Source organism: Cetorhinus maximus, chromosome 28 (assembly GCF_964194155.1).
Source record: "Cetorhinus maximus chromosome 28, sCetMax3.hap1.1, whole genome shotgun sequence".
Taxonomy (NCBI): domain Eukaryota; kingdom Metazoa; phylum Chordata; class Chondrichthyes; order Lamniformes; family Cetorhinidae; genus Cetorhinus; species Cetorhinus maximus.
In genome coordinates this window covers 3,330,446-3,402,056 of record NC_135906.1, presented here as the reverse complement: position 1 = coordinate 3,402,056, position 71,611 = coordinate 3,330,446, and the positions used below count along the sequence as shown (strand labels likewise).

Below are 71,611 nucleotides of genomic sequence, written 5' to 3'. Positions count from 1 at the left end.
AAGGACTGGGACTCCGTACTGTCTGTGGGCTTCACGTCATACAATCCGACATAAAAGGATTTGCTGATCCTCAAAATGTCGGACTGCGATGACTTTACTGAGCCGTCTTCTTCCTTCAGGCTGCTGATCACAGAGCTCTCTCTGTGTACCTTTTGGAAGAAGAAACGTGAGCACGTCTCATCCTGCTCCACGGAGCGGACTCTGGAACGGAAGATGATCTTGGAGGCCTCCGAGGCAAAGAGCGAGGCTTGCTGGCTCTTCACCTATTGGAGTTCCTCCTTGACATCCACCCCCATCGACTGCAGCTGGAGCAGGTTTTTCTGGAGACAGGAAACGTTCCCCCAGCCTCTCCCTCTCTCTCTTGCCTTCTGAATACCTTTGAGGGTGAAAACCTCTTCATGTTACTAACAAAAACACATGAACATATGAATTAGCAACAGGAGTCGGCCTCTCAGCCCTTCAAGCCCACTTTGCCACTCAATAAGCTCCCGGCTGATCTGATCGTAACCTCATTTCCACATTACCCCCTACCCTCGATAACCTTTCACCCACTTACTTCCCAATAATTAAAAATATTCAACGATTCTGCTTCCATCGCCTGTTGAGGAAGATAATTCCAAAGTCTCACGACCCTCTGAGAGAAAAGAATTTCCCCTCACCTCTGTCTTAAACAGTGGCCCCAAATACAAGATTCTCCCACAAGAGGAAACATCCTCTCCACATCCACCCTCTCAAGGCCCCTCAGCTTCTTGTATGTTTTAATCAGGTCGCCTCTTACTCTTCTGAACTACAGCAGATACAGGCCTAGCCTGTCCAATCCTTCCTCATAAGGCAATCCGCCCAATCCAGGTACTAGTTGGGTAAACCGTATCTGAATGGCTTCCAACGCATTGACATTCTTCCTCAAATAAGGAGACCAATAGTGTACACAGTGCTCCAGATGGGGTCACACCAATGCCCTGAATAACTGAAGCATCAGCTCTCTACTTTTCTATTCAACAGTGAGGCCCGAGTGCGCAGGCGCAACTGTTGCTGACGCCTTTCCAGTCAGCGGAAGGAGTTACAGTATTTTCAGTGGTAGCAATAGAATCAACATCAGTGCTGCCTCTATTAAATAGCTCAAGGAACGCTGCTTATGGAAAACAAAGAAAAGATTGCTTTCTATTATTCTGCCTGATTGCGTTGGTTGATCTTAGATTTTTCCTTTCTGATTGTGCAATTTAATTAACGGTAACTCGAAGCATAACCATACCAGTGCACTTTCAAACGCTATTTGGGCCCAATTTCCAGATGACAGTCGAACCGGAATTGTCCCGGCCTGTTTCTGTGCTGTAAACTTGTGTGCAGACGACTGAGATGATATTTACACCAGGGAATGGAAAGAAACATTAAAGAATTTCAAGACATCAGCAAAAAAAATGTCAATGTGAAAAGCTAAGACACTGATGTGAGGGGGGCAGTGAGACAACTGAAAACAAAGAGGACATGTCGCTAAAGTCTGAATTTAAAATAGAAAATTCTGGTCAAACAGGTTAGGGACAGTTGTAAAAAACAACACAGCTTCCCCCCCTCCCCCACCCACCCAGCCAAAAGCTGTTTACAGAATGTCTGTGAAAAGAGCTACGCAGAGATTTAAAGAGACACTCCATTCAGCTGACTAAAAGTATCTTCACTTACATCAGTATAGCTCGAAACTCACGATCCAACTCCATTTACTCCTGTGCTTCACTTGCTGACTCTGTCGCCTCTCAAGCAGAAGGTTGTGGGTTCAAATCTCACTCCAGAGATTTGTGCACTTAATCCAAGCTGACAGTCCTGTTGGAGGAGATCGGAAATCAAGGCTTTAACAAGTAGCTGAAAAAGATCCCAGGTACGATTCAAGCTGGGGAATTCTCCCTGGTTTCCTGCTGAACATTTATTCTTCAACCAACATCAGTTAAAAGAGGTTATTTGTCATTATCCCGTTGTTGTATATGGGTCCTTGCTGGGTACAAAATAACTGCCACACTTACAACAGCAAAACACATTTCAACACTTCAAAAGTGCTTCATGGAGTAAAGTGTTTGGAATATTCAGTAATGAGCAGAAACAGAATATCTCTGTGATAATACACACAGAAAATGATGGAAATACACAGCAGGTTTTCAGCCTCTGTGTGGAGTAACAGAGTTAACGTTTCAGGTTGTGATGAAAGGTCATTCACCTGAAAAGTTCACTCAGTTTCTCTCTCCAAAGTGATCAAGGTAAGCATCAAGAGGTTTTTCATCCTCAAAGGCACCCAGAAAGCTAGAAAGGAACAGAGGGAAATGTCCCGACTCCAGAAAAACATGCAGAATCTGCTCTGGCTGCAGTCGATGGGGGTCGATGTCAAGGAGGAACTCCAAGAGGTGAAGAGCCAGCAAGCCTCGCTCTTTGCCTCGGAGGCCTCCAAGATCATCTTCTGTTCCAGGGACTAAGGCCCTTGAGTCCTTCGAGAAGAGTAAAACTCCTGGAAGCGACGGCTTGCTGGCGGAGTTGTATTCGGCTCTGTGGGACTGGATCGGCCCATACCTGCTAGAAGTGTACGAGAGTATGCTCCTGGCCGGCAGTATGTTAGAATCCATGAGGAAAGGCATCATCACCCTCATCTACAAGCACAAGGGGGGAAGGGAGGAAATTAGAAATTGGTGACCCATTTCACTGTTGAATGTGGACTATAAGCTTCTGTCCAAGGTCATCGTCAATCGGGTCAAATCCGCTCTGGAATTGGTGATCCACCCTGACCAGACCTGCACTGTGCCAGGCAGGAAGATCTCTGACAGCCTGGCGCTGCTCAGGGATACGATTGCCTATGTACAGGACAGGGGTGTGGATACCTGCCTCATCAGCTTGGATCAGGAGAAGGCCTTTGACAGAATATCGCACACCTACATGGTGGATGTGCTCTCCAAAATGGGGTTTGGGGACGAAATTCGCAACTGGATCCAACTGCTCTACACTAACATCAGTAGCGCAGTCTCAATCAATGGGTGGGAAACAGATAGCTTTCCCATTAAATCTGGAGTCAGGCAGGGCTGTCCTCTCTCGCCTGTCCTGTTTGTGTGTTGCATAGAACCCTTTGCTGAGTCCATCAGGAAGGATCCGGGCATAAGAGGAGTGACGATCCCAGGCAGTGGAGGCACTCAGGTCAAAGCCTCCCTGTACATGGACGATGTCGCCGTCTTCTGCTCGGATCCACTGTCGGTGCGCAGACTGATCCACATCTGCGACCAGTTTGAACTAGCCTCGGCAGCCAAGGTAAATCGTGGGAAGAGCAAGGCCATGTTCTTTGGGAACTGGGCTGACCGATCCTTTGTCCCCTTCACCGTCAGGGCTGACGGCCTGAAGGTGCTGGGGATATGGTTCGGAGGGTCCGGGGCATGTGTTAGAAACTGGAAGGAATGAGTGGCAATGGTAATAAGAGCACTGGGCATGCACCCAAACCCATTCTTAGGAAGGATGAGTGCCCATGAGTAGCATGTTGGCATGGGTCAGTGTGGAGAACAGTTAGGGGCTGGCCATCCCCCATGGACCTCAGGGGTGTTACAGTCAGTGGCAGCTGCCAATGATGCCGAAGTTCGCCAAGGTGGTGAGCCCTGGCTGCATGGACTGAGTGCCTTGCGGGTCGAGTGCCACGAATCGGATGTGCCCTGCGAGATGGTCCTCAGCTGGGGTTGGACTGGCTGCAATGGCGCTGCAGGTAGAGAGTGGACTCACTGCTCCTCTATACTTTCAGGAGAAGACATCCCATAACAATATTGAGAGGTCACAGACTGGCGGGGAACCCCACACCTCCTCATCCTCACTCACTATAAGCAGAAGGCCTTGGAACTCGAGGGGCAGCAAGTACCTCGGTCAACCAGCCATGGTGAGGTTGGGGTATCAGACGAAGGTCAGAGTGCAGCGCACTGAGGTGAGAACTTCAGCTTGTGCAACCATTCTAGTGTAGCCTCTTCATTGATGTGCGCCTCGAACCTGGAGTCCCCATTGACAATCAAAAGACGAGGGCACCATGAAGCAGATCTCCGTTGTCTCACCAGGGTGCCTGGCATGTACAGTGAGAGTCTGATGACTTTCACTAACGACATGTTCATCTTCTCCCTTTTGGGTTCAGCAGCAGGCGCTCGCACTCAGGACCCTGAAGGGCCACCCCTGACCCCGGAAGATCACCATGTTCCCCACGCACCTGCCTCACACCCGCTCTGTCAAGCAGGCACCAGCGCAGATACCAGCATTAGATGGCCGTCCAGTATCTCAGTGCACATTGGTGAGGGAACTTCACACTCGTTTGAGGTGCAGGCGGAGGCAGAGAGTGCCCAGGGTGCTGGCAGTCGGAGGACTGCTGGAGACCAGGACGATGCTCAGTCGAAGGCTGATGATGAGCCTCTGGAGTCGTCCATTAGGAAGCAGATGCTGGACGTCCAGCGGGGTGTGCGGGAGGATCTAGCGGAGATCTATGAGGGTATGTGCGCCATGGTCTCCGTTATGGAGGAGTCCATGCGGAGCATGACCACTGAGCGCACTGCCTCAGCCAAGGAGAGAGTGGTGACTGTCAGGGAGAGGCTGCCCCAGGGACAGGATCAGGGGTCCCTGGGGATACACTCGGACCTGCAAGCGCTCACACCGGCAATGACCTCAGGTGGTCAGTGTCCGTGTGTGAGATGGATGGGGTACCCAGTATACCAGCTAGGTGCCCGTCCATCAATGGTGAGCAGGGAGGTCCTGAGTGAACTCACGTTGGCGCACGAGCTGCCTGTTGTCTCTGCGGGCTCCTCTCAGGGCTCTACGGATGATGGCAGCAGCCCCTCTGCCCCTCTGCCAGTGACCGTGGCATCTGATGAGGCTGCGGCGACTGGGGAGATGGCAGCCATGGCACTGGCCGCTCCCTCCCAGGTGGGGACAGCACAGGCTCCACTGGCCAGAGGACGACCGCCAAGGTCACCCAGGCCAACAAGGCAGCAGAGTCAGCAGGCTGCCTCCAATGCCAGTGCCAGCGAGGGGGCAGCACCTAGACATAGCACCCACAAATGTAAATTTAAAGCACCTTAAGCACAAGATGGTCTTGTCACGGGTGATGTTTTGTTCCCCCATTTTGCTTTGAGTTTTTTAATGGTGTGACAAACAACACCGGTTAATGTTCAGTTCAGGAATCTGTCACCTGCAACATTAAATGACATTTGATTTTGTGTTATTGGCCTGAGTTTGCTTCATTTGTTCTGCAGGTGCAGCGTAGGCCAATATTTAATGATGCACCGAAATATCGCGAGAGTGCGCGTTGACGTTGGGACGCTCGGCTGATGTCAACATGTTTCATTTCAGGCTCGAGCGAATCGGACACGCGCCCGCCCACCAAGCCAAAAATTCTGCCCATTGAGTTCAGTCTTTAGCCTATTTTGGGCAGTGAAAGAAGTTGTTTTGGACAATGGAGCCCCAAATCCTGGAAAACCGTTCATACAAAAGCACCATTCACTTGCAAATACACCTCTCCACCACTCTCTCTCTCTCTCTCTCACTCCACTGCAGCTTTTACCTCACAACATTTTAAACCAGTTCTCTGCTGCCACTGCTGATACCGCTCTTAAAAGTACAGCAAGCTCCCAGCTCAAAGCTCATAGACTTTACACAGCTGCTGACAAGCGTCTAAATTCACGATCACACAATGGTTACGGTGCATAAGCAGGCCAATCGGCCCATCGTGTCTGTACTGGCTCTCTGAATGAGCATCTTAATACCCAGTGCCATTCTCCTGCCCTCACCCAATAACCCTACAGATTGTTTCTTTTCAACTAATTATCTAATTCCCTCTTGAATGCTTTGATTGAACCACACTCTCAGTCAGTGCATTCCGGACCCTAGCCACTCACGGTGTGAAATCGGTTTCTCTTATGTCACTTCTGCTTCTTTTACCCGTTGCTTTAAATCTGTATCCCCTCATTTTCGATCATTTCACAAGTGGGGACAATTTCTCCCTATCTACTCTCTCCAGACCTCTCATGACTTTCAATACCTCTATCAACTCTCTTCTCAGCCTTCTTTTCTCTCAGGAAAACAGTCTCAACGTCTCCAATCTTACTCCGTAACTGATCTTCCACATCCCTCTTCGGCACTCTCTCCAATGCCTTCACATCCTCCCTAAAATGTGGTGCCCAGAACTGTACGCAGTACTCCAGCTGTGGTCTAACTCGTGTCTTATACAAGCCCCTATTAATAAAGCCTAGGATACTGAATGCTGTGTTAACTGCTCTCTCAACTTGTCCTGCCACCTTTAATGACTTATGCAAATACACACCCAGGTCCATCTGTGTCGACGCCCCCTTTATTTTGTGCTGTCTCTCTATGTTCTTCCTACCAAAATGCATCAGCTCATATTTCTCCACACTGAACTTCATCTGCCACATATCCGCCCATTCGACCAACTAGTCTGTGTCCTTTTCAAGTTCTCCACTGCCCTCTTCACGGTTCACAGTTGCTTCCAAGTTTTGTATCGTCTGCAAATTTTGAAAAATTTTCCTCTACTCTAAGGTCTAAACCATTCATATATATCAGGAAAAGCAAGGGTGCAATACTGACCCCTGGGGAACTCCACTACAAACCCGCCTCCAGCCCTAAAATCATCCATTAACTATTACTCTCTGTTTCTTGTCACTCAGTCAATTTTCTATCCACATTGCTACTGTCTGTTTTATTCCATGAGATATAACTTTTCTCACAAGTCTGTGTGGCACTGTATCAAATGCCTTTTGGAAGTCCATGTACACCACATCAACAGCATCACCTTCACCAACCCTCTCTGTTACCTCTTCAGAAAATTTCAGCAAGTTAGGGAAACGCCATTTTCCCTTAAGAAATCCATGCTGGCTCTTCTTAATTAACCCGCATTTGTCCCTGAATTTTCCGTGCCCGCTGGTGGTGGGCATGATAGGTGGCGCGATCGGTTTCACGATGGTGGGAAGGCAGGTTGTGATTGTCCGCTCAGCCCGCCAACGACAGGCCGCGTTTCCCACCATCGGTCATCGGGAACCTCATTGTAATACACCAGCATATCATTATCAGGCCATCCCGCCAGGCTCTTGCACCCCCGCTGGATCATCCGTCCACGTCAGCGGGAAAGCACGCTGACGTGTTTCACAACAGCACAGAGGTGACGTGCACTTGGCGGCTGCACTTTGGGTAAACTGGAGGTGAGTGAACAGCTCACTGGGGTTGCCTGTTGCTTTCCAGGCTTCAGGGGCACAGGGGGGGTCGGGGGTATGTGCTGCCCTGCCTCGGAGGCGACTTTTGTGGGTGAGGGGGAGTGGGGGGCAAGTGCAGCCTTGCCGTTGAGGTGACTGGTGGCTGAGGGTCATCGTTTGCTGTGCCCTTTACAACCTGGCGCTCCAACAGGGAGACGAGCTGGCTGAGGAGGAGCTGGAGGAGCTGCAGACCTCCTCCGATGAGGAGGACGCCGAAGGGGATGAGGCTGAGGAGGTCCTCGGAGGCGGCGATGACGGGGATGAGGACCTCGCACAGGCTAGACGAGGCAGGCACGCTCGGGAGGCCCTCATAGTTGCTAGATTTGTGGAGGATGATGATGACATGCAGTGAGGAGACACCATAGTCCCTCACATCACATTTGTGAACGTTTGGCTCCCGTCTGGCTTATGGCAGAATGTGAGAATGCTTCTGTCATGGAGACGCAGGGGAGGCCCTAATAGTCACTCAATTGCAGGAAGATGATGATGACCATGCACTGCGCACGCTCCATAAATCTTCACACAGCTTCTGAGAATGTTGCTCCAGCAACTGTGACATGAACGAGTCCTTTGCAGCCCCTGCCCTGAGCTTTAGTGCGTCCCTCAGCACATATTCCTAGACCTTGGAATGTGCCAGTCTGCAACAATCCGTCGGGGACAACTCTTTGCACTGGAAGACCAATAGGTTTCAGGCCAAAGAGCATCCTTCACCGAGTTGATGATCCCCCAGCTGCAGTTGATGTTTGTCTCAGTGTGTGTCCCTGGGAACAGCCCGTAGAGCACAGAGTCCTGTGTCACAGAACTGCTCGGCATGAACCTCGACAGAAACCACTGCATCTCTCTCCAGACCTTCTTTGCAAAGGCACAATCCACAAGGAGGTGAACAACGGTCTCTTCCCCACCACAGCCACCTCGAGGGCAACGTGCAGAGGGGGTGAGAATGCAGGCGTTTGGGAAGGATGTGACTTGGGGGAGGTTGTGACAAAGCGGTATTGTCACTGGACTAGTTATCCAGCGACTCAGCATAGTGCTCTGGGGAGCCGGGATCAAATCCCATCACGGTAAATGGTGGAATTTGAATTCAATAAAAATCTGGAATTATAATTCTAATGATGACCATGAAACCATTGTTGATTGTTGTAAAAACCCACCTGGTTCACTAATGTCCTTCAGGGAATGAAACCCGCTCTCCTTAGTGCTCTGGCCTACATGTCACGCCAGATCCACAGCAATGTGACTCTTAAATACCCTCTGAAATGGCCCAGCAAGACACTCATTGTATCAAACCGCTAAAATGTCAAAACAGAATGAAGCGGGACTGACCACCCGGCATGGACCTAGACACCGGAAATGACAATGGCAATCTCAGCGCTGTCGACCTGGCAAAGTTCCCCTTAGTAACCTGCGGGGGCTGGTGCCAAGATTGGGATAGCTGCCTCACAGACGAGTCAAGCAACAATCTGACATGGTCATACTCTGAATCATAGCTTACAGGTAATGTCCCAGACACCAGCATCACCATCCCTGGTTATGTCCTGTCCCACTGGCAGGATTATACCCAGTAGAGGCAGTAGCACAGTGGTATACAGTCAGGATGGAGTTGGTCTGGGAGTTCTCAACATTGACTCTGGACTCTGAAGTCTTATGGCATCAGGTCAAACATGGACAAGGAAACCTCCTGCTGATTAGCACCTACCACCCCTCTCAGCTGAAGAATCAGTGTTCACCAATGTTCAGCACCACTTGGAAGAAGCACTGAGGGTGGCAAGGGTGCAGAATGTACTCTGGGTAGGAGACGGCAATGTCCATTTCGCCAAGAGTGGCTCGGTAGCACCACTACTGACCGAGCTGGCCGAGTCCTAAAGGACATAGCTGCTAGACTGGGTCTGTGGCAGGTGGTGAGGGAACCAACAAGAGGGGAAAGCATACTTGACCTCATCCTCACCAACCTACCTGCTGCAGAAGCATCTGTCCATGACAGTATCAGTAGGAGTGAGCACCACACGGTCCTTGTTGAGACAAAGTCCCATCTTCACATTGAGGATACCCTCTATTGTGTTGTGTAGCACTACCACTGTGCTAAATGGGATGGATTTCAAACAGACCTAGCAACTCAAGACTGCATCCATGAGGCTCTGTGGGCCATCAGCAGCAGTAGAATTGTACCCGAAACAATCTCTAACCTCATAAACCGGCAAGTTCCCTGCTCTGCCATTACCATCAAGCCAGGGGTTCAACCCAGGTTCATTGAAGAGTGCAGGGGGGCATGTCAGGAGCAGCTCCAGGCATACCTAAAAATGAGGTATCAACCTGGTGAAGCTACATCACAGGACGACTTGCGAGCCAAACAGCATAAGCAGCAAATGACAGACAGAGTCAAGTGACTGACCTTGATATCAAGACAGCATTTGACCAAGTGTGGAGCGGAGCACATCAGTGTAAAAGATAAGGCTGAAGCACTTGCAATAATCTTCAGCCAGAAATGCCGAGTGGATGATCCATCTCGACCTCCTTCTGAGGTCCTCAGCATCACAGATGCCAGTTTTCAGCCAAAGCGATTCACTCCACTTGATATCAAGAAATGGCTGAAGACACTGGATACTGCAAAGGCTATGGGCCCTGACAATATTGCGGTAATGGTACTGAAACTTGTGCTCCGGAACATGCCGTGCCCCTAGCCAAGCTGTTCTAGTACAGCTACCACACTGGCATCTACCCGTCAATGTGGAAAATTGCCCAGGTATGTCTTGTACAGACAAATCAGGGCAAACGCAACCCAGCCAGTTACCGCCCCATCACTCTACTCTCGTTCATCAGTAAAGTCATGGAAGGGGGTCATCAACTGCGCAATCAAGCGGCCATTGCTTAGCAATAACCTGCTCACTGACAGGTTTGGGTTTGGCCAGGGTCACTCAGCTCCTGGCCTCATTACAGCCTTGGTTCGAGCATGGACAAAAAAGCTGAACTCCTGAGGTGACGTGAGAGTGACTGACCTTGATATCAAGACAGCATTTGACCGAGTGTGGAATCAAGGAGCCCGATCAAATCTGGAGACGATGGGAAATGGGGGGAAGCTCTCCGCTGGTTGGAGTCATACCCAGCACTAGGGAAGATGGTTGTGGTTGTTGAAGGTCAATCATCTCAGTTCCAGGACAACAGTGCAGGAGTTCCTCAGGGTAGTATCCTCAGCTCAACCATCTTCAGCTGCTTCATCAATGACCTTCCGTCCATCAAAAGGTCAGAAGCGGGGACGTTCGCTGATGATTTCACAATGTTCAGGACCGTTCGTGTCTCCTCAGTTACTGAAGCAGCCCATGTCCAAATGCAGCAAGACCTGGACAATATCCAGGCTTGGGCTGACAAGTGGCTAGTAACATTTACGCCACATAAGTGCCAAGAAATTACCACCTCCAACAAGAGAGAATCTAACCATCACCCCTTGACATTCAATGGCATTGCCATCGCTGAATCACCCACTATCAATGTGCTGGGGGTTACCATTGACCAGAAAATGAACTGGACTACCATCTCAATACTGTGGCTGCAAGAGCAGGTCAGAGGCCAGAAATCCTGCGCCGAGTAACTCACCTTCTGACTCCCCAAAGTCTGTCCACTACCTACAAGGCATAAGTCAGGAGTGTGATGGAATACTCTCCAATTGCCTGGGTGAGTGCCGCTCCAACAACACTCCAGAAGTTTGACACCATCCAGGACAAAGCAGCCCGCTTAATTGGCACCCCATCCACAAACATTCACTCCCAACACCACCAACGCACAGCGGCACCAGTGTGTACCTTCTGCTAGATGCACAGCAGGAACTCCCCAAAGTTTCTTAGGCAGCACCTTGCAAACCCACGACCACTACCATCTGAAGGACAAGGACAACGGACACATGGGAACACCCCCACCTACAGATTCCCCTCCAATCCACTCACCATCCTGGCTTGGAAATATGTCACCGTTCCTTCACTGTCGCTGGATCCAAATCCTGGAAGCGCTCCCTAACACAATGTGGGTGTATCCACAGCACATGGACTGCAGCGGTTCAAGAAGGCAGCTCAGCACCACCTTCTCAAGGGCAATTAGGGATGGGCAATAAATGCTGGTCTAGCCAGTGATACCCACGTCCTGTGTAAATGAATGAAAAAAGACTGGAAGAGCCTTTCTCACCACCGGCCAAGCCAAGTCTTGCTGGAAGCTGTGTAAAACCCCTCGGGCTGTATGTTTAACATGAAATGAATGCTGTAATGTAACCTGTAACTCTAAGTGTAGTGAGGCACCCTGTATGGAATGAAACTGATGTGTTAAATTTGAACTGTTCTGGAATGTAGCTTTACACATTTTATGAAACAAAATGTACTTTTTCACAAGCTTAGAGATCAACAGCAAATCAAGTACAGTGACTGTTGTTTACTGGGCTGAGGGGAGGAGTCAAGGTGTTGGGCTTCTCTCTGTCCCTGATATCTGATCGATTCAGCAGCCTGGAATGTTTATTCAAATTCAGTGTGAGGAAAAGACCAGACTAGGAGCAGTGAGCGAAGAGTGTAGCGGCATTTTAATTTCCGCATGGATGTTACTGATACAAGCCTTGATTGAAACAATCAAAGGTTAGCAGCCACTGCTGAGGACAGAAATACCGAGTGTTGATCTATCACGGAGCACTCACAAGAATTGACCAGCCCAGTGCATTGCCAGGAGGAACCTGAAAACTGTGCTAAGCACAAGAGACCAAGACAAATTCAATTGAAAAGAGGAAAGCTGAGATCTGGGAGAATTGAGCAGCAAAGACACTCAGGTAAGCATGCTAGTTTGAAGATCAAGTTCAAAATGTTGTGCAAGATGTATTTACAGCGCAGATAATTTTCACTTTCCTAGAACAAGCCTTTTCCTTTCTGCAAGTTGCTCAATCTGCACGGTTGTTCTTTTCTGCTGCCCCTTCCCACTCACCTTGCCTGTCGCACAGGGGCTTCATGAAATGATGGGGAGATGATTAAAAGTAAAGTGAGAGGAAATTGGTGCAACCTGGCAGATATTGTTCTGTGCTCACAAGTGATTTTGTTCCCAAGTTTGCCTTGCATTCAAATGCAGGTTGAGGTTGAAAAATTCCTAAAATGTTGTAGAAAATAACCTTGGAGAAGGACGGATAAACATTGTAAAAATGGAATCTCAAGTGATTGTGAAGGAAATAATGGTGTGACGGCAAAAGTTGATAATTTGTCTCATTGTATTGCACGGCCTCAATTGGGCTGAGCTGTGTCATGTTGCAGCTTCTGTAATTTTGAGATTGTTTTCCGAATGTCCGGCAGTAAAGCTTTTTTTAATAGTTTACTGTCGGCCCCACATGAAGCGTCTGGGTCCTGATTTGCACATGTAAGGGAGCCATCCACTCCAACAGGTCTTGTCTCGCTTTAGCTGTTGCCCCCATCCCCCACCAGGTTCCACCTCATGGCTAGGGGAGGGGTGCTGCTGAGGTGGGATTCTTTTGAAGAACCGAAACGTTTTTTGTGAAAAATATACTTTATTCATAAAATATCTGGAAGAACATTCCAAAATATTTCAAATTCACCATCACAAAAAGTACAGTCAGATTCAACTTTTACACATGGATCACCAGGTGCATCAATACGATCAATGAATATTACAATCATTTCAATCTGGTCATTACAGACAATCAGACAATGGGGTTGGAGTTATCAACATCCATCAAGTTGCTCTCTGAGGTGCTTCAATACAATTATAATACAATTAGCATTCAATGCATTCAATGCATTGTGAGCTGGACAGCCCGAGGGGCTCTGATTTAAAGCAACTGGCAGAAGAAGCAAAAACGATTTGAGAGAAAGCTTTTTCACACAGAGTGGCTAGGGTCCAGAACGCACTGACTGAGAGTGTGGTTCAATCAAAGCATTCAAGAGGGAATTAGATAATTAGTTGAAAAGAAACAATCTGTAGGGTTACTGGGAGAAGGTAGGAGAATGACACTCGGTATTGAGATGCTCATTCAGAGAGCCAGTACAGACACGATGGGCCGATTGGCCTGCTTATGCACCGTAACAATTGTGTGATCGTGAATTTAGACGCTTGTCAGCAGCTGTGTAAAGTCTATGAGCTTTGAGCTGGGAGCTTGCTGTACTTTTAAGAGCGGTATCAGCAGCGGCAGCAGAGAACTGGTTTAAAATGTTGTGAGGTAAAAGCTGCAGTGGAGTGAGGGAGAGAGAGAGAGAGAGAGAGAGAGTGTGGTGGAGAGGTGTATTTGCAAGTGAATGGTGCTTTTGTTTGAACGGTTTTCCAGTATTTGGGGCTCCATTGTCCAAAACAACTTCTTTCACTGCCCAAATCAGGCTAAAGACTGAACTCAATGGGCAGAATTTTTCGCTTGGCGGGCGGACGCGTGTCCCATTCACTCGAGCCTGAAATGACACATGTTGACATCAGCCGAGCGTCCCAACGTCAACGCGCACTCTCGCGATATTTCGGTGCATCATTAAACATTGGCCTACGCTGCACCTGCAGAACAAATGAAGCAAACTCAGGCCAATAACACAAAATCAAATGTCATTTAATGTTGCAGGTGACAGATCCCTGAACTGAACATTAATTACCGTGAATTAAATTGCACAATCAGAAAAGTAAAATCTAAAATAAACCAACGCAATCAGGCAGAATAATAGAAAGCAATCTTTTCTTTGTTTTCCATAAGCAGCGTTCCTTGAGCTATTTAATAGAGGCAGCACTGATGTTGATTCTATTGCTACCACTGAAAATACTGTAACTCCTTCCGCTGACTGGAAAGGCGTCAGCAACAGTTGCGCCTGCGCACTCGGGCCTCACTGTTGAATAGAAAAGTAGAGAGCTGATGCTTCAGTTATTCAGGGCATTGGTGTGACCCCATCTGGAGCACTGTGTACACTATTGGTCTCCTTATTTGAGGAAGAATGTCAATGCGTTGGAAGCCATTCAGATACGGTTTACCCAGCTAGTACCTGGATTGGGCGGATTGCCTTATGAGGAAGGATTGGACAGGCTAGGCCTGTATCTGCTGTAGTTCAGAAGAGTAAGGGGCGACCTGATTAAAACATACAAGAAGCTGAGGGGCCTTGAGAGGGTGGATGTGGAGAGGATGTTTCCTCTTGTGGGAGAATCTTGTATTTGGGGCCACTGTTTAAGACAGAGGTGAGGGGAAATTCTTTTCTCTCAGAGAGTCGTGAAACTTTGGAATTCTCTTCCTCAACAGGCGATGGAAGCAGAATCGTTGCATATTTTTAATTATTGAGAAGTAAGTGGATGAAAGGTTATCGAGGGTAGGGGGTAATGTGGAAATGAGGTTACGATCAGATCAGCCGGGAGCTTATTGAGTGGCGAAGTGGGCTTGAAAGGCTGAGAGGCCGACTCCTGTTGCTAATTCATATGTTCATGTGTTTTTGTTAGTAACATGAAGAGGTTTTCACCCTCAAAGGTATTCAGAAGGCAAGAGAGAGAGGGAGAGGCTGGGGGAACGTTTCCCGTCTCCAGAAAAACCTGAACAAAAACAAAAATACCTGGAAAAACACAGCAGGTCTGACAGCATCTGCGGAGAGGGACACAGTTAATGTTTCGAGTCCGAATGACCCGTCAACAGAACTTCTCTGTTGAAGGGTCATTCGGACTTGAAACGTTAACTGTGTCCCTCTCCGCAGATGCTGCCAGAACTGCTGAGTTTTTCCGGTCTTTTTGTTTTAGTTTTGGATATCCAGCGTCCGCAGTTTTTTGCTTTTATCCAGAAAAACCTGCTCCGGCTGCAGTCGATGGGGGTCGATATCAAGGAGGAACTCCAAGAGGTGAAGAGCCAGCAAGCCTCGCTCTTTGCCTCGGAGGCCTCTCTAGATGATCTTCCGGTCCAGAGTCCGCTCCGTGGAGCAGGATGAGACGTGCTCACGTTTCTTCTTCCAAAAGGTACACAGAGAGAGCTCTGTGATCAGCAGCCTGAAGGGAGAAGACAGCTCAGTAAAGTCATCGCAGTCCGACATTTTGAGGATCAGCAAATCCTTTTATGTCGGATTGTATGATGTGATGCCCACAGACAGTACGGAGTCCCAGTCCTTCCTGTCCACCATTACAAAGGGCTTTGATAACAGTACATGGGAGAGTCTGGACAAACATGGTGGATGTGCTCTCCAAAATGGGATTTGGGGAGGGAATCCGCAACACGCCTGGAGTCTCACCCCCTCTGCATGTTGCCCTCGAGGTGGCTGTGGTGGGGACAAGATCGTTGTTCACATCCTTGTGGATTGTGCCTTTGCAAAGAAGGTCTGGAGAGAGATTTTTTTTGCAAAAATATACTTTATTCATAAAATATCTTCAATCACATTCCAAACCATTTCAAAAACACCATTACAAGGGTACAATCCAGGTTAAACTTTTACAAAATGTATCACCAGGTGCATCAGTACAAACAATATTACAATCATTTACAGCCTTTCATTTTGAGCTGTACAGCCCGAGGGGCTCTAAACAGTTCCCAGTCTCTCGGTGCGCTGTAGCACAAAAGGTCTTAGACAGCGACCCTTCCCCATTGTGCCTTTGCGGCGGCTGCCCCAAGCTTTAGTGCGTCCCTCAGCACATAGTCCTGGACTTTGGAATGTGCCAGTCTGCAACACTCAGTCGGGGACAACTCTTTGCGCTGGAAGACCAACAAGTTTCGGGCAGACCAAAGCGCCTCTTTCACCGAGTTGATGATCCTCCAGCTGCAGTTGATGTTCCTCTCGGTGTGTGTCCCTGGGAACAGCCAGCAGAGCACAGAGTCCTGTGTCACAGAACTGATCGGGATGAACCTCGACAGAAACCACTGCATCTCTCTCCAGACCTTCTTTGCAAAGGCACAATCCATAAGGAGGTGAACAACGGTCTCGTGCCCAACACAGCCACCTCGAGGGCAACATGCAGAGGGGGTGAGACTCCTGGCGTGTAGGAAGGATCTGACCGGGAGGGCGTTTCTCACCACCAGCCAAGCTACGTCTTGGTGCTTGTTGGAAAGTTCTGGCGATGAGGCATTTTGCCAAATGACTTTCACAGTCTGCTGGGGAACCATCCGACAGGATTCTCCCTTTCTTTTTCCCGCAGGGCCTCTAAGACGATATGTGCTGACCACTGCCTGATGGACTTGTGGTCAAAGGTGTTTCTCTGCATACATTTTTCCACCAGGGACGGGTGGTACGGCACGGTCCAACTACTTGGAGCGTTCCGCGGCAGCGTGGCCAGACCCATCCTTCGCAACACTGAGGACAAGTAGAACCTCAACACATAGTTACACTTGGTGTTTGCGTACCAAGGGTCTACGCACAGCGTGATGCAGCCGCACACAGTTTGAGGGCATGTTGGGAACGTATTCTCCCCCTTTATCCAGAGGCTTGTACATCACGTTCCTGCGGACACGATCCATTTTCGACCTCCAGATAAAGCTAAAGATGGCTCGGGTGATCGCCATCGCGCAAGAGTCTGGAATGGGCCAGACGTGCGCCACGTACAGGAACAGCGAGAGTGCCTCACACCTGATGACCAGGTTCTTACCCGCAAATGAGAGGGAGCGTCGCTCCCACATGCCCACTTTTCTTTCCACTATTGATACTCGCTCTTTCAAGTTTCTAACACATGCCTCGGTCCCTCTGAACCATATCCCCAGCACCTTCAGGCCGACAGCCCTGACGGTGAAGGGGACAAAGGATCGGTCAGCCCAGTTCCCAAAGAACATGGCCTCGCTCTTCCCACGATTTACTTTGGCTCCCGAGGCCAGATCGAACTGGTCGCAGACCTGGATCAGTCTGCGCACCGACAGCGGATCCGAGCAGAAGACAGCGACATCGTCCATGTACAGGGAGGCGTTGACCTGAGTGCCTCCACTGCCTGGGATTGGCACTCCTCATATGCCCGGATCCTTCCTGATGGACACAGCAAAGGGTTCTATGCAACTCACAAACAGGACAGGGGAGAGAGGGAAGCCCTGCCTGACTCCAGATTTAATCGGAAAGCTATCTGATTCCCAGCCATTGATTGAGACTGCGCTGTTAGTGTACAGCAGTTGGATCCTATTGGGTTTTGAAACATGTACATGTTGGAAAGTAAAGAAAGCTTCGCTGTCCTTCACCGTCACCCGAACGGTGTTACGTACCCCATGATATGGGGCTCGACTGGTTATAGCCATTGCTTCACGACTACACTTGATCTTTGCCAAAAGGCCGAGAAGCGATTCCATTTGCCTTCCTTGTTACCTGCTGTACCTGCATACTAGCTTACAGCGATTCATGCGCGAGGACACCCAGATCCCTCTGTGCTGAAGCATTTCTGAAGTTTCTCTCCATTTAAATAATAAGTCACCTTTTTATTCTTCTGACCAAAATGGATAACCTCACACTTATCCACGTTAAACTCCATCTGCCAAATTTTGCCCCATTCACCTAACCTGTCCAAATCCATTTGTAAATTTCTTATTTCTTCATTGCAACTTACTTTCCCACCTATTTTGGTGTCATCTGCAAAGTTAGCTATAGTACCTTCTACCCCTGAATCCAAGTAAATAGTTGGGGCCAAAGGACCGAACCCTGTGGCACCCCACTAGTTACAGCTTGCCATCCACAAAAGACCCATTAATCCTGACTCTCTGCTTTCTGTTGGTTAGCCAATCCTCTAGCCAAGCTAATATATTACCCTTAGCTGCGTGTGATCTTATCTTGTGTATTAATCTTTTGTGCGGCACCTTATCAAATGCCTTCTGGAAGTCCAGACATGCTACATCTACAGGATCCCCATTATCCACTTTGATTGTCACATCTTCAAAGAACTCCAGCAAATTAGTCAAACACGATTCACTCTTCGTAAAGCCATGCCGACTCTGACGGATTGCAATTTGACTTGCATTTTAGGAAGGTAGTGAAGGCATTGGAGAGAGTGCAGAAGAGGTTTACGAGTTTGGTTCCAGGGGCGAGGAAGTTGAGTTATGAAGTAAGATTGGGGAAGCTGGGAATGTATTCCTTGGGGAAAAGAAGTCCGAGAGGAGACTTGATAGAGGTATTGAAAATCATGAGGGGTCGGGAGAGAGTAGATAGGGAGAAACTGTTTGCACCGGGGAAAGGATCGAGAAGGAGAGGGCACAGGTTTAAAGTAACTGGCAAAAGAAGCAAAAGTGACAGGAGCAGCGAGTGGCCAGGGTCTGGAATGCACCGCCTGATAGCGCGGCGGAGGCAGGTTCAATTGAAGAGGGAATGAGATGATTATTTGAAAAGAAAGCATGTGCCGGGTTACGTGGAGAAGGCAGGAGAAAGGCACGAGGTGGAATGTTCATTGGGAGAACTGGTGCAGGCACGACGGGGGGAATGGGCTCCTTGTGCAATGTAAGGATTGTGTGAATGTGGATGTAGAGGTTTCGGAGTAGCTGTGTAAAGTGTGTGAGGTTTGAGGTGTGAGTTTTGATTGTTGCTGTATCAGCAGCAGCGGCAGCGGCAGCAGAGAGCTGGTTTAAAATGTTGTGAGGCGAAAGGTGCAGCTGAGAGAGTGTTTGAGAGGTGTATTTGCAAGTGAAAGATGTTTTTATATGAGTGAGGTAGAGTGTTTGTGAGATGAGAGTGCTGTCTGTGAGTGTTGGGTGAGCGTGCATGTTTTTTGTGTGTAGCTGCTGCGGGTGAGTGAGTGAGTGAGAGAGAGAGAGAGAGAAAGAAAGAAAGTTGGGTTTTGGAACATGTACATGTTGAAAAGTAAAGAAAGCAGATGTTTGTAAGAAAGCTATTTTTAGCATTGAAAATCCCCTGGAAAGGGGAGGGTGCACCGTTCCCAGAGATACTGCAATACCGGGTCGATGCGTGGAGTGGACGGAGCAAGCCCCTATTCCATCTCTCTGCTCCAAAAATCAATTTAATATATGGTCCCCAGATAAAGGACGTATCAGATATTAAACTGATAAGAACAGATTATTTTTTTTTTGTAAAAATATACTTTATTCATAAAATATCTTCAATCACATTCCAAACCATTTCAAAAACAACATTACAAGGGTACAATCCAGGTTAAACTTTTACAAAATGTATCACCAGGTGCATCAGTACAAACAATATTACAGTCATTTACAGCCTTTCATTTTGATCTGTACAGCCCGAGGGGCTCTAAACAGTTCCCAGTCTCTCGGTGCGCTGTGGTAGAAAGGTCTTAGACAGCGACCCTTCCCCATTGCGCCTTTGCGGCAGCTGCCCCAAGCTTTAGTGCGTCCCTCAGCACGTAGTCCTGGACTTTGGATTGTGCCAGTCCGCAACAATCGGTCGGGGACAACTCTTTGTGCTGGAAGACCAACAAGTTTCGGGCAGACCAAAGCGCCTCTTTCACCGAGTTGATGATCCTCCAGCTGCAGTCGATGTTTGTCTCGGTGTGTGTCCCTGGGAACAGCCCGTAGAGCACAGAGTCCTGTGTCACAGAACTGCTCGGGATGAACCTCGACAGCAACCACTGCATCTCTCTCCAGACTTTCTTTGCAAAGGCACAATCCACAAGGAGGTGGACAACGGTCTCTTCCCCACCACAGCCACCTCGAGGGCAACGTGCAGAGGGGGTGAGCTTCCTGGCGTGTAGGAAGGATCTGACGGGGAGGGCCTTTCTCACCACCAGCCAAGCTACGTCTTGGTGCTTGTTGGAAAGTTCTGGCGATGAGGCATTCTGCCAAATGACTTTGACAGTCTGCTCGGGGAACCATCCCACAGGGTCCACCCTCTCCTTATCCCTCAGGGCCTCTAGGACGTTACGTGCTGACCACTGCCTGATGGACTTGTGGTCAAAGGTGTTTTTCTGCATCAATTTTTCCACCAGGGACAGGTGGTACGGCACGGTCCAACTACTTGGAGCGTTCCGTGGCAGCGTGGCCAGACCCATCCTTCGCAACACCGGGGACAGGTAGAACCTCAGCACGTAGTGACACTTGGTGTTTGCGTAGTGAGGGTCTACGCACCGCTTGATGCAGCCGCACACAGAGGTGGCCATCAGTATGAGGGCGATGTTGGGCACGTTTTTTCCCCCTTTATCTAGAGGCTTGTACATCGCGTCCCTGCGGACACGATCCATTTTCGACCTCCAGATAAAGCGGAAGACGGCTCGAGTGATCGCCGTCGCGCAGGAGTCTGGAATGGGCCAGACCTGCGCCACATACAGCAACAGCGAGAGTACCTCGCACCTGATGACCAGGTTCTTACCCGCAATGGAGAGGGAGCGTCGCTCCCACATGCCCAGTTTCCTCTTCACCATAGCCACTCGCTCCTTCCAGTTTCTAACGCATGCCCCGGTCCCTCCGAACCATATCCCCAGCACCTTCAGGCCGTCAGCCCTGACAGTGAAGGGGACAAAGGATCGGTCAGCCCAGTTCCCAAAGAACATGGCCACGCTCTTCCCACGATTTACCTTGGCTCCCGAGGCCAGTTCGAACTGGTCGCAGATGTGCATCAGTCTGCGCACCGACAGCGGATCCGAGCAGAAGACGGCGACGTCGTCCATGTACAGGGAGGCTTTTACCTGAGTGCCTCCACTGCCTGGGATCGTCACTCCTCTTATGCCCGGATCCTTCCTGATGGACTCGGCAAAGGGTTCTATGCAGCACACGAAAAGGACAGGCGAGAGAGGACAGCCCTGCCTGACTCCAGATTTAATCGGAAAGCTATCTGTTTCCCACCCGTTGATTGAGACTGCGCTACTGATGTTAGTGTAGAGCAGTTGGATCCAATTTCGAATTCCCTCCCCAAAGCCCATTTTGGAGAGCACATCCCCCATGTAGGTGTGCGATATTCTGTCAAAGGCCTTCTCCTGATCCAAGCTGATGAGGCAGGTTTCCACCCCCCTGTCCTGTACATAGGCAATCGTATCCCTGAGCAGCGCCAGGCTGTCAGAGATCTTCCTGCCTGGCACAGAGCAGGTCTGGTCAGGGTGAATCACCAATTCCAGAGCGGATTTGACCCGATTGGCGATGACCTTGGACAGAATCTTATAGTCCATATTCAACAGTGAAATGGGTCGCCAATTTCTAATTTCCTCCCTTTCCCCCTTGTGCTTGTCGATGAGGGTGATGATGCCTATCCTCATGGATTCTGACATACTACCGGCCAGGAGCATACTCTCGTACACTCCTAGCAGGTCTGGGCCGATCAAGTCCCACAGAGCCGAATACAACTCCGCCGGCAAGCCGTCGCTTCCGGGAGTTTTACTCTTCTCGAAGGACTCGAGGGCCTTAGTCAGTTCATCAGGAGTTAGCGATTTGTCTAGGCTCTCCCGCGTACTGTGGTCTAAGACCTCCGTGATAGAGGACAGGAAGGACTGGGAGGCCGTGCTGTCCGTGGGCTTCACGTCATACAATCCGGCATAAAAGGATTTGCTGATCCTCAGAATGTCGGACCGTGATGAATTTACTGAGCCGTCTTCTTCCTTCAGGCTGCTGATCACAGAGCGCTCTCTGTGTACCTTTTGGAAGAAGAAACGTGAGCACGTCTCATCCTGCTCCACGGAGCGGACTCTGGAACGGAAGATGATCTTGGAGGCCTCCGAGGCAAAGTGCGAGGCTTGCTGGCCCTTCACCTCTTGGAGCTCCTCCTTGACATCGACCCCCATCGACTGCAGCCGGAGCAGATTCTGCATCTTTTTCTGGAGTCGGGACATTTCCCTCTGTTCCTTTCTAGCTTTCTGGGTGCCTTTGAGGATGAAAAACCTCTTGATGCTTCCCTTGATCGCTTCCCACCAGTGTGTCAGGGACTCAAAGAGGGGTTTCACGGTTCTCCAACCTTTGTAATCCCTCTTGAGCTCCTCAATGTTCTCTGGGGTCAGCAGTTGCACATTTAGCTTCCATGCCCCCCTGCCCACCCTCAGGTCCTTCTCCAAGTGGCAGTCCGCCAGTAGGAGGCAGTGGTCAGAGAAGAACACCGGCTTGACCTCGGTGGATCTGACTGTGAATGCACGGGACACAAAGAGGAAGTCTATCCTGGAACGAATGGACCCGTCTGGCCGCGACCAGGTGTATCTACGCTGCGCTCGGTCTGCAGGGTTGCTGAAGACGTCGTGCAGCTTGGCATCCTTAACTGTTTCCATCAGGGATCTGGACGTAGCGTCCAATCTGCTGCCGGCCCTGCCGGCGAGTGTTGGGTGAGCGTGCGTGTTTTTTGTGTGTAGCTGCTGCGGGTGAGTGAGTGAGAGAGAGAGAGAGAGAGAGAGAGAGAAAGAAAGAAAGTTGGATTTTGGAACATGTACATGTTGAGAAGTAAAGAAAGCAGATGTTTGTAAGAAAACTATTTTTAGCATTGAAAATCCCCTGGAAAGGGGAGGGTGCACCGTTCCCAGAGATACTGCAATACCGGGTCGATGCGTGGAATGGACGGAGCAAGCCCCTATTCCATCTCCCTGCTCCAAAAATCAATTTAATATATGGTCCCCAGATAAGGGACGTATCAGATATTAAACTGATAAGAACAGATTTTTTTTTTTTTTTTGTAAAAATATACTTTATTCATAAAATATCTTCAATCACATTCCAAACCATTTCAATAACAACATTACAAGGGTACAATCCAGGTTAAACTTTTACAAAATGTATCACCAGGTGCATCAGTACAAACAATATTACAATCATTTACAGCCTTTCATTTTGATCTGTACAGCCCGAGGGGCTCTAAACAGTTCCCAGTCTCTCGGTGCGCTGTGGTAGAAAGGTCTTAAACTGATAAGAACAGATTTTTTTTTTTTGTAAAAATATACTTTATTCATAAAATATCTTCAATCACATTCCAAACCATTTCAATAACAACATTACAAGGGTACAATCCAGGTTAAACTTTTACAAAATGTATCACCAGGTGCATCAGTACAAACAATATTACAATCATTTACAGCCTTTCATTTTGATCTGTACAGCCCGAGGGGCTCTAAACAGTTCCCAGTCTCTCGGTGCGCTGTGGTAGAAAGGTCTTAGACAGCGACCCTTCCCCATTGCGCCTTTGCGGCAGCTGCCCCAAGCTTTAGTGCGTCCCTCAGCACGTAGTCCTGGACTTTGGATTGTGCCAGTCCGCAACAATCGGTCGGGGACAACTCTTTGTGCTGGAAGACCAACAAGTTTCGGGCAGACCAAAGCGCCTCTTTCACCGAGTTGATGATCCTCCAGCTGCAGTCGATGTTTGTCTCGGTGTGTATCCCTGGGAACAGCCCGTAGAGCACAGAGTCCTGTGTCACAGAACTGCTCGGGATGAACCTCGACAGCAACCACTGCATCTCTCTCCAGACTTTCTTTGCAAAGGCACAATCCACAAGGAGGTGGACAACGGTCTCTTCCCCACCACAGCCACCTCGAGGGCAACGTGCAGAGGGGGTGAGCTTCCTGGCGTGTAGGAAGGATCTGACGGGGAGGTCCTTTCTCACCACCAGCCAAGCTACGTCTTGGTGCTTGTTGGAAAGTTCTGGCGATGAGGCATTCTGCCAAATGACTTTGACAGTCTGCTCGGGGAACCATCCCACAGGGTCCACCCTCTCCTTATCCCTCAGGGCCTCTAGGACGTTACGTGCTGACCACTGCCTGATGGACTTGTGGTCAAAGGTGTTTTTCTGCATCAATTTTTCCACCAGGGACAGGTGGTACGGCACGGTCCAACTACTTGGAGCGTTCCGCGGCAGCGTGGCCAGACCCATCCTTCGCAACACCGGGGACAGGTAGAACCTCAGCACGTAGTGACACTTGGTGTTTGCGTAGTGAGGGTCTACGCACCGCTTGATGCAGCCGCACACAAAGGTGGCCATCAGTATGAGGGCGATGTTGGGCACGTTTTTTCCCCCTTTATCTAGAGGCTTGTAGATCGCGTCCCTGCGGACACGATCCATTTTCGACCTCCAGATAAAGCGGAAGATGGCTCGAGTGATCGCCGTCGCGCAGGAGTCTGGAATGGGCCAGACCTGCGCCACGTACAGCAACAGCGAGAGTACCTCCCACCTGATGACCAGGTTCTTACCCGCAATGGAGAGGGAGCGTCGCTCCCACATGCCCAGTTTCCTCTTCACCATAGCCACTCGCTCCTTCCAGTTTCTAACGCATGCCCCGGTCCCTCCGAACCATATCCCCAGCACCTTCAGGCCGTCAGCCCTGACAGTGAAGGGGACAAAGGATCGGTCAGCCCAGTTCCCAAAGAACATGGCCTCGCTCTTCCCACGATTTACCTTGGCTCCCGAGGCCAGTTCGAACTGGTCGCAGATGTGCATCAGTCTGCGCACCGACAGCGGATCCGAGCAGAAGACGGCGACGTCGTCCATGTACAGGGAGGCTTTTACCTGAGTGCCTCCACTGCCTGGGATCGTCACTCCTCTTATGCCCGGATCCTTCCTGATGGACTCGGCAAAGGGTTCTATGCAACACACGAAAAGGACAGGCGAGAGAGGACAGCCCTGCCTGACTCCAGATTTAATCGGAAAGCTATCTGTTTCCCACCCGTTGATTGAGACTGCGCTACTGATGTTAGTGTAGAGCAGTTGGATCCAATTTCGAATTCCCTCCCCAAAGCCCATTTTGGAGAGCACATCCCCCATGTAGGTGTGCGATATTCTGTCAAAGGCCTTCTCATGATCCAAGCTGATGAGGCAGGTATCCACACCCCTGTCCTGTACGTAGGCAATCGTATCCCTGAGCAGCGCCAGGCTGTCAGAGATCTTCCTGCCTGGCACAGAGCAGGTCTGGTCAGGGTGAATCACCAATTCCAGAGCGGATTTGACCCGGTTGGCGATGACCTTGGACAGAATCTTATAGTCCACATTCAACAGTGAAATGGGTCGCCAATTTCTAATTTCCTCCCTTTCCCCCTTGTGCTTGTAGATGAGGGTGATGATGCCTTTCCTCATGGATTCTGACATACTACCGGCCAGGAGCATACTCTCGTACACCCCTAGCAGGGCTGGGCCGATCAAGTCCCACAGAGCCGAATACAACTCCGCCGGCAAGCCGTCGCTTCCGGGGGTTTTACTCTTCTCGAAGGACTCGAGGGCCTTAGTCAGTTCCTCAGGAGTTAGCGGTTTGTCCAGGCTCTCCCGCGTACTGTGGTCTAAGACCTCCGTGATAGAGGACAGGAAGGACTGGGAGGCCGTGCTGTCCGTGGGCTTCACGTCATACAATCCGGCATAAAAGGATTTGCTGATCCTCAGAATGTCGGACCGTGATGACTTTACTGAGCCGTCTTCTTCCTTCAGGCTGCTGATCACAGAGCGCTCTCTGTGTACCTTTTGGAAGAAGAAACGTGAGCACGTCTCATCCTGCTCCACGGAGCGGACTCTGGAACGGAAGATGATCTTGGAGGCCTCCGAGGCAAAGTGCGAGGCTTGCTGGCCCTTCACCTCTTGGAGCTCCTCCTTGACATCGACCCCCATCGACCGCAGCCGGAGCAGATTCTGCATCTTTTCCTGGAGTCGGGACATTTCCCTCTGTTCCTTTCTAGCTTTCTGGGTGCCTTTGCGGATGAAAAACCTCTTGATGCTTCCCTTGATCACTTCCCACCAGTGTGTCAGGGACTCAAAGAGGGGTTTCACGGTTCTCCAACCTTTGTAATCCCTCTTGAGCTCCTCAATGTTCTCTGGGGTCAGCAGTTGCACATTTAGCTTCCATGCCCCCCTGCCCACCCTCAGGTCTTCCTCCAAGTGGCAGTCCGCCAGTAGGAGGCAGTGGTCAGAGAAGAACACCGGCTTGACATCGGTGGATCTGACTGTGAATGCACGGGACACAAACAGGAAGTCTATCCTGGAACGAATGGACCCGTCTGGCCGCGACCAGGTGTATCTACGCTGCGCTCCGTCTGCAGGGTTGCTGAAGACGTCGTGCAGCTTGGCATCCTTAACTGTATCCATCAGGGATCTGGACGTAGCGTCCAATCTGCTTCCGGCCCTGCCGGATCGTCCAGCCGCATCGATGATGCAGTTGAAGTCCCCGCCCAGAATGACCGGCCTGGAGGTCGCCAGCAGCAGTGGGAGCTGCTGAAAAACCTCCAGCCGCTCAGCCCCTTGTGCCGGGCCGTACACGTTAATTAAACTGATAAGAACAGATTTTTTCTTTTTTTTGTAAAAATATACTTTATTCATAAAAAATCTTCAATCACATTCAAAACCATTTCAAAAACAACATTACAAGGGTACAATCCAGGTTAAACTTTTACAAAATGTATCACCAGGTGCATCTGTACAAACAATATTACAATCATTTACAGCCTTTCATTTTGATCTGTACAGCCCGAGGGGCTCTAAACAGTTCCCAGTCTCTCGGTGCGCTGTGGTAGAAAGGTCTTAGACAGCGACCCTTCCCCATTGCGCCTTTGCGGCAGCTGCCCCAAGCTTTAGTGCGTCCCTCAGCACCTAGTCCTGGACTTTGGATTGTGCCAGTCCGCAACAATCGGTCGGGGACAACTCTTTGTGCTGGAAGACCAACAAGTTTCGGGCAGACCAAAGCGCGTCTTTCACCGAGTTGATGATCCTCCAGCTGCAGTCGATGTTTGTCTCGGTGTGTGTCCCTGGGAACAGCCCGTAGAGCACAGAGTCCTGTGTCACAGAACTGCTCGGGATGAACCTCGACAGCAACCACTGCATCTCTCTCCAGACTTTCTTTGCAAAGGCACAATCCACAAGGAGGTGAACAACGGTCTCTTCCCCACCACAGCCACCTCGAGGGCAACGTGCAGAGGGGGTGAGACTCCTGGCGTGTAGGAAGGATCTGACGGGGAGGGCCTTTCTCACCACCAGCCAAGCTACGTCTTGGTGCTTGTTGGAAAGTTCTGGCGATGAGGCATTCTGCCAAATGACTTTGACAGTCTGCTCGGGGAACCATCCCACAGGGTCCACCCTCTCCTTTTCCCACAGGGCCTCTAGGACGTTACGTGCTGACCACTGCCTGATGGACTTGTGGTCAAAGGTGTTTTTCTGCATCAATTTTTCCACCAGGGACAGGTGGTACGGCACGGTCCAACTACTTGGAGCGTTCCGCGGCAGCGTGGCCAGACCCATCCTTCGCAACACCGGGGACAGGTAGAACCTCAGCACGTAGTGACACTTGGTGTTTGCGTACTGAGGGTCTACGCACCGCTTGATGCAGCCACACACAAAGGTGGCCATCAGTATGAGGGCGATGTTGGGCACGTTTTTTCCCCCTTTAACTAGAGGCTTGTACATCGCGTCCCTGCAGACACGATCCATTTTCGACCTCCAGATAAAGCGGAAGATGGCTCGAGTGATCGCCATCGCGCAGGAGTGTGGAATGGGCCAGACCTGCGCCACGTACAGCAAAAGCGAGAGTACCTCACACCTGATGACCAGGTTCTTACCCGCAATGGAGAGGGAGCGTCGCTCCCACATGCCCAGTTTCCTTTTCACCATAGCCACTCGCTCCTTCCAGTTTCTAACGCATGCCCCGGTCCCTCCGAACCATATCCCCAGCACCTTCAGGCCGTCAGCCCTGACAGTGAAGGGGACAAAGGATCGGTCAGCCCAGTTCCCAAAGAACATGGCCTCGCTCTTCCCACGATTTACCTTGGCTCCCGAGGCCAGTTCGAACTGGTCGCAGACGTGCATCAGTCTGCGCACCGACAGCGGATCCGAGCAGAAGACGGCGACGTCGTCCATGTACAGGGAGGCTTTTACCTGAGTGCCTCCACTGCCTGGGATCGTCACTCCTCTTATGCCCGGATCCTTCCTGATGGACTCGGCAAAGGGTTCTATGCAGCACACGAAAAGGACAGGCGAGAGAGGACAGCCCTGCCTGACTCCAGATTTAATCGGAAAGCTATCTGTTTCCCACCCGTTGATTGAGACTGCGCTACTGATGTTAGTGTAGAGCAGTTGGATCCAATTTCGAATTCCCTCCCCAAAGCCCATTTTGGAGACCACATCCCCCATGTAGGTGTGCGATATTCTGTCAAAGGCCTTCTCCTGATCCAAGCTGATGAGGCAGGTATCCACACCCCTGTCCTGTACATAGGCAATCGTATCCCTGAGCAGCGCCAGGCTGTCAGAGATCTTCCTGCCTGGCACAGAGCAGGTCTGGTCAGGGTGAATCACCAATTCCAGAGCGGATTTGACCCGGTTGGCGATGACCTTGGACAGAATCTTATAGTCCACATTCAACAGTGAAATGGGTCGCCAATTTCTAATTTCCTCCCTTTCCCCCTTGTGCTTGTAGATGAGGGTGATGATGCCTTTCCTCATGGATTCTGACATGCTGCCGGCCAGGAGCATACTCTCGTACACTTCTAGCAGGTCTGGGCCGATCAAGTCCCACAGAGCCGAATACAACTCCGCCGGCAGGCCGTCGCTTCCGGGGGTTTTACTCTTCTCGAAGGACTCGAGGGCCTTAGTCAGTTCGTCAGGAGTTAGCGGTTTGTCTAGGCTCTCCCGCGTACTGTGGTCTAAGACCTCCGTGATAGAGGACAGGAAGGACTGGGAGGCCGTGCTGTCCGTGGGCTTCACGTCATACAGACCGGCATAAAAGGATTTGCTGATCCTCAGAATGTCGGACCGTGATGACTTTACTGAGCCGTCTTCTTCCTTCAGGCTGCTGATCACAGAGCGCTCTCTGTGTACCTTTTGGAAGAAGAAACGTGAGCACGTCTCATCCTGCTCCACGGAGCGGACTCTGGAACGGAAGATGATCTTGGAGGCCTCCGAGGCAAAGTGCGAGGCTTGCTGGCCCTTCACCTCTTGGAGCTCCTCCTTGACATCGACCCCCATCGACTGCAGCCGGAGCAGATTCTGCATCTTTTCCTGGAGTCGGGACATTTCCCTCTGTTCCTTTCTAGCTTTCTGGGTGCCTTTGCGGATGAAAAACCTCTTGATGCTTCCCTTGATCACTTCCCACCAGTGTGTCAGGGACTCAAAGAGGGGTTTCACGGTTCTCCAACCTTTGTAATCCCTCTTGAGCTCCTCAATGTTCTCTGGGGTCAGCAGTTGCACATTTAGCATCCATGCCCCCCTGCCCACCCTCAGGTCTTCCTCCAAGTGGCAGTCCGCCAGTAGGAGGCAGTGGTCAGAGAAGAACACCGGCTTGACCTCGGTGGATCTGACTGTGAATGCACGGGACACAAAGAGGAAGTCTATCCTGGAACGAATGGACCCGTCTGGCCGCGACCAGGTGTATCTACGCTGCGCTCGGTCTGCAGGGTTGCTGAAGACGTCGTGCAGCTTGGCATCCTTAACTGTTTCCATCAGGGATCTGGACGTAGCGTCCAAACTGCTGCCGGCCCTGCCGGATCGTCCAGCCGCATCGATGATGCAGTTGAAGTCACCGCCCAGAATGACCGGCCTGGAGGTCGCCAGCAGCAGTGGGAGCTGCTGAAAAACCTCCAGCCGCTCAGCTCCTTGTGACGGGCCATACACGTTAATTAACCGGAGTGGAGCGTTCTTGTACATTACGTCTGCTACGAGGAGTCGCCCGCCCACCACCTCCTTGACCTCGGAGACGGTGAAGTTGCCTCCCCGCAGCAGAATACCCAGGCCGGAGGAACGAGAGTCGTTTCCGCCCGACCAGATCGATGGCCCGTGGGACCACCACCGTGACCATTGCCTGTAGGAGCTGAACTGGATAACCTCACTTATCCACGTTAAACTCCATCTGCCAAATTTTGGCCCATTCACCTAACCTGTCCATATCCATTTGTAAATTTCTCATTTCTTCACTGCAACTTACTTTCCCACCTATTTTGGTGTCATCTGCAAATTTAGCTATGGTACCTTCTACTCCTGAATCCAAGTAAATAGTTGGGGCCCAAGGACCGAACCCTGTGGCACCCCACTAGTTACAGCTTGCCATCCACAAAAGACCCATTTATCCTGACTCTCTGCTTTCTGTTGGTTAGCCAAAGCTCTATCCAAGCAAATATATTACCCTTAGCTGCGTGTGATCTTATCTTGTGTATTAATCTTTTGTGCGGCACCTTATCAAATGCCTTCTGGAAGTCCAGACATACTACATCTACAGGATCGCCATTATCCACTTTGCTTGTCACATCTTCAAAGAACTCTAGCAATTTAGTCAAACACGATTTAGTCTTCATAAAGCCATGCTGACTCTGATGGATTGCATTTTGACTTGCATTTTAGGAGGGTAGTGAAGGCATTGGAGAGAGTGCAGAAGAGGTTTACGAGTTTGGTTCCAGGGGCGAGGAAGTTGAGTTATGAAGTAAGATTGGAGAAGTTGGGACTGTATTCCTTGGGGAAAAGAAGTCTGAGAGGAGACTTGATAGAGGTATTGAAAATCATGAGGTATCTGGAGAGAGTAGATAGGGAGAAACTGCTTGCACCGATGAAAGGATCGAGAAGGAGCGGGCACAGGTTTAAAGTAACTAGCAGAAGAAGCAAAAGTGATAGGAGCAGCGAGTGGTCAGGGTCTGGAATGCACCGCCTGATAGCGTGGCGGAGGCAGGTTCAATTGAAGAGGGAATGAGATGATTATTTGAAAAGAAAGCATGTGCTGGGTTACGTGGAGAAGGCAGGAGAATGGCACGAAGTGAAATGTTCATTGGGAGAGCTGGTGCAGTCACGACGGGCGGAATGGGCTCCTTGTGCAGTGTAAGGATTGTGTGAACGTGGATGTAGACGTTTCCGAGTAGCTGTGTAAAGTGTGTGAGCTTTGAGGTGTGAGTTTTGACTGTTGCTGTATCAGCAGCAGCAGCAGCAGCGGGCGGGAGCGGCAGCAGAGAGCTGGTTGAAAGTGTTGTGAGGCGAAAGGTGCAGCTGAGAGAGTGTTTGAGAGGTGTATTTGCAAGTGAAAGATGTTTTTGTATGAGTGAGGTAGAGTGTTTGTGAGATGAGAGTGGTGTCTGTGAGCGTTGGGTGAGCGTGCGTGTTTTTTGTGTGTAGATGGTGCGGGTGAGTGAGAAAGAAAGAAAGTTGTGTTTTGAAAGATGTGCATGTTGAAAAGTAAAGAAAGCAGATGTTTGTAAGAAAACTATTTTTAGCATTGAAAATCCCCTGGAAAGGGGTGGTGCACCATTCCCAGAGATACTGCAATACCGGGTCGATGCGTGGAGTGGACGGAGCAAGCCCCTATTCCATCTCCCTGCTCCAAAAATCAATTTAATATATGGTCCCCAGATAAGGGACGTATCAGATATTAAACTGATAAGAACAGATTTTTTTTTTTTTTTTTGTAAAAATATACTTTATTCATAAAATATCTTCAATCACATTCCAAACCATTTCAAAAACAACATTACAAGGGTACAATCCAGGTTAAACTTTTACAAAATGTATCACCAGGTGCATCAGTACAAACAATATTACAATCATTTACAGCCTTTCATTTTGATCTGTACAGCCCGAGGGGCTCTAAACAGTTCCCAGTCTCTCGGTGCGCTGTGGTAGAAAGGTCTTAGACAGCGACCCTTCCCCATTGCGCCTTTGCGGCAGCTGCCCCAAGCTTTAGTGCGTCCCTCAGCACCTAGTCCTGGACTTTGGATTGTGCCAGTCCGCAACAATCGGTCGGGGACAACTCTTTGTGCTGGAAGACCAACAAGTTTCGGGCAGACCAAAGCGCCTCTTTCACCGAGTTGATGATCCTCCAGCTGCAGTCGATGTTTGTCTCGATGTGTGTCCCTGGGAACAGCCCGTAGAGCACAGAGTCCTGTGTCACAGAACTGCTCGGGATGAACCTCGACAGCAACCACTGCATCTCTCTCCAGACTTTCTTTGCAAAGGCACAATCCACAAGGAGGTGGACAACGGTCTCTTCCCCACCACAGCCACCTCGAGGGCAACGTGCAGAGGGGGTGAGCTTCCTGGCGTGTAGGAAGGATCTGACGGGGAGGGCCTTTCTCACCACCAGCCAAGCTACGTCTTGGTGCTTGTTGGAAAGTTCTGGCGATGAGGCATTCTGCCAAATGACTTTGACAGTCTGCTCGGGGAACCATCCCACAGGGTCCACCCTCTCCTTATCCCTCAGGGCCTCTAGGACGTTACGTGCTGACCACTGCCTGATGGACTTGTGGTCAAAGGTGTTTTTCTGCATCAATTTTTCCACCAGGGACAGGTGGTACGGCACGGTCCAACTACTTGGAGCGTTCCGCGGCAGCGTGGCCAGACCCATCCTTCGCAACACCGGGGACAGGTAGAACCTCAGCACGTAGTGACACTTGGTGTTTGCGTAGTGAGGGTCTACGCACCGCTTGATGCAGCCGCACACAAAGGTGGCCATCAGTATGAGGGCGATGTTGGGCACGTTTTTTCCCCCTTTATCTAGAGGCTTGTACATCGCGTCCCTGCGGACACGATCCATTTTCGACCTCCAGATAAAGCGGAAGATGGCTCGAGTGATCGCCGTCGCGCAGGAGTCTGGAATGGGCCAGACCTGCGCCACGTACAGCAACAGCGAGAGTACCTCGCACCTGATGACCAGGTTCTTACCCGCAATGGAGAGGGAGCGTCGCTCCCACATGCCCAGTTTCCTTTTCACCATAGCCACTCGCTCCTTCCAGTTTCTAACGCATGCCCCGGTCCCTCCGAACCATATCCCCAGCACCTTCAGGCCGTCAGCCCTGACAGTGAAGGGGACAAAGGATCGGTCAGCCCAGTTCCCAAAGAACATGGCCTCGCTCTTCCCACGATTTACCTTGGCTCCCGAGGCCAGTTCGAACTGGTCGCAGATGTGCATCAGTCTGCGCACCGACAGCGGATCCGAGCAGAAGACGGCGACGTCGTCCATGTACAGGGAGGCTTTTACCTGAGTGCCTCCACTGCCTGGGATCGTCACTCCTCTTATGCCCGGATCCTTCCTGATGGACTCGGCAAAGGGTTCTATGCAACACACGAAAAGGACAGGCGAGAGAGGACAGCCCTGCCTGACTCCAGATTTGATCGGGAAGCTATCTGTTTCCCACCCATTGATTGAGACTGCGCTACTGATGTTAGTGTAGAGCAGTTGGATCCAATTTCGAATTCCCTCCCCAAAGCCCATTTTGGAGACCACATCCCCCATGTAGGTGTGCGATATTCTGTCAAAGGCCTTCTCCTGATCCAAGCTGATGAGGCAGGTATCCACACCCCTGTCCTGTACATAGGCAATCGTATCCCTGAGCAGCGCCAGGCTGTCAGAGATCTTCCTGCCTGGCACAGAGCAGGTCTGGTCAGGGTGAATCACCAATTCCAGAGCGGATTTGACCCGGTTGGCGATGACCTTGGACAGAATCTTATAGTCCACATTCAACAGTGAAATGGGTCGCCAATTTCTAATTTCCTCCCTTTCCCCCTTGTGCTTGTAGATGAGGTTGATGATGCCCTTCCTCATGGATTCTGACATACTACCGGCCAGGAGCATACTCTCGTACACTCCTAGCAGGTCTGGGCCGATCAAGTCCCACAGAGCCGAATACAACTCCGCCGTCAAGCCGTCGCTTCCGGGGGTTTTACTCTTCTCGAAGGACTCGAGGGCCTTAGTCAGTTCCTCAGGAGTTAGCGGTTTGTCCAGGCTCTCCCGCGTACTGTGGTCTAAGACCTCCGTGATAGAGGACAGGAAGGACTGGGAGGCCGTGCTGTCCGTGGGCTTCACGTCATACAGTCCGGCATAAAAGGATTTGCTGATCCTCAGAATGTCGGACCGTGATGACTTTACTGAGCCGTCTTCTTCCTTCAGGCTGCTGATCACAGAGCGCTCTCTGTGTACCTTTTGGAAGAAGAAACGTGAGCACGTCTCATCCTGCTCCACGGAGCGGACTCTGGAACGGAAGATGATCTTGGAGGCCTCCGAGGCAAAGTGCGAGGCTTGCTGGCCCTTCACCTCTTGGAGCTCCTCCTTGACATCGACCCCCATCGACTGCAGCCGGAGCAGATTCTGCATCTTTTTCTGGAGTCGGGACATTTCCCTCTGTTCCTTTCTAGCTTTCTGGGTGCCTTTACGGATGAAAAACCTCTTGATGCTTCCCTTGATCACTTCCCACCAGTCTGTCAGGGACTCAAAGAGGGGTTTCACGGTTCTCCAACCTTTGTAATCCCTCTTGAGCTCCTCAATGTTCTCTGGGGTCAGCAGTTGCACATTTAGCTTCCATGCCCCCCTGCCCACCCTCAGGTCCTTCTCCAAGTGGCAGTCCGCCAGTAGGAGGCAGTGGTCAGAGAAGAACACCGGCTTGACCTCGGTGGATCTGACTGTGAATGCACGGGACACAAACAGGAAGTCTATCCTGGAACGAATGGACCCGTCTGGCCGCGACCAGGTGTATCTACGCTGCGCTCCGTCTGCAGGGTTGCTGAAGACGTCGTGCAGCTTGGCATCCTTAACTGTTTCCATCAGGGATCTGGACGTAGCGTCCAATCTGCTGCCGGCCCTGCCGGATCGTCCAGCCGCATCGATGATGCAGTTGAACTCCCCGCCCAGTATGACCGGCCTGGAGGTCGCCAGCAGCAGTGGGAGCTGCTGAAAAACCTCCAGCCGCTCAGCCCCTTGTGCCGGGCCATACACGTTAATTAACCGGAGTGGAGCGTTCTTGTACATTACGTCTGCTACCAGGAGTCGCCCGCCCACCACCTCCTTGACCTCGGAGATGGTGAAGTTGCCTCCCCGCAGCAGAATACCCAGGCCGGAGGAACGAGAGTCGTTTCCGCCCGACCAGATCGATGGCCCGTGGGACCACCATCGTGACCATTGCCTGTAGGAGCTGAGGTGCGGTATCGCACACTCCTGCAGAAACAACAGGTCAGCTTTGACCTTGGCTAGGTAGTCCAAGGTCGCAACACATCGCGTAGTAGATTTAATGCTACGCACATTTATGGATACAATCTTTAAACCCATTTTAAAGCATTTATTCTCCTACCAAACCCACTGTCTCTGAGAGTCCCAGACCTTTAGTCTGCTCCTTCATACCCGTAGTGAGCTCAAATTCCTTCACTTTGGATGGGCTGAGGTAGATCTCCTTGGCCGTGTTCTACTCCGGTGGCATCTGGAGGTTCACGTAGAGAGCGGGTTTTGAGATGACCTTTGCTGGAGAAGCTTCTCCAAAACTCACCCCCTCTGGGGTGTTGCTGTTCCCGGCTTCCTGGAGCTGGGGTGCGATGATTGCCTCACTGCTCCCAGATTCCAGGGGCTGTGGTGCACTGGCCTCCTCAGGTTGCAGGCAAAGTTGGGGTGCGCTGGTCTCCTTGTTGTCTCCAATTTTCTGGAGCTCGGGTGTCTCGTCCTCCAACGCCCTGGAGCTTTGCCGCCTCTTCTGTCGGTGCCGCCCTGGCACTTCATCATCCGAAGAGCTGCTGCCCTTGTCGTCCGTGTCGGATGGGAGACGCCTCTTGCCGCTTCTCTGGGAAACGCCTTTGCTTCTTCTTCGCTCCCTCTTACTTTTCTTGTTCTTCACCGTCCGCCACTCCCCCTGCTGCTTTCCCACTGCTGCCTCCTCCTCCATTGATTCGCTGTCCTGAGGACTGGGAGGTTCAGGGGGTAGTGCTGTTGATTGGCTCTCTGTTGCCTCAATCTCTTTCTCCACCTTGTCTCTCTCAGTGTCCTCCTTTGTCCCGTTGAGCTCCCTGGGGGCCTTGGTGGTTGGAGTGACACGGAACATTTCTTCTGCTTCCCCCTGGTCGGCTTTGGCTGCCTGTGCGTAAGTACGGCAGCGTTTGGGGCAGGTCCGGTAGAGGTGACTTGCCTCGCCACACAGGTTGCAGCACTTGGCCTGTTTGCAGTCTTTTGTCTGGTGCCCTTCCTGTTTGCAGATCTTGCAGAGGGAGGCGCTGCAGTTGGCCGCCACATGACCAGCCTTGCCGCATGAGCGACAATGCTTGGGTTGCCCAGCGTAGACCAGGTAGCCACGGTTTCCCCCGATAGCGAAACTGGAAGGAGGGTGGAAAATGGCTCCCTTACCATCGGTCTTTAGCGTGACCTTCAACAGGCGTTTGCCTGTCCAGATCCCCAAGTCGTCTCGAATCTCGGTGCCGCTCCCCACCTTATCGAAGTACCTGGTGAGGAAGGTGACCACGTCGGCGACAGGGACGAAGGGGTTGTACACATGCACCATCACCTCACGTTCCCGTTGCAACGGCAGAGAAAAGTGCGGCTCCGCCGTCAGGATCTTCATCTCCGGCAGGTCTCTCTTCTCCTCGAACACCCTCAGGAGCCGGACGCAGTCTGCCACCCGCTTGAACGTCACCTCAAAATAACCGCCTTTGCGGGAGTCGTGCAGGGTGAAGATCTCCGTAGCTTGGAAGCCGCACGCCTTCAACAGGATCCTCCTGGTGAAGAAGCCCCGATCCATAGGTGATCCTCCTTCGCTGTGGTTCACCGTGACTCGGACGGTGATAGGTAACCCACGGTATGGATTTGGATTGCGATTGGTTATCGCCCTTCCATCCCGACCTTGCCTTGGCAGGACCATGGTGTCGCCCCTGCAACACTTGATGTTAGCCAAAAGGCCGAGAAGCGATGAGAAAGAAAGAAAGTTGTGTTTTGAAAGATGTGCATGTTGAAAAGTAAAGAAAGCAGATGTTTGTAAGAAAACTATTTTTAGCATTGAAAATCCCCTGGAAAGGGGTGGTGCACCATTCCCAGAGATACTGCAATACCGGGTCGATGCGTGGAGTGGACGGAGCAAACCCCTATTCCATCTCCCTGCTCCAAAAATCAATTTAATATATGGTCCCCAGATAAGGGACGTATCAGATATTAAACTGATAAGAACAGATTTTTTTTTTTTTTTTGTAAAAATATACTTTATTCATAAAATATCTTCAATCACATTCAAAACCATTTCAAAACCAACATTACAAGGGTACAATCCAGGTTAAACTTTTACAAAATGTATCACCAGGTGCATCAGTACAAACAATATTACAATCATTTACAGCCTTTCATTTTGATCTGTACAGCCCGAGGGGCTCTAAACAGTTCCCAGTCTCTCGGTGCGCTGTGGTAGAAAGGTCTTAGACAGCGACCCTTCCCCATTGCGCCTTTGCGGCAGCTGCCCCAAGCTTTAGTGCGTCCCTCAGCACGTAGTCCTGGACTTTGGATTGTGCCAGTCCGCAACAATCGGTCGGGGACAACTCTTTGTGCTGGAAGACCAACAAGTTTCGGGCAGACCAAAGCGCCTCTTTCACCGAGTTGATGATCCTCCAGCTGCAGTCGATGTTTGTCTCGGTGTGTGTCCCTGGGAACAGCCCGTAGAGCACAGAGTCCTGTGTCACAGAACTGCTCGGGATGAACCTCGACAGCAACCACTGCATCTCTCTCCAGACTTTCTTTCCAAAGGCACAATCCACAAGGAGGTGAACAACGGTCTCTTCCCCACCACAGCCACCTCGTGGGCAACATGCAGAGGGGGTGAGCTTTCTGGCGTGTAGGAAGGATCTGACGGGGAGGGCCTTTCTCACCACCAGCCAAGCTACGTCTTGGTGCTTGTTGGAAAGTTCTGGCGATGAGGCATTCTGCCAAATGACTTTGACAGTCTGCTCGGGGAACCATCCCACAGGGTCCACCCTCTCCTTATCCCTCAGGGCCTCTAGGACGTTACGTGCTGACCACTGCCTGATGGACTTGTGGTCAAAGGTGTTTCTCTGCATAAATTTTTCCACCAGGGACAGGTGGTACGGCACGGTCCAACTACTTGGAGCGTTCCGCGGCAGCGTGGCCAGACCCATCCTTCGCAACACCGGGGACAGGTAGAACCTCAGCACATAGTGACACTTGGTGTTTGTGTACTGAGGGTCTACGCACCGCTTGATGCAGCCACACACAAAGGTGGCCATCAGTATGAGGGCGATGTTGGGCATGTTTTATTCCCCCTTATCTAGAGGCTTGTACATCGCGTCCCTGCGGATACGATCGCTTTTTGACCTCCAGATAAAGCGGAAGATGGCTCGAGTGATCGCCGTCGCGCAGGAGTCTGGAATGGGCCAGACCTGCGCCACGTACAGCAACAGCGAGAGTACCTCGCACCTGATGACCAGGTTCTTACCCGCAATGGAGAGGGAGCGTCGCTCCCACATGCCCAGTTTCCTTTTCACCATAGCCACTCGCTCCTTCCAGTTTCTAACGCATGCCCCGGTCCCTCCGAACCATATCCCCAGCACCTTCAGGCCGTCAGCCCTGACAGTGAAGGGGACAAAGGATCGGTCAGCCCAGTTCCCAAAGAACATGGCCTCGCTCTTCCCACGATTTACCTTGGCTCCCGAGGCCAGTTCGAACTGGTCGCAGATGTGCATCAGTCTGCGCACCGACAGCGGATCCGAGCAGAAGACGGCGACGTCGTCCATGTACAGGGAGGCTTTTACCTGAGTGCCTCCACTGCCTGGGATCGTCACTCCTCTTATGCCCGGATCCTTCCTGATGGACTCGGCAAAGGGTTCTATGCAACACACGAAAAGGACAGGCGAGAGAGGACAGCCCTGCCTGACTCCAGATTTGATCGGGAAGCTATCTGTTTCCCACCCATTGATTGAGACTGCGCTACTGATGTTAGTGTAGAGCAGTTGGATCCAATTTCGAATTCCCTCCCCAAAGCCCATTTTGGAGAGCACATCCCCCATGTAGGTGTGCGATATTCTGTCAAAGGCCTTCTCCTGATCCAAGCTGATGAGGCAGGTATCCACACCCCTGTCCTGTACATAGGCAATCGTATCCCTGAGCAGCGCCAGGCTGTCAGAGATCTTCCTGCCTGGCACAGAGCAGGTCTGGTCAGGGTGAATCACCAATTCCAGAGCGGATTTGACCCGGTTGGCGATGACCTTGGACAGAATCTTATAGTCCACATTCAACAGTGAAATGGGTCGCCAATTTCTAATTTCCTCCCTTTCCCCCTTGTGCTTGTAGATGAGGTTGATGATGCCCTTCCTCATGGATTCTGACATACTACCGGCCAGGAGCATACTCTCGTACACTCCTAGCAGGTCTGGGCCGATCAAGTCCCACAGAGCCGAATACAACTCCGCCGTCAAGCCGTCGCTTCCGGGGGTTTTACTCTTCTCGAAGGACTCGAGGGCCTTAGTCAGTTCCTCAGGAGTTAGCGGTTTGTCCAGGCTCTCCCGCGTACTGTGGTCTAAGACCTCCGTGATAGAGGACAGGAAGGACTGGGAGGCCGTGCTGTCCGTGGGCTTCACGTCATACAGTCCGGCATAAAAGGATTTGCTGATCCTCAGAATGTCGGACCGTGATGACTTTACTGAGCCGTCTTCTTCCTTCAGGCTGCTGATCACAGAGCGCTCTCTGTGTACCTTTTGGAAGAAGAAACGTGAGCACGTCTCATCCTGCTCCACGGAGCGGACTCTGGAACGGAAGATGATCTTGGAGGCCTCCGAGGCAAAGTGCGAGGCTTGCTGGCCCTTCACCTCTTGGAGCTCCTCCTTGACATCGACCCCCATCGACTGCAGCCGGAGCAGATTCTGCATCTTTTTCTGGAGTCGGGACATTTCCCTCTGTTCCTTTCTAGCTTTCTGGGTGCCTTTACGGATGAAAAACCTCTTGATGCTTCCCTTGATCACTTCCCACCAGTCTGTCAGGGACTCAAAGAGGGGTTTCACGGTTCTCCAACCTTTGTAATCCCTCTTGAGCTCCTCAATGTTCTCTGGGGTCAGCAGTTGCACATTTAGCTTCCATGCCCCCCTGCCCACCCTCAGGTCCTTCTCCAAGTGGCAGTCCGCCAGTAGGAGGCAGTGGTCAGAGAAGAACACCGGCTTGACCTCGGTGGATCTGACTGTGAATGCACGGGACACAAACAGGAAGTCTATCCTGGAACGAATGGACCCGTCTGGCCGCGACCAGGTGTATCTACGCTGCGCTCCGTCTGCAGGGTTGCTGAAGACGTCGTGCAGCTTGGCATCCTTAACTGTTTCCATCAGGGATCTGGACGTAGCGTCCAATCTGCTGCCGGCCCTGCCGGATCGTCCAGCCGCATCGATGATGCAGTTGAACTCCCCGCCCAGTATGACCGGCCTGGAGGTCGCCAGCAGCAGTGGGAGCTGCTGAAAAACCTCCAGCCGCTCAGCCCCTTGTGCCGGGCCATACACGTTAATTAACCGGAGTGGAGCGTTCTTGTACATTACGTCTGCTACCAGGAGTCGCCCGCCCACCACCTCCTTGACCTCGGAGATGGTGAAGTTGCCTCCCCGCAGCAGAATACCCAGGCCGGAGGAACGAGAGTCGTTTCCGCCCGACCAGATCGATGGCCCGTGGGACCACCATCGTGACCATTGCCTGTAGGAGCTGAGGTGCGGTATCGCACACTCCTGCAGAAACAACAGGTCAGCTTTGACCTTGGCTAGGTAGTCCAAGGTCGCAACACATCGCGTAGTAGATTTAATGCTACGCACATTTATGGATACAATCTTTAAACCCATTTTAAAGCATTTATTCTCCTACCAAACCCACTGTCTCTGAGAGTCCCAGACCTTTAGTCTGCTCCTTCATACCCGTAGTGAGCTCAAATTCCTTCACTTTGGATGGGCTGAGGTAGATCTCCTTGGCCGTGTTCTGCTCCGGTGGCATCTGGAGGTTCACGTAGAGAGCGGGTTTTGAGATGACCTTTGCTGGAGAAGCTTCTCCAAAACTCACCCCCTCTGGGGTGTTGCTGTTCCCGGCTTCCTGGAGCTGGGGTGCGATGATTGCCTCACTGCTCCCAGATTCCAGGGGCTGTGGTGCACTGGCCTCCTCAGGTTGCAGGCAAAGTTGGGGTGCGCTGGTCTCCTTGTTGTCTCCAATTTTCTGGAGCTCGGGTGTCTCGTCCTCCAACGCCCTGGAGCTTTGCCGCCTCTTCTGTCGGTGCCGCCCTGGCACTTCATCATCCGAAGAGCTGCTGCCCTTGTCGTCCGTGTCGGATGGGAGACGCCTCTTGCCGCTTCTCTGGGAAACGCCTTTGCTTCTTCTTCGCTCCCTCTTACTTTTCTTGTTCTTCACCGTCCGCCACTCCCCCTGCTGCTTTCCCACTGCTGCCTCCTCCTCCATTGATTCGCTGTCCTGAGGACTGGGAGGTTCAGGGGGTAGTGCTGTTGATTGGCTCTCTGTTGCCTCAATCTCTTTCTCCACCTTGTCTCTCTCTGTGTCCTCCTTTGTCCCGTTGAGCTCCCTGGGGGCCTTGGTGGTTGGAGTGACACGGAACATTTCTTCTGCTTCCCCCTGGTCGGCTTTGGCTGCCTGTGCGTAAGTACGGCAGCGTTTGGGGCAGGTCCGGTAGAGGTGACTTGCCTCGCCACACAGGTTGCAGCACTTGGCCTGTTTGCAGTCTTTTGTCTGGTGCCCTTCCTGTTTGCAGATCTTGCAGAGGGAGGCGCTGCAGTTGGCCGCCACATGACCAGCCTTGCCGCATGAGCGACAATGCTTGGGTTGCCCAGCGTAGACCAGGTAGCCACGGTTTCCCCCGATAGCGAAACTGGAAGGAGGGTGGAAAATGGCTCCCTTACCATCGGTCTTTAGCGTGACCTTCAACAGGCGTTTGCCTGTCCAGATCCCCAAGTCGTCTCGAATCTCGGTGCCGCTCCCCACCTTATCGAAGTACCTGGTGAGGAAGGTGACCACGTCGGCGACAGGGACGAAGGGGTTGTACACATGCACCATCACCTCACGTTCCCGTTGCAACGGCAGAGAAAAGTGCGGCTCCGCCGTCAGGATCTTCATCTCCGGCAGGTCTCTCTTCTCCTCGAACACCCTCAGGAGCCGGACGCAGTCTGCCACCCGCTTGAACGTCACCTCAAAATAACCGCCTTTGCGGGAGTCGTGCAGGGTGAAGATCTCCGTAGCTTGGAAGCCGCACGCCTTCAACAGGATCCTCCTGGTGAAGAAGCCCCGATCCATAGGTGATCCTCCTTCGCTGTGGTTCACCGTGACTCGGACGGTGATAGGTAACCCACGGTATGGATTTGGATTGCGATTGGTTATCGCCCTTCCATCCCGACCTTGCCTTGGCAGGACCATGGTGTCGCCCCTGCAACACTTGATGTTAGCCAAAAGGCCGAGAAGCGATGAGAAAGAAAGAAAGTTGTGTTTTGAAAGATGTGCATGTTGAAAAGTAAAGAAAGCAGATGTTTGTAAGAAAACTATTTTTAGCATTGAAAATCCCCTGGAAAGGGGTGGTGCACCATTCCCAGAGATACTGCAATACCGGGTCGATGCGTGGAGTGGACGGAGCAAACCCCTATTCCATCTCCCTGCTCCAAAAATCAATTTAATATATGGTCCCCAGATAAGGGACGTATCAGATATTAAACTGATAAGAACAGATTTTTTTTTTTTTTTTGTAAAAATATACTTTATTCATAAAATATCTTCAATCACATTCAAAACCATTTCAAAACCAACATTACAAGGGTACAATCCAGGTTAAACTTTTACAAAATGTATCACCAGGTGCATCAGTACAAACAATATTACAATCATTTACAGCCTTTCATTTTGATCTGTACAGCCCGAGGGGCTCTAAACAGTTCCCAGTCTCTCGGTGCGCTGTGGTAGAAAGGTCTTAGACAGCGACCCTTCCCCATTGCGCCTTTGCGGCAGCTGCCCCAAGCTTTAGTGCGTCCCTCAGCACGTAGTCCTGGACTTTGGATTGTGCCAGTCCGCAACAATCGGTCGGGGACAACTCTTTGTGCTGGAAGACCAACAAGTTTCGGGCAGACCAAAGCGCCTCTTTCACCGAGTTGATGATCCTCCAGCTGCAGTCGATGTTTGTCTCGGTGTGTGTCCCTGGGAACAGCCCGTAGAGCACAGAGTCCTGTGTCACAGAACTGCTCGGGATGAACCTCGACAGCAACCACTGCATCTCTCTCCAGACTTTCTTTCCAAAGGCACAATCCACAAGGAGGTGAACAACGGTCTCTTCCCCACCACAGCCACCTCGTGGGCAACATGCAGAGGGGGTGAGCTTTCTGGCGTGTAGGAAGGATCTGACGGGGAGGGCCTTTCTCACCACCAGCCAAGCTACGTCTTGGTGCTTGTTGGAAAGTTCTGGCGATGAGGCATTCTGCCAAATGACTTTGACAGTCTGCTCGGGGAACCATCCCACAGGGTCCACCCTCTCCTTATCCCTCAGGGCCTCTAGGACGTTACGTGCTGACCACTGCCTGATGGACTTGTGGTCAAAGGTGTTTCTCTGCATAAATTTTTCCACCAGGGACAGGTGGTACGGCACGGTCCAACTACTTGGAGCGTTCCGCGGCAGCGTGGCCAGACCCATCCTTCGCAACACCGGGGACAGGTAGAACCTCAGCACATAGTGACACTTGGTGTTTGTGTACTGAGGGTCTACGCACCGCTTGATGCAGCCACACACAAAGGTGGCCATCAGTATGAGGGCGATGTTGGGCATGTTTTATTCCCCCTTATCTAGAGGCTTGTACATCGCGTCCCTGCGGATACGATCGCTTTTTGACCTCCAGATAAAGCGGAAGATGGCTCGAGTGATCGCCGTCGCGCAGGAGTCTGGAATGGGCCAGACCTGCGCCACGTACAGCAACAGCGAGAGTGCCTCACACCTGATGACCAGGTTCTTACCCGCAATGGAGAGGGAGCGTCGCTCCCAAATGCCCAGTTTCCTTTTCACCATAGACACTCGCTCCTTCCAGTTTCTAACGCATGCCCTGCTCCCTCCGAACCATATCCCCAGCACCTTCAGGCCGTCAGCCCTGACAGTGAAGGGGACAAAGGATCGGTCAGCTCAGTTCCCAGAGAACATGGCCTCGCTCTTCCCACGATTTACCTTGGCTCCCGAGGCCAGTTCAAACTGGTCGCAGATGTGGATCAGTCTGCGCACCGACAGCGGATCCGAGCAGAAGACGGTGACATCGTCCATGTACAGGGAGGCTTTGGCCTGAGTGCCTCCACTGCCTGGGATTGTCACTCCTCTTATGCCTGAACCCTTCCTGATGGACTCAGTAAAGGGTTCTATGCAACAGACAAACAGGACAGGAGAGAGAGGGCAGCCCTGCCTGACTCCAGATTTAATCGGAAAGCTATCTGATTCCCACCCATTGATTGAGACTGCGCTACTGATGTTAGTGTAGAGCAGTTGGATCCAATTTCGAATTCCCTCCCCAAACCCCATTTTGGAGAGCACTTCCACCATGTAGGTGTGCGGTATTCTGTCAAAGGCCTTCTCCTGATCCAAGCTGATGAGGCAGGTGTCCACACCCGTCATGCACATGATGGGGAGGGCCTTTGTCACTATCAGCCAAGCTACATCCTAATGCTAATTTGAAAGTTTTGGTGATGAGGCATTCTTCCAAATTACTTTGACAGTCAGCTCAGGAAACCACCCGACAGCATTCACTATCTCCTTTTCCCGCAGGACCACATTACAATATGTGCAGCCCACTGCCTGATGGACTTGTGGTCAACAGGTTTTTCTGCATAAACTGTTCCACAAGGGATAGGTGATACAGCAGGTTCCAACTGAATGGAGCGTTCTCTGGTAACATAGCCATATCCATTCTTCCCAACACCGGGAAGAGGTAGAATCTCAGCACGGAGTGACACTTGGGCCTGGATTCTTGGGCCTGAGCATTGGGGCGTCTTAGGTCACTGTGCTAATGACATCATTGCTGCATCACTACCCAGCAGCCAAACTCAATGTACATTGCTCAACATGGGCTGCTGTGTTTAACCGACTTCAGTTTCAGGAAAATGTAACAGGAGCACATTTCACTCTGTGCTATTGGACAGTGGTTTAATAGTTGGAAAAGATCAGTGGTGCTCACCAGGGTTCACACCTGAAGAATTGTCAACCTTTGTGTTGCTGCACAGCACAATCAGATAAAGCATTTCTTACCTTCCGTCACTTCCTGTTCCTTCAGCTGTAGCCTAACCAGTGTATCATAACGGTTTGGCATAACTTCCTTCCCTTTGGACTCCACGCCTCAATTTATAAAGCCGAGGATCCTTATTTGTGTTTACATGAATTCTTGCTGCAACAAACGGAGCTTTGGCGAGATCATACCCAGAGTATTGTGTACCATTGTTTTGGTCTCCTCACCAAATGAAGGATATATTTTCCATAGTAGGGATGCAACAATGGTTCAGTAAAGATTGAATGGAGTGGCCAATATTTTCTGGAGTTTAGAAGAATGAGCCGTGGTCTTGGGTTCGCTAAGGCTGTGCTGAGGAAAGTGGAGGGAAGGAGAGTACAGCACAAAGGATAGGAAGGCTGGCACAGGCAAAAGAAACTGCAGCCAACAGGGTGAAGCGGGGTACAGGTGCTGTCACCCTATTTTCTAACGTGGACAACTGCCTTAGTGTGGTTGTGCCTGCAGTTGCACAGAAATCCAACAGGGGGCAGTGTCTGGCCTAGCTGCACAGGAGAAAAATTGCAAGGCCCTGAGCTGAACTTCAGCGCAAATACCCACATGTAAATGGCACATTGAAGGTGAGAAAAGCAACTCTTAATGAGGAGCAGTTTCAGAAGAAATGTAAAGCATGGTCAGGCAGCTGTAAAAACATTGTTCTGTTGACTGTTACATCTGCTCATCGTAAACAGGGGAGTTGCACCATTCTGCTATACCCTGCAAGACCAGGTTAAAGCATGTAGTGGACATCGGCATGTTTTAAAAGTTTTTGTCGCATCAGAATTGTTTAATTTAATAAGAAACTTACTGATGTGTCCCAATGAAACAATTAAGTGGTTCAGTATAATTTTTTTTCTGCCATTTTAAATCAGCTTACTCAGGGACAACTGGTCACCCAGATTACAAATTCTCATTTTATTACAATAAACCAGTTTCAGATATATCACTGAAACATTATCTGTCACCTACCATTCAAATGCATCAAGGAATACAGAGAAAATAAAGTTACTTTTTATTATTCTGCCTTGTTGCGTTGGTTCAGGGAGATTTTGCATTCATGATTTTCCAAATGAATTGGTGGCCAGAAGCCTAACCTAACCTGCACAATTTCAAGTGTTCTTCCCGTGCAATTTCCCGATTGTACCCAAAGTGAAATTATCTCAGCTCGTTTCTGTGATGTAAACTGCTGCATTGTTGAGTGAGATGGAAACAATGGAAAGAAGCATTGAAGAAATTAAAGACATTAGCAAAACAAAGAACATGTGGATAGGTCAGACATGCAAGGAAGTGAGAAGTGAGACACATTGAAAACAAAGACACCCTGCAGATCAGGTCTGACATTCAAACGGAAAATTGCAGACAACTCATGATTTGATCAGAGAGTAAATGCAAAATACTGCTGATGGATGCTGGATGCAGATAGAAATCTGAAACAAGAACAAAAAATGCTGGAAAAGCTCAGCAGGTCCAGCAGCATCTGTGGAGAGAGAAACACAGCTAACATTTCGAGTCCCTTTGACCCTTTGTTTGGAGAGTACTGTGTTCTGACAAAGAGCCTCATCCCAACAGCTACACAGCTCCCCACACCCCAATAAAAAGCCTGTTTCCAGATTGTGTGTGAAAAGCTTGTGGAGCTGGGCTGCCCACTGCTCATAGATTTAAAGAGATAGTCCATTAAAATAACCAAAAGTAATTTGACTTCCATTAGTAGACCTCTAAACTGCTGTTTTTCTGTGGGAAGAGGGTTGTGTGAGATCTAGTATCACCCCAGAGAATTGAGCAGATATTCCAGCTAACATCATAACTGGATGCAAAATATTCCATGGCACTATTCAAGAAAGAGTGGCCGAATTCTCCCTGGTCTCCTGGCCAATATTTCTCCTTCAACCAACATTACTGAAAACATTATTTGTCATGATGTCATTTCTGTATGTGGGACTTTGCTGTGAGTAAATTAACTGACACATTTCCAGCATCACAACAGATATCAGCACTTCAAAAATATTTAATTGATTGAAGTATTTTGCACCATCCAGTAGCGAGCAGGAATAGAAATGATTGCCTCTTGGTTGAGAAACACAGCAGAAACTGAACCATTAGAATGAAAAACATAAAAGTTCCCACAAGGAAAACCAATCAGATAATGTCACAGAATCACAGAATTGTTAGGGTTCAGAAGGAGACCATTTGGCCCATCATATTTACACCAGCTCTCCGAATGAGCATTATGACTTAGCACCATTCTCCTCCCTTTTCCCCTTACCCTTGCACATTGTTTCTATTCAAATAATCATCTAGTGATAATCCTCTTGAATGCCTCGATTGAACCTGCCTCCACCACACTTCCAGGCAGTGCATTCCATACTCGAACCACTCGCTGTGTGAAAAAGATTTTTCTCACATCACGTTTGCTTCTTTTGTAAATCACTTTAAACCTGTGCTCTCTCGGTCTCGATCCTTTTCAGAGCGGGAACAGATTCTTCCTATCTACTCTATCCAGCCCCCTCATGATTTTGAACACCTCTATCAAATCTCCTCTTAGCCTTCTCTTCTCCAAGGAGAACAGTCCCAACGTTTCCAATCTATCTTCGTAACTGAAGTTTCTTACCCCGGAGACATATTTGTAAACCTCTTCTGCACTCTCTCCAATGTGTTCACATCCGTTCTATAGTGTGGTGCCCAGAGCTGGACACAATACTCCAGCTGAGGGCTAAATAGCATCTTATATGAGCTCAGCATAACCTCTCCACTCTTGTACTCTATGCTCCTCTTAATAAAGCCCAGGATACTGCATGCTTTACTAACTGCTCGCACCACTGTCCTGCCACCTTCAATGACCTATGCACATAAACACCCCGATCCCTCTGCTCCGCCACGTCCTTAAGAATTGTACCCCTTATTTTATATTGTCTCTCCATGTTCTTTGTACCAAAGTGCATCCCCTCACGCTTCTCCGCATTGAGCTTCATCTGCCACCTATCTGCCCACTCTACCAACTTGTCTATGTTCTTTTGAAGTTCTATACTGTCCTCCTCACAGTTTACAATGCTCTGTAATAGATCAGTGCTCTGTACTCTTTTTGTAGTGGCTGCTAAAGGAGAAACATTTGACTCTTTATATCTGAGTAAATTCCAAGTAGAACCTGAAATGCTGCAGTTTTGTCCACTCCCAACCTAGCCTGTACCTGCTGGCACAAATCTTGTATTCAGCTCCTGCTGATCTGAGGTACAGATAAAGGCCTGGAGTGAGAGCAGCCACTGCTGGGAAAATCCTTTGAGCTGGAGCTGGTCAAGCTGCTGTGCACATCCTGTTAAAGAAACATCACCAAAATGCAAAGACCTTTCACAGGAACAAGGATGGTTTGAGGCTTTTCCATACACAGTACACATGAAGGCTACAAAAGGTGTAGTCAGCTAGTCCTTAACATGCAGGTCTAATAATGACACTGGAACCAATTTTTAATGAGTGAGGTAGTTCCAGAATGGAAAGTCTTTAAACTCTACAAGGTTCAGCTGCAGGACCGCAGTGATGCTCGTTATTACTTTATTATTTTGCAATGCCGTTCAAGTGAAAATTTCAAATCAATAGAACTGATCTTTTTGTGCTCAGTCCCAACCATCACCTTCTCCATAAAACACGACCACATCCCACCTCAGCCGCTCTAGAAGAAATACTCCCATATAAATAGTTGCATTTGTGGGTTGACGTGTATTAGATCCCCTGCTTTTTGAGGTATATCTAATAATTTGGATGTAAATGTAGGGGGAATGATCAAGAAGTTTGAAGATTAGTAGAAGCAGAAACACTCATTTAAAAGCGTGTCTGGATATGCACCTTAAAATGCCGGAACCTGCAGGGTGACAGACTAAATGCTGGAAAGTGGGATTAGGCTGGGTGGCTCGTTTTTCAGCCCGAGCAGACACAATGGGCCAAGTGGCCGCTTTGTGCCATAAACTTTCTATGATTCTATTCTGTGTGGAGATGATAATATCCAGCTGCAGATCACTGCTGGCTGGATGACAGGAAACATTGAAAGTGTTTGCTTGGGTTAGACATGCCGTGTCTTTCAATGTACAGTAATCCCTCTGCACTAATTGCTCTCTGGGCTGAAAGCTCTTACTTTACCACTGACAGTGAAAAAGGAGGATGGAAAGGGAAAGTGTTGGGTACCGGTTTATACTCTTGGCTGTCTTTTACTATTAAATCATTCCAAGATATCAGGGCCTATTATAACTCCACCGTTTAATTGCCACCTGTCAATCTAAGACCACGAGTTTTTATACTGACAAAGAGCTTCTCAAAATGCTTTGTTCACTCCCACAATCCTATATTTTGGAGAGGTTCGATCATATTCTTTGCAATGTTTACGTATCGAATAATATAGCAACCTATGAGTATGAAAATGGGCTTATGGAAAAATTTATCTGGAATCTACTGGATTGGCTTTCATCTAGGGTGAAACTAAAAATCAATTCCAACAGCAGTTTAAGAGCTGTTTACTGTAAGGGTGAAACCCTTTTGCATTACTATCAAGTATTGGTACTTGGGATTGAACACATTCACGTCATTAGTTAATGTAAATTGCAAAATATGAAATCATTCATATGTCAAGAGAACCTGAAACTTTTCTAGGAGATCCCCTCCTGCCTCAGTTGGTAATGGTTTGATTGTTTGATCAGTGCTCAGCTAGCCTGAAACCAGTATTAGTGCAGCAGGAAGGATGCTGCAGAGAAACAGAGCAGAAATATACAGCCAACATACCTGTCAGTTTTCAGCACCAGTTTAAAGTTACTGCATTAGAAGTGCTCCAATGAATTAAGAAAGTCACAACAGTATTGTTTTCAGAGATGAATTCAAATAACTCTTGCGTTAATTCAGTGTTGCCTGTTATTTTGGACCCTCCCAATCCCGATATCTTCGTGCTGTAATTGCTCCTGTTAAAATATTACTGCACTGCTGTTAACCCAGCATCTTCCCAGCTGTGTTTCTCTCGCAGCCGGTCATGTGACAGTCCGGACACTACAGCACCTGCATTGTGGTTTGAACCATCATGCAATTTCCTTTAATGATCCTTTTCTTGAAAGTTTTGGAGGGGATGCAAGAAAAATCAAAGTCTGGAATCCAACTCCAGACAATTTCAGCAACATCAAAATTCCAGTTACTCAACCCCCAGACAGACACAAAAGCAAGCTGTGCTTAATTGTCTGTCTTTTTACGCAATTAATGTCTTAATTAATTAATTGCTTAATAACTTCAAGTGCTTTTGAAAACATTAATTGTTAATTGTAGCTGAGTCAGTATGTAATAGCAGGCTCCATAAAAGGTGCAAGTTATGAATTCACATTGCCAGCTCTGAGCTTCCATACAAAAGGTGCACATGCTGGGAACTGAAACTTGTGGGTCAGTTGACATCAAGGTATCTCTGTCTATTACACCCTATAGGACCTATAGGTACGTGTATCAACAATTCTCCCCCATAGACACTATTTGGTCATTTAAGCTTCATGCCGACAGTGTGAATCTGCAAGTTGATTTGCCGCCTGCATCTTCTAAAATGCTCATCTCTGTCCCGGAAAGAAAACCTCCCCGCCAAATTAAAATCGGTGTGAAAGTGCAAAGCTTCAGTCAACATTCTGCTAGTTCTCATTTCACCTCTGGACACGATGAGCAAAATCCAGATCTCTCATGTGATAATTGTACAAAAAAAGTCCGCGAAGTAAAACTTGGAGCTGCCACCTTCAGGCAAGTCCCTTCCTCCTAAAGGATGTAATAAAGTCTGTAAATTGTTGAATTAACAATAAAAACAGTTAAGCTTTAATCTGATTCCACTCTTCCCAGACATTACTTTCAGCAGGTTCACCCACTCAACCAGCTCATTCCCCTTTGCATTTGAAGCTCTCCATCTGCAAGAGGCGCTGTGATTGGAAGAAGGAGCGGAGCTTGTAAAAGCAGATTCACAGAATCTGCCTGGAATTTGTTCCAGGGTCATTATTAGACGTAATCACACAAATTGAAAAAAAGAGTGTTCTTCAAATGCAAGGATTCTGAGTCATTGATAATAATCAAAATGTTTATCAGTATCAGTCACTAATGGCCAGCGACTTCAGACTGGAGAACAAGGGAAATTGCACGCGTGCTATACTTTTGAGTATTACCATCATCCTCTAATGATATTGGTTTATTTAACACACAAAAATTATCAGGGCTGATGCTGACCAAATGGATTATGCAGCAGGTATGTGCCTATGGCCAAGTGTTGCTTAAGCAGCGAGGGTAATATCATGGACTTGGATGCCTCTGGATGAACTTTAGCATATTCAGCGCCATCCAAACAGCAAAATTAGCACTGAGCAGAGGATCAGTCAAGTGTAGCTTACTTTGCAAAGTAAAGCAAAAGTAGTAATCCTGGCAGTAGCAAGCTTGTGAAGTGTGCACAAGAGGTGCACAATACGTATGCTGAGGTGAAACCCCAGGGCAGAAAGTCGCTGGAAATGCTAGAAATCACACAGCAGAAACTGGCCACTAAACATTCTGCCAAGAGTCACTGCTTAGAAGGCCCATGTTACAGCTCCATATCTTACTGTTAAAGAAAAGGGAAAACCAAACCAGAGTAGTGCTCTTTAAAAATTTGGGCTTTTTTTGAGTTTCCAAGGTCATATTCCAGTGTTTGTTTTTAAACTTAATCCTGTATTACACGAACAAACTGCATTAAACACTGGGAAGTTAAAATGATGTTAAAATTGGTGGTGGCACAGCACCCATTTCACCTCCATCTCCACTTCCAATATTCCATCTGACCAGTATCAGCATCTGCCCACCACATCACTTGTGTCCTAATTACCAGAGCTCAGGACTCGCCCTAGCCCATGTTTCCTTTCTTTAAAACAAAAATGAACTCATCACTGCCCTGCCAAATGCAAGTGTTGTAAATGTGATGCACCCATTCAGAACACTTAACATCTAGGTCATGCACTTGTTCAGACTTTACACAGCTCCAGGATTTTAGGGCAAATTGATGCCTGCCTGATCTACTCTAAGGAAGCATTTCACTAAATGAACATTGCCATATGAAGCTTCAGATGACAACTGTAGTTGATGCTGCAACAAATTGTACAGACAGACAATCTTGATTGTCCCAGTTCACAATAGCATTGCCTGCAAGCCTTGCTGAGTAACACACCATCCTGCTTTGGAGTCATCATGGAATGTAACAATGCAAAGGGAGGCCATTTGACCCTCGAGTCTGTGTGAACCCCTTGAGTCACGCGAGGGGACTGCTCTCTCCCCATTCTTCTGTACATTCCACCCCTTCTAGCCCTGCTCACAAAAGGGTGCGCTTCCTGAGGAATTTGAAGGAGGATGGCAAATCCATTTGCTCTGAAAAATTTTCATTCATTCTCAAGCTCACTCAGGAAAAAAAAAGGTACACAAGGTTGATCCTGCAACTGAGAAATTGCTGCATTCAGCTAAGGCTGCAGATTCAAGAATAACATTTCTGCCACCAGGGGTGTAAAGTTGTCACCTTTGTAGAGCAGCTGGGGAAAAGAGAGCACGTTGCCAGATTGTATGCTGAGGCCGTTTACGAAGGCTTCCTGGGAAAAGAAAGAGCCAGGCTATGGAAAACACACCCACAACGCCAAGAAATTTAGTGCTGAGCACAGCATAAGAAAGTGAGACTTAGTGCCAGTTAGCATGGTATGAGTGGGAGGTCTGACTGAGATCAATACTCTGGATATGGAAAGAGCTCTGCAGAGCAGGCCAAAGTCTCAAGAGGGAGGAAGGTGATGTATGAACTGCTTTCTCAAGCACTCAGTCACAGTATAAGGTCAAAGAGACTGCACACAGTTAATATTGAAATAAGGCAAACACGTAGCACCTCGACAGGGGCTTGTGAAGGGAACACCATCAGATCATACACAGCTGGGATGATAGACAGGGAAAGCCTAGGATATGGACAGAGTATCTAATATCATTGGTTACAGCACTGGAGGACATTCTACCCATCAGATCAGTGCTGGATCTCTGAAGGAGCACGTTGTCCTATCGAGCTTAAGCTACACTTGTCCACAAACATTCATTCCCTCAACCATCAACACACAGTAGCAACGTGTACCATCTACAAGATGCATTGCAGGAATTCGCCAAGGCTCCTTCGACAGCACCTTCCAAACCCATGACTACTACCATCTTGAAGGACAAGGGCAGCAGATACATGAGAAAACCACCACGTAGAAGTTTCCTTCCAAACCACTCACTATCCTGGCTTGGAAATATATTGCTATTCCTTCACCATAGCTGGGTCAAAATCCTGGAACTCCCTTCCTAACAGCACTATGGGTACACCTTCACCACATGGACTGCAGTGGTTCAAGAAGGTAGCTCACCACCACCACCACCTCCTCCTCCTCCTTCAGGGATGGGCAATAAATGCTGGCCCAGCCAGCGAAGCCCACATCCCATAAATGAATTTTTTAAAAAATGACCTTGTCAATGGAATATCCTGCCCATCCAATGGTATAAAAATTGTTGCAAAAAAATAAATAAATAAAAATAAAAGTGCTTAGCCAAGCAGCCTGGGTCAACTACTAGAAGGAAAGATCAGGGGGTTGACAACTCGCTGTTAATTTCTTGTAACACGTTTGCAACTACCGGCATTATTGCTAATGGGTGTAGGGAATTCTGTGACACCAGTCAGGAGTGTGATGAAATGCTCTCCACTTGGCTGGACGAGTGCAGCTCCAACAACACAAGAAGCTCAACACCTTCTACAACAAGGTAAACTGCGTTCTACCGAGCACTTCAAATGAAGCAGCTCAGGCCTTTTTTTGGCATGATGAATTTGTACTGCATGCGGTAGGTTTCAAATATCCCCATATTCACAAACTAAAGATACTGCAGAGCCTCTACAGGTTAGTGTAGGCAGCAAAAGTGGCCCCTTTAAAATCCCAAAGAATCTGTAAATGACCAATCCTGTTGTAGAGGCACACACAATTTGTCACTGGCACACCTCAGGTAACATTTGGAGCACTCATCTGGAGGTCAGAGCCATGGCAGAGGAGCTAAACTTAGGTCAACCACAAGCCATCCATTGAAATGATTTTGTTTTGAAGATGAGATCAAGAGAAATTTGGAAGGAACACATCATAATTTCCAGCATCCTTCACATTGACCGAAACCTCATGTGTTGTCACGCACAATGTATATTCTGGGTGTAAAAGTCCTTTGGAGGTGCTTTTCTATTTGAGAATGAAACACAACATTGATGGCATTAGTTATATAGCCTGGACCATAAGTAAGCCAATGACTTCGTGAGACTGAATGGCCACATCTTGCTACCCCTTTGCTGAGGTGACAAATGTGACCAGTTTCCCTGCTCCCCTGTCCCACAGACTCAGGCATTACAGAGATGTCCCAGAGGCCCCCCCATTTCAGAGTCTGTGCTATAAACGTACTTTGGTCAACACCTTCAAACTGGACAGGTGATAAGCTGCTGGTCTTCATGCAGTAGGTGGCAGAGATGACATATACCCCCTATGTTGAGGTATACAATTCTAATGCACATCTCACCAAGGCCCTTGTGATTTTGTTACCTGTACATTGCATTCTATGCAGGGTAGGGCACGGTGTTGGGACATGTTCACGTCCTATGCTGCCCCTTCTCTTTTGTTGCCCCTCCTTCACCATAAAAAAGGCTTTACAACGATTTGCAATGGCTCTTCTGAAGAAACCATTCATGCACCAAGAGCTGGATGTTTGTTTACAAAGTCTGGAAATTGATTTTTGACACCCTTAAGGGCCATGATTGTAGGTGCCCTGCCAGTGTTGACAGCCAAAATACTAATGGTTTGGAAATCAAGTTGAGCATCTCTGGAAACTGTACCCAAATTGTTTTCACTTCCTAATAAGAGTAGAATATTGGCACCAATTCATTTTAGCTCAATGCAATAGACTGCATTCTTTTAAACAATCCAGAAATCAGATGATGTAATAAAGACATGTACCTTTTTATTATTTAATACCCTCCAGACTTCCCCCAGCTTCTTACTCCCCAACACGTGTCCACTGTACTATCAGAAATCCCCCAAAAGCAAAAGATGTTGAGAGGGGTGCTTTGTTTGCCTATTCAAGTTGATGTTCAGAAAATATAGGGAGATCAATTACACGACAAGGACAGATGAACACTCATTGCTGTCAGTGACAGTCTGCTGAGGGAAAGGGGTCCCACATTTGCTTAAATGAATACAAGAACCACTAAAATCAAATCAAGATTTTAAAGAGAAAATACTTGCATACTCTGATGAAACTTACTACCACAGAGTAGTAGAACAGATTGCAAACATTTAAGGGGAGCCTGAGGGGAATAGAGAAATACAGGCAGGTGGAAACAGTTCAGAGTGGGAGGGAACTCCTGAGGAGTTTAAAATCAGTGAACAGTTTTGCCAAAGGGCCTCCATTTTAGTGTTGACTCTTTACAATAAGTGACAGCACTTAAACAATTCAGCAGTTTGGGGCATCCTTTTATGGGGAGAGCCTGCACAAAAACACAAGCTGTTGATGTTTACACAACTTCTCACCAATGTCCAGAGCATCAGGAAAATATAAATACTCTCTGGAAATGATCAGCAGCTTCTTGAATCAGGGAACTAATTAAATGCTAAATTAATGAGGATTAATGTGATGAATTCTTGCACCAATGCAGATTCCCATTGATTCTTCAGTGTCTAAAATCATACATTAAAAAAGGCAGCTATTCGACCATTGAGGCTGTGCTGGCTCTTTAAAAGATCCAATTGATCCCATTCCTCTGCTCTCCCCCCAACCCCAGCCATTGTTCCTATTCAAGCTGATGTCCAATTCCTTTAGGGAAATCATTGCATGGGCTTCCAGCATCTTTCCAAGCAGTACATTCTCCACAATGTCTGACCGCATTGGCCTTGTTTTGTTGCAGCCACATTTGCTTCATCCGGATGGAAAGAGAAGAAAAAGCCTGAATGTCACAAGAAGCTTTGGAAAGAGCGGAGAGAGCCGGACATCGAGTGTTAATGTCAGTGGCCGAGCCCGAGCTCTCCACACAGCCTCATCGGACTAAAGCCCATTCGGCCCGTTTTTCCCTCCCTGAGAGTTTCCCCCCAATGAGAGTTCCCAAAGACATAAATTCCCAAACCCTGCCCGCTGGAGAGACAGGGGCTCCGGCGGCGCCTTAAATACCCATTGTCACGTGATGCCGCTCCGGGGCCCTCTCGCGAGGTTTGAGCCGGGTCACGCGGCCGTTGCCGGGGATCGGGAGGCGGCGGTTGGTTTTGGCGGTAAACTGAATGCCGCGCGCGGCGATCGAGAATCAAACGGGAGAGAAAAGGACCGAGGGCAAAATATAGAAATAGCGGAGGAGCGGAGAGAACTCGGAGGGGGGTGGGGGGGGAGGGGAGAGAACTCGGGGGGGTTGGGGGGCGGAGAGAACTCGGGGGGGTGGGGGGGGGAGGGGAGAGAACTCGGGCGGGTGGGGGGGGAGGGGAGCGAACTCGGGGGAGTGGGGGGGGAGGGGAGAGAACTCGGGGCAGTGGGGGGGGAGGGGAGAGAACTCGGGGGGGTGGGGGGGGAGGGGAGAGAACTCGGGGGGGTGGGGGGGGAGGGGAGCGAACTCGGGGGGGTGGGGGGGGAGGGGAGAGAACTCGGGGGAGTGGGGGGGGAGGGGAGAGAACTCGGGGCAGTGGGGGGGGAGGGGAGAGAACTCGGGGGAGTGGGGGGGGAGGGGAGAGAACTCGGGGGTTGGGGGGGAGAGAGAGAGAACTCGGGGAGGGGGGGGAAGAGAGAGAGAACTCGGGGGGAGGGGGGGGAAGAGAGAGAGAACTCGGGGGGAGGGGGGGAAGAGAGAGAGAACTCGGGGGGGAAGAGTGAGAGAACTCGGGGGGAGGGGGGGGAAGAGAGAGAGAACTCGGGGGGAGGGGGGGAAGAGAGAGAGAACTCGGGGGGGAAGAGTGAGAGAACTCGGGGGGAGGGGGGGAAGAGAGAGAGAACTCGGGGAGGGGGGGAAGAGAGAGAGAACTCGGGGTGGGGGTGGGGGGAGAGAGAGAACTCGGGGTGTGGGGGGAAGAGAGCTGGGGGGGGGGAAGAGAGCTGGGGGGGTGAGAGAGGGCTGGGGGGAGCGGAGAGAGAGAGAGCTGGGAGGGAGAGAGAGCTGGGGGGGAGGGAGAAAGCTGGAGAGGAGGGGAGCTGGGGGTGGGGAGAGCTGGTGGGGGAGAAGGGGAGCTCGGGTGGGGGGTACAGCTGGAGGGGGAGGAGGGGAGCTGGGAGGGAGGAGGGGAGCTCGGGGGGGCGTGGCGAAGTGCTGGGGGGGAGGAGGGAGCGGGGGAGGGGAGAGCTCGGGGGAGAGGAGGAGGGGAGGAGGGGGAGCTCAGGGGGTAGGGGGAGGAGGAGAGCTGGGGGGGGAAGGGGAGCTCGGAGGGGGAGAGAGAGCTCTGCGGGGGGAGGAGAGAGAGTGAGCTCGGGGGGAAGGGGGCGGGGGGGTGGAGAGATCGGGGGGTTGTGGGAAGAGGGGAGCTTGTTGGGGGGTGTGGGAGGAGGGGAGCTCGGGTGGAGGGGAGGGGATCTTGGGTGGGGCGGGGGGAAGGGGAGCTCGGGGGGGGTGTGGTTGGCGGGGGGGAGAGAGAGCTCGGCGCGGGGGGGGAGGAGAACTCTGGGGGGTGGAGGGAGAGAGGGAGCGCAGGGGGCTGGGAAGGGGAGCTCGGGGTTGGGGGAAGAGAGCTCGGAGGGGAAGACGGGGGTGTGGTGGGGGGGGAGAGAGAACTCCGGGGCGGGAGACTGGGGGGTGGGGGAGGGGGGGGAGCAAGTTGGTGGGCGGCGGCGGCGGGGAGGGGGCTGGAGTCACAAGCTATTGGGGAATGAAAGGAAAACCGTCATTAGGAAAATTAGAGTTTGTGGGAGCTGGAAAAAGGCTGGGTGGGCGGAAAGAAACGAGTGGAGGAAAATCCGGGTCCAGCTCAGTGTTCAGAAGCTCATCTTGGGGTCAAGATTTCTTGTCAATAAAGGAGCTCAGATTTCGACAGATGCCAGGGATGGAAACAGTGGTCAGGAAACGGAGTTTCTCCCATGACCCAGGACAGTGGCTCCAACAGGGGGACAAACATCGATGGATGTCCCGCTCATTGTTTCTCTGATCACCATCAGAAAGATCCATTATTATTAGTCGGATCTGCAAGGCTTTCGGACAAAGTAAAATCCCATCGATTTGAACAAAATGTCGACGGCCAGTGGATTAATTTAAAAATGAGGAAGTTAGTGGGAAGGTAAGAAATCAGCCACGTCTATTTTGCCGGGTGGTAGCTGTTGAGCGGGTTCCACGAGAAGCCTGTTAAAGTGGACAGTACGAATAAGCATGTCCGGAGAAAGAGGTCAGCCAAGGCCATTCTCCACTGTCAGCAGCACATTGCATAAAGCAGTTTATCTGTAAAGTGATAGAAGGGAAGAAATAGTTCCAATTTATATCAACCTTACTATAAAGCATTTTGTCTCAATGTGATATGCGATGACACAAAGGCCAACAATTCAAGTATGAACACCGAGCCTGAGGATATCATTGATCCTTTCAGCTTTTCTCTCACTGCCGAGTGACGCAGATTGAAATATATTCATGGGCTGAATCTTCCCCCCTGTCGGGGGTGGGGGGGGAGTTGTGCAGGGGCCGGCGTGAACCCAATTGACGCCCCCAATCGAGGGCGAGTTGCCATTTTATGTGGGTGGGCCAATTAAGGCCCGGGCAGCGTGATGCTCGCTCGCAATCGCTGAGAGCTACCTGTGTGGTGGGGGGGGGGGATTCCCTGAGCCATTCCCTGAGTGGGTGGGGGGACATTCCCCTTGATCTCTCAAGTGCTCTTCCGTATCATTGATTAGCCTTTTAAACACCGCCTGTAACACGTAATGCTGATTCCTCACCTTTCGTAAGTCACCTTCAAACTTTGTCAGACTTTTGGGAAGGTGGGGAATTGGGGCCTGCTTAGGTTCGTCATAGTGTTCCAGGGCATGGTGGAGTGTGTCGGAGGCGTTGACTGAGACCTGACCCCTTTGTTGGACGTACATTATTCACGCTGTGTCTGATAGTAACTGGGAGCCGGGGTTCCCTTGTATCCTGAGCGGGTGTGATGGTTTCCTCTGTGGGTAATTTCTAATATACAACCCTCCGTTCGGTTGTACCCACATTTGTCCAGCACCACCCCCGTTCCAACTGGATGGGAGCAAATTGAGGCTACCTTTCCTCCTGCACCCGCTCAGTGATACCCTGTGTATGCCCTCATTCTTGCGTATGGCATGCATATCTATGGGGTAGTACCGGAGGGAGTCATTGTCTCGGATTAACCCAATGTTCTCCACTCGGTACTGAGGGTGTGGGCCCGTGTCTGCTGTGACTGAGGGGATTGCCCATACCTATCACGTTCATTTGGTTTGAGGTGCACTTCTGAATCACCGCATACACCCTGGTCACTCCTTTCAATGTACATGCGTCGATGATGCCTGGGTTCTTGGCCATCCCCCACAACCGGGCACTGTTGATCCAGCCCGGTACCTCCCCCCTTTGGATCTGGCCCAGATTGTGTCTTAATTGCCCGATCAGCCACTGGCCGTAAGCTGGCTTTTTTAGGTGCTGCCCTCTTGTCGTTCCTCCCTTTCTGTTAATTGGCTGGTGGCTTTAGCATGGGTCTCTATAACGTGTACGCTTTCCAATACAGATGCCACACTCTTGCCCCCTAGGGCCGCTGCCGTTTCACCACCCCTCGCTACTCTTATGAGCAAGCTGCCTCATGATCCCTTTAAGATTCGTGACCTCGGAGTTGATTCCTTGAATGTCGAGAGAGTTTACCAGGGAAGTCCCTGTGTTCACCCCTGTCAGTACATTGTTAACTAACTGTCGCGGAAATCGGAGTGAACACTCAGACCCAGGAGGTTTGTCTCGGAAGCCTTTATTAATCGTGATATCACGGAGAGCCCAGTAACATACAAGCACACTCTGAGGAAGCATCAGAGCACACACATATTTATAGTAGAGGTTGTACATATCAAAGAGCTTGAAGGTGATAAGACTGTCTAACTTTCAATGATCAATTACATTGAGAATCATTGTCACACAATTAGTCTATTCTAAGTTTATGACTATACAGGATATTAGGGGAAGCTCACGTACTAATAAAAAGTGAGACAGAGAATAGATAACCATGCTTGACCTTATCTTTAGTGCTAGGCAGTGTACACTCTAGAGAACAGATGACCATTGCTTGATCCTGTCTCCTTGTGTTGGGGGCAGACATCCCAGCCCCGTCTTAATGACTCCAGGAAGCCTGCCCATGACACTCCCTTTCTCCCCTCCTGCTCAATTAGCTGGCAGCTGCAGGTGTACCTGCTAGAACAAAAGAGGGAACAGTGCTGTAGTATTCCACGATGGTGCTAACGAGAGAGGGAACAGTGCTGTAGTATTCCACGATGGTGCTAACGAGAGAGGGAACAGTGCTGTAGTATTCCACGATGGTGCTAACTGTTTAACCCTTAGTTGACCTGTAGATGTATTTTATTCTTCCACACTAACTCTCTCTTCTGGCGGTGGAAAGCAGGATGTCCCCTGAATCTAGTGGCACCCGTGGCGTCGGCCGCCTGATTAATCACAGCCTTACTCAGTAATTTGTATAGTTTTCGTAGAGGTGCTTGGTTACTGCAATACTCAGGCAGTCGCATACCTGCCAGGTTCACAATTACTTGTACAATTTCATGTTTAAAATTATCATACAAGAGTTCACCGTCCGTATACAGTAGCAGTCCATTCTGTGGCCCAGGGGTCATGTCTGGGCAAGATAGTCTCTTTGGTGTCGTCGCGTCCTGTGATAGCGGGGTGGTGTCGGTCCGGGGATCCGCCGTTGCAGTCAACTCTCCGTGTTTGGCCCTCAAGATCCAATGCCAGGTATCTGTCATTCCCAAGTCCTCCTTGTGAAGGTAAATTGCGAAAAATCTCTCACACACTGTATCTGGACCTGTGCCCCCTTCGCACATGTCCAGGGTCCGTCCGAACCATCGCTGATCTGGAAGCATAGTGGACCCTCATTTTTCCATCGGAGTTCCGTTCCCGAATGCGAGCTCTGCCCTAGGCTCTCACCATCGCTCGTTCCAATGGATAGTTGCGTAAGCCCGGTGCCACACTTGAAGAGCATTGACCTTTCCGTTGTGACATTCACACCTTTCACGCAATATCCGTCGCTGACATTCTTGTAGTATAAGCCCATACCGGCCACTGCTTCACGGTTTACATTCTGTATGCCGGTGGCTGCGATAGCCAGGGCCCTGGTAATGATCATGGACACCCAGCTTTTTTCCATCTTGGCGTGGAGGTTACCCGGTTATTGTTATTTCTGTAATGAAGCACACTGCTGGTGATCACCAGGGTTTAGGTTGGATATAAGAGGCAGCTTTCTCCTTTACGTCCCTCCTTGTGCACAGCCCACGGTGACCCTCCCCGTAGTTGAGGATTCCCCCTTTTGTCTTTCAGATGGCCAGTCCTCCAGATCGGGAATGAATCCTAAACCACTTGGCTAACACAGTACGGACTGCTCGTTGCCCGTTTTCCCCCCGCTGCCTGGTAATTTAGTCTCTCTTACTTACATCATACCTTTTCAGTTGCGACCAGTGTTTCCACCTAGCTTTTCCCTTCATATCGACGCAGGCACGTGAATAATTCCGTACGGTCCAGTCCATTTTGGGGCAAAACCTGGTTGGCTAGGGGTGATTTGAACAAACACCATGTCTCCGACCTCAGCCGGTGGTGACGGGGGTCCCCCTTTTGTCCTCTCTTCTAAATCCCTGATAGCCTGTTGGTCCTTCACTTCCTGTTGTAATTCCTTTAGCTGTCCATCCAATTGCTTAATATCGTTTTTAATTTTATCTCTGATGGGTCCCATATCCTCACTTCCGGTGGCTCTGCCCTCTGGCAAGCGCATCGCCCTCCCGGTCAGCAACTCATAAGGGGTTAAACCAGTTGTCCTGTTGGGGGTAGCCCTCAGTCGCATCAATATGCGGGGGAGCACATCCACCCATCCCCTACTAGTTGCTGTGTTTGCCATTGCAATAGCATTTTTTAACGTGCGGTTCATACATTCTTCCATTCCTGAGCTTTGTGGACGGTCAGGTACGTGAAATTTCTGTTTTACTCCGAGCAGCTCACACGTCCTTTTCATAATACTGTCCGTAAAATGCGCTCCTTGATCCGAATCTATCTGTAAAGGGATTCCCCACCTTGGTACTACTTCAAAAGCGAGGATCTTTGTGGCCGTGGTGGCGTTGCAGTCCCTGGTGGGGAAAGCTCTAGTGAACCTCCAGTGCACCTACACCCCCGTAGTTACAATATGCCTCAAACTTCCAATTGCCATATTCATGGGCACTCTCGCCCTTTTCTTGTTTTACTCCAGTCACTGTATTCCAATTAACTGGGGCTTGCCCTAAGACTTGTGCCATTTCTGCTCTAAAGGCTCGGAAATCAGCTTGCTGCTGTGCCTGGTCTGCAGCGATATCATTACACCAGGTTCCGTCCTGATACGCTCGCCGCAGCCGTCCCCAAAACGCCTCAGGTAGTTTTATCCGGACTAACCCGCGAACGTCCCTGTTATGGAGACGGTGGCATTGCCTTATTTCCCTCAATTTTTGCCAAAACGACTCATTCCGTGTCTAGGTTTTAGTTGGGGTAATTTATTTCCAATAGCTTCATAGTGTCGCTAGGTGACAGGGACACATACGTGGTTCTCAGTTGCGCCAGGAACCCCCCGTTATAGCTCTCTGTCCGTGTATTGGCGCCTGGGCCGGCTGCCCATTTTGTGCCGGTACGGCCGCTTGAGCTGGTCTGCCTGGTTGTCCGGACACCGGGGGCACATGCTCTATCTTAATTGGGGCCACGGGTTATGGGGGTGGTGATTCCCAACCTGCTTCCCGTTGTTCCTCATATCCTGCTGCCTGTTGCACCAGCCCGTTCCAATCTATATTATCTGCGTATTGTGCAGCTACTGGTGGCTGTGGTAAAGCTGCCGAAACTGACATGAGATTTTTTGCCGGTACCAGCTCTTCATTTTGGGATTTGTTGGCCAACATTCGATTGACTCGGCCTTTTGGCTAAGATAAAGTGTAGTCGTGAAGCGATGGCTATAACCAGTCGAGCCCCATATGATGGGGTACGTAACACTGTTCGGGTGACGGTGAAGGGCAGCGAAGGAGGAGCACCCATGGATCGGGCCTTCTTCATCAAGCGGATCCTGTTGAAGACATGTGGATTTGAAGCGGAGGAGATCTACTCCCTGCAAGACTTCCCAAGCGCTGGACATTTCGATGTGACTTTCAAGCGAGTGGCAGCTTGCGTCACGTTCCTGAAGGTGTTCGAGGAGAACAGAGACCAGCCGGAGATGAAGATCCTGACGGTGGAGCCGCTCTTTGCTCCGCCGTTGCAACGGGACCATGTGGTGACAGTGCGTCTCTGTAACCCCTACGACCCTGTCGCCGACGTGTTCACCTTCCTCGCCAGGTACGTCAACAAAGTTGGGAGCTCCAGCGAGGATAGAGACGCCTTCAGGATTTGGACATGCAAACGCCAGGTTAAGGTCACGCTCAAGACCCCGACGGTAAGGGAACCATCTTCCACCCTCCTTCCAGCTTCGCTATCGGGAGAAGCCATGGCTACTTTGTTTACGCTGGGCAACCCAAACTTTGTTGCTCATGCGGCAAGTCTGGTCATGTGGCGGCCAACTGCATCGGCGCCCTCTGCAAGAACTGCAAACAGGAAGGGCACCAGACAAAGGATTGCAAACAGACTAAGAGCTGCAACCTGTGTGGCGAGGCAGCTCACCTCTACAGGACCTGCCCCAAACGCTGCCTCAATTATGCACAGGCAGCCAAAGCCAAAGAGGGGGAAGCAGCAGAAATGCTTCGAGTCACCACTACCAAGGACACTTGCAACACTCCAACCACCATGGCCCCCAGTGAAAACAAGGGGACAAAGGAGGACACAGGGAGAGACAAGGTGGAGGAAAAGATTGAGGCAGCAGACAACCGATCAACAGCACTGCCCCCTGAACCTCCCACTCCTCAGGAGAGCGAATCAATGGAGGAGGAGGAAGCAGCGGAAAATCAGCAGGGGGAGTGGCAGCTGGTGAAGAGAGCCAAAAGGAAGAAGGGACCAAGCCACTTCCCAGACAAGAGGCAAGAGGCGTCTCCCATCCGACACGGATAACAAGGGCAGCTGCTCTTCGGACGAAGAAGTGCCTGGGCGACACCTGCAGAAGAAGCGGCAAAGCTCTAGGGAGTTGGAGGACGAGACACCTGAGCTCCAGAACATTGGAGACAATGAGGAGACCAGCGCACCCCAACTTTGCCCACAACCCGAAGAGGCCAGCGCATCCCAGCCCCAGGAATCTGGGAGCAGTGAGGCGCTCAGCGCACCCCAGCTCCGGGAAGCCGGGAGTAGCAACGCCCCAGAGAGGGAGAGGATTGGAGAAGCTTCTCCAACAGAGGACATTTCAAATCCCATTCTCTGCTCGAACCCCAGATGCCACCTGAGCAGAACATTGCCAATGGGGATGTTCAGGACAGTTTCCTCAGCCCATCCAAAGTGAGGCAATTTGTAAACACTATGGGTATGCAGGAGCAGACCAAAGGCCTGGGACTCTCAGAGGCAACAGGTTTGGTAAGAGACTAAATGCTTTAAAATGGGTGTAAAGATGGTATCCATAAATGTGCATAGCATTAAATCAACTACGCGATGTGTAGCGACCTTGGATTACCTTGCCAAGGTCAAAGCTGACCTGTTGTTTCTGCAGGAGTGTGCGATACCGCACCTCAGCTACTACAGACAATGGTCACGGTGGTGGTCATACGGGCCATCGATCTGATCGGACGGATACGACTCTCGTTCCTCCGGCCTTGGTATTCTGCTGCGGGGAGGCAACTTCACTGTCTCCGAGGTTAAGGAGGTCATGGGTGGGTGCCTCCTCGTAGCAAAAGTAATGTACAAGAATGCTCCACTCCGGTTAATTAACGTGTATGCCCCGGCACAAAAGACCGCCCGGCTGGCGGTTTTTCAGCAGCTCCCACTGCTGTTGGTGACGTCCAGGCCGGTCATTGTGGGCGGTGACTTCAACTGCAACATCGATGCGGCTGGACGATCCGGCAGGGCCGACAGAAGGTTGGACGCTACGTCCAGATCCCCGATGGAAACAGTTAAGGATGCCAAGCTGCACGACGTCTTCAGCAACCCTGCAGACTGAGCACAGCATAGATACACCCGGTCGCGACCAGACGGGTCCATCCGTTTCAGGATAGACTAACTGTTTGTGTCCCGCGCATTCGCAGTCAGATCCACCGATGTCAAGCCGGTGTTCTCTGACCACTGCCTCCTACTGGTTGACTGTCACTTAGAGGAAGACCAGAGGGTGGGCAGGGGGGCATGGAAGCTAAACGTGCAACTGCTGACCCCAGAGAACATTGAGGAGCTCAAGAGGGATTACAAAGGTTGGAGAACCATGAAACCCCTCTTTGAGTCCCTGACACATTGGTGGGAAGCGATCAAGGGAAACATCAAGAGGTTTTTCATCGTCAAAGGCACCCAGAAAGCTAGAAAGGAACAGAGGGAAATGTCCCGACTCCTGAAATACATGCAGAATCTGCTCCGGCTGCAGTCGGTGGGGGTCGATGTCAAGGAGGAACTCTAAGAGGTGAAGAGCCAGCAAGCCTAGCCCTTTGCCTCCAAGAACATCTTCCATTCCGGAGCGCGCTCCGTGGAGCAGGATGAGACGTGCTCACGTTTCTTCTTCGAAAAGGTACAGAGAGAGAGCTCTGTGATCAGCAGCCTGAAGGAAGAAGACGGCTCAGTAAAGTCAGCGCAGTCCGACATTTTGAGGATCAGCAAATCGTTTTATGCCGGATTGTATGACGTGAAGCCCACGGGCAGCACGGCCTCCCAGTCCTTCTTGTCCTCTATCACGGAGGTCTTAGTCGACAGTACACGGGAGAGGCTTGACAAACCGCGAACTCCTGACGAACTGACTTAGGCCCTTGAGTCCTTCGAGAAGAGTAAATCTCCCCAGAAGCGACGGCTTGCCGGTGGAGTTGTATTCGGCTCTGTGGGACTGGAAGGGCCCAGACCTACTAGAAGTGTACGAGAGTATGCTCCTGGCCGGCAGCATGTCAGAATCCATGAGGAAAGGCATCATCACCCTCATCTACAAGCACAAGGAAGAAAGGGAGGAAATTAGAATTTGGCGACCCATTTCACTGTTGAATGTGGACTATAAGATTCTGTCCAAGGTCATCGCCAATCGGGTCGAATCCGCTCTGGAATTGGTGATACACCATGACCAGACCTGCTCTGTGCCAGGCAGGAAGATCTCTGACAGCCTGGCGCTGCTCAGGGATACGATTGCCTATGTGCAGGATAGGGGTGTGGACATTTGCCTCATCAGCCTGGATCAGGAGAAGGCCTTTGACAGAATATCGCACACCTACGTGGTGGATGTGCTTTCCAAAATGGGGTTTGGGGAGGGAATTCGATATTGGATCCAACTGCTCTACACTAACATCAGTAGCGCAGTCTCAATCAATGGGTGGGAAACAGATAGCTTTCCGATTAAATCTGGAGTCAGGCAGGGCTGACCTCTCTCGCCTGTTCTTTTCGTGTGTTGCATAGAACCCTTGGCCGAGTCCATCAGGAAGGATCCGGGCATAAGAGGAGTGACGATCCCAGGCAGTGGAGGCACTCAGGTAAAAGCCTCCCTGTACATGGACGATGTCGTCGTCTTCTGCTCGGATCCGCTGTCGGTGCGCAGACTGATCCACATTTGCGACCAGTTCGAACTGGCCTCGGGAGCCAAGGTAAATCGTGGGAAGAGCGAGGCCATGTTCTTTGGGAACTGGGCTGACCGATCCTTTGTCCCCTTCACTGTCAGGGCTGACGGCCTGAAGGTGCTGGGGATATGGTTCGGAGGGACCAGGGCATGCGTTAGAAACTGGAAGGAGCGAGTGTCTATGGTGAAAAGGAAACTGGGCATGTGGGAGCGACGCTCCCTCTCCATTGCGGGTAAGAACCTGGTCATCAGGTGTGAGGCACTCTCGCTGTTGCTGTACGTGGCGCAGGTCTGGCCCATTCCACACTCCTGCGTGGTGGCGATCACTCGAGCCATCTTCCGCTTTATCTGGAGGTCGAAAATGGATCGTGTCCGCAGAGACGCGATGTACAAGCCTCTAGATAAAGGGGAAAAAAACGTGCCCAACATCGCCCTCATACTGATGGCCACCTTTGTGTGTGGCTGCATCAAGCGGTGCGTAGACCCTCAGTACGCAAACACCAAGTGTCACTACGTGCTGAGGTTCTACCTGTCCCCGGTGTTGCGAAGGATGGGTCTGGCCACGCTGCCGCGGAACGCTCCAAGTAGTTGGACCGTGCCGTACCACCTGTCCCTGGTGGAAAAATTTATGCAGAAAAACACCTTTGACCACAAGTCCATCAGGCAGTGGACAGCACGTAACGTCTTAGAGGCCCTGAGGGAAAAGGAGAGGGTGGACCCTGTGGGATGGTTCCCCGAGCAGACTGTCAAAGTCAGGAGTCTCACCCCCTTGGCATGTTGCCCTCGAGGTGGCTGTGGTCGGTATGAGACCGTTGTTCACATCCTTGTAGTTGGTGCCTTTGCAAAGAAGATCTGGAGAGAGATGCAGTGGTTGCTGTCGAGGTTCATCCCGAGCAGTTCTGTGACACAGGACTCTGTGCTCTACGGGCTGTTCCCAGCGACACACACCGAGACAAACATCAACTGCAGCTGGAGGATCATCAACTCGGTGAAAGACGCGCTTTGGTCTGCCCGAAACTTGTTGGTCTTCCAGCGCAAAGAGTTGTCCCCGACCGAGTGTTGCGGACTGGCACATTCCAAGGCCGAGGACTACGTGCTGAGGGACGCACTAAAGCTTGGGGCAGCTGCTGCAAAAGCGCAATGGGGAAGGGCCGCTGTCTAAGACCTTTCTGCCACAGCGCACCGAGAGACTGGGAACTGTTTAGAGCCCCTCGGGCTGTACAGCTCAAAGTGAAAGCCTGTAAATGATTGTAATATTGTTTGTACTGATGCACCTGGTGATACATTTTGTTAAAGTTGAACCGGATTGTACCCTTGTAATGGTGTTTTTGAAATGGTTTGGAATGTGGTTGAAGATATTTTATGAATAAAGTATATTTTTGCAAAAAAAAAAGGTTCTCCCAGGACGATGCTAGCCCATTGCACTTCGGGTGTGCTGACGCCTGCGATGTCCCCAAATGCGGGATACTCGACTGTAAAATTTGTGGTAGTGGGGGACTGCGTTTGCGCTCTCCCCGATTCACAATTCAAAAAATAGATTTCATCATATCTTTCATTTTCTCTTCTATTTCCTGTCAGCAACCTTTTCTGAAAAAAGAAATATATAACCCCCAATGTGTGCTCTTCAAAATCTATACTGGACTGGTTATTTAGCTTTTTCTTTCCTCCTCGCAAATATTATCCAACCCCCATTCTTTTCCTCCCTGTCATTATCAGCCGACAATTATTCCATCTATGCATCATTTTCGCCAGACCGTTTGTTTCGTGGCCGCCAAATTACTCGCGCCATTTTTAACCCCGCGTTTGCCCACTCAAAAATCTCTCTCAAACAACCCCCATCTAACACCCAACCCACCATCACAACAGTCCCCGCACTCCCAGCACCGCCCCACCCCCTATCTATCTGGACGTCTGTATAAATACAAACTCATATCAGCTATTAACTCATATGCATTCACCATTTTAAACATGTAGCAGCGACCCCTCACTATTTCAAACATGAACAAGCACCCTGTCCCCATGTTCATTCTAATTATCCCCCTCCGAAACGAACAGCAGCCTCCCACCTCCTCTGTATAATCTCCCCCTTAATCAGCCCCCTGTGTGACTCCTACCTTCTGAAACTCCTGCCCCCTCTCCTCATGTGTAAAAGTCTTTCCCTGCCCCTTCTGCAGCTCACTTCCCCTGCTGTAGGCCCATCAATTCACCTGTGATTATTCCTTGAAGGCTTAAATAGCGCAAAGCGAAGAAATAAACAGAAAGAAAACTGGAGAAAGGCAGATAGAAATCTAAACCCTCAGTAAAATGACCACCGGGAATCCCGTTTAACCGTCAGAATGATCGCACAGCCCAAAATACACGCATTGTCCCTGAATTATAACAAGATTTTAGGCAGCTTCACTTTAGGACTTTTCATTTCCTCTTGTGGGGCTCCTGTTCCTCACACACTGGAGGCTAACATGTAAGTTTTGGATTGCAAGGCTGGGCTACTTTAACCCCAGGATTATCTTTTTGAAACTCCAGGCCCGCAGTCCAACAGGAACTGGTTAACCGGAGCCACCGAAAACCAGGGTCCCGGAGAGGAAATTAAATCTCAGGGTAAGAAACGGACACAAACTCACGTGGGCCCATGGGGCACGGCCTTGGAGAAGGTCTCAGGAAACTCCTGAAGAAGAAGAGTCCTTGTCCCAGTCTGGATCTTCAGATTGCAGGTTTCAAAATAAAAATTCTTTGAGGGGTGGGGGAGAAAATTAATTCCATTAAAACAGAGAGCAAAGAACATTTTCAAACAAAATAACGCAAGAGCCAATGATTCACTCTCAGTTACAACTCAGCAACATCCAAATACAAACAAGTCAAAGAGTTATAAAGCAGATTGAGACAGAGGGAACACACACGCACATTAAACCAGAGTGGGGACTAGCTCCGCACTCTGGAGGCGGTTTTCGGATTGGGTTCCTAGCCAGGTATATCCTGAACGAGCAGTTTGCAGACTCCACCCCTGGCATGTTGGGATGTCTCTCAATCTGCTCCCCAGGAGGCCTGTCCATTGATATGTTAATCCCAGGGCAGGACAACTTTCTGATTCTTCCTGTCCTTTGACGTGTTCATCCCAGGAAAACAATGTTTCAGCCATTTTCTGGTTAAGGTTAAAACTTTAACTCATCTTGTCGGGAATGTCACTGCAGTTTGAAATATCAAACACTAAACCCCCAACACAAGACTGTGCAAAGCATGTGGATTGTTACTGAGATTCCGTCTGTGATTTTTAGTGATGTCAGTGTGGATTGTGTAATCTGTGTGTGTGTGAGTGTTGCTGGTCCCATAATGTAACGCAAATGTCTCCTCGCAGCCTCTCAGTACGCCACTCATGGTCTCCTGGTACTTTTTGGATTGTCTGGAGAAGACATTGAAAGAATTAGAGTTAAACAATGCTAACACTAGCTGCACTGCGACGAGTATATGAGAGCTTATTCTTATCCAGGGGTGTATGTCCGCATTCAGCCCCCATTCCCACACTTGCTCCCACCATGTCGGATCTCTCAAGTGCTCTTCCATATCATTGATTAGCCTTTTAAACACCGCCTGTAACACGTAATGCTGATTCCTCACCTTTCGTAAGACACCTTTCAACTTTGTCAGACTTTCGGGAAGGTTGGGAATTGGGGCCTGCTTAGGTTCGTCATAGTGTTCCAGGGCATGGTGGAGTGTGTCGGAGGGGTTGACTGAGACCTGACCCCTTTGTTGGACGTACATCATTCACGCGTGTCTGATAGTAACTGGGAGCCGGGGTTCCCTTGTATCCTGAGCGGGTGTGATGGTTTTCTCTGTGGGTAATTTCTAATATACAACCCTCCGTTCGGTTGTACCCGCATTTGTCCAGCACCCCCCCCCGTTCCAACTGGATGGGAGCTAATTGTGAGGCTACCTTTCCTCCTGCACCCGCTCAGTGATTCCCCGTGTATGCCCTCATTCTTGCATATGGCATGCATATCTATGGGGTAGTACCGGAGGGAGTCATTGTCTCAGATTAACCCAATGTTCTCCACTTGGTACTGAGGGTGTGGGCCCGTGTCTGCTGTGACTGAGGGGATTGCCCATACCTATCACGTTCATTTGGTTTGAGGTGCACTTCTGAATCACCGCATACACCCTGGTCACTCCTTTCAATGTACATGCGTCGATGACGCCTGGGTTCTTGTCCATCCCCCACAACCGGGCACTGTTGATCCAGCCCGGTACCTCCCCACTTTGGATCTGGCCCAGATTGTGTCTTAATTGCCCGATCATCCACCGGCCGTAAGCTGGCTTTTTTGGGTGCTGTCCTCTTGTCGTTCCTCCCTTTCTGTTAATTGGCTGGTGGCTTTAGCATGGGTCTCTATAACGTGTACGCTTTCCAATACAGATGCCACACTCTTGCCCCCTAGGGCCGCTGCCGTTTCACCACCCCTCGCTACTCTTATGAGCAAGCTGCCTCATGATCCCTTTAAGATTCGTGACCTCGGAGTTGATTCCTTGAATGTCGAGAGAGTTTACCAGGGAAGTCCCTGTGTTCACCCTTGTCAGTACATTGTTAACTAACTCTCTCTTCTGGTGGTGCCCTGAATCTAGTGGCTCCCGTGGCGTCGGCCGCCTGATTAATCACAGCCTTACTCAGTAATTTGTACAGTTTTCGTAGGGGCGCTTGGTTTCTGCAATACTCTGGCAGTCGCATACCTGCCAGGTTCACAATTACCTGTACAATTTCATGTTTAACATTATCATACAAGAGTTCACCGTCCGTATACA

General features: G+C 50.2%; 1 non-coding gene and 5 pseudogenes across 1 annotated transcript; 1 reads left to right on the top strand and 5 right to left on the bottom strand.

The window, feature by feature from the left end:
• Positions 1–19,033: 19,033 nt before the first annotated feature.
• LOC144669147 (U2 spliceosomal RNA) lies at positions 19,034–19,209 on the bottom strand (annotated as a pseudogene).
• Positions 19,210–22,557: 3,348 nt separating this feature from the next.
• LOC144669055 (U2 spliceosomal RNA) lies at positions 22,558–22,736 on the bottom strand (annotated as a pseudogene).
• An 8,483-nt stretch (positions 22,737–31,219) lies between these two features.
• Positions 31,220–31,399, bottom strand: LOC144669086 (U2 spliceosomal RNA; annotated as a pseudogene).
• Positions 31,400–36,742: 5,343 nt separating this feature from the next.
• On the bottom strand, positions 36,743–36,921 carry LOC144669141 (U2 spliceosomal RNA; annotated as a pseudogene).
• A 5,343-nt stretch (positions 36,922–42,264) lies between these two features.
• Positions 42,265–42,443, bottom strand: LOC144669140 (U2 spliceosomal RNA; annotated as a pseudogene).
• A 25,735-nt stretch (positions 42,444–68,178) lies between these two features.
• Positions 68,179–68,341, top strand: LOC144669208 (U1 spliceosomal RNA). Its single transcript, XR_013573632.1, has one exon. It is a non-coding gene; the product is annotated as a U1 spliceosomal RNA (small nuclear RNA).
• The last annotated feature ends 3,270 nt before the right edge of the window (positions 68,342–71,611 follow it).